This window comes from Eucalyptus grandis, chromosome 8 (assembly GCF_016545825.1).
Source record: "Eucalyptus grandis isolate ANBG69807.140 chromosome 8, ASM1654582v1, whole genome shotgun sequence".
In the NCBI taxonomy this organism is placed as follows: domain Eukaryota; kingdom Viridiplantae; phylum Streptophyta; class Magnoliopsida; order Myrtales; family Myrtaceae; genus Eucalyptus; species Eucalyptus grandis.
Genome location: NC_052619.1, coordinates 14518150 through 14590238, shown reverse-complemented (window position 1 = coordinate 14590238; position 72089 = coordinate 14518150). Strand labels below are relative to the sequence as shown.

At 38.7% G+C, this 72089-nt stretch overlaps 4 protein-coding genes and 1 pseudogene across 4 annotated transcripts; 1 reads left to right on the top strand and 4 right to left on the bottom strand.

Annotated features, from left to right (window-relative positions):
• The first annotated feature begins 21893 nt into the window (after positions 1-21893).
• On the top strand, positions 21894-28940 carry LOC104416414 (annotated as a pseudogene).
• Positions 28941-45265: 16325 nt separating this feature from the next.
• Positions 45266-45727, bottom strand: LOC104456723 (hypothetical protein). The gene has a single exon (XM_010071576.3). The coding sequence runs from the start codon at positions 45725-45727 to the stop codon at positions 45266-45268; it is 462 nt and encodes a 153-aa protein (XP_010069878.2).
• An 8879-nt stretch (positions 45728-54606) lies between these two features.
• Positions 54607-55673, bottom strand: LOC104456722. The gene is made up of 2 exons (XM_010071575.3): positions 55424-55673; positions 54607-55328 (listed from the first exon to the last, which is right to left on the bottom strand). The coding sequence occupies exon 2, from the start codon at positions 55326-55328 to the stop codon at positions 54900-54902; it is 429 nt and encodes a 142-aa protein (XP_010069877.1). The 5' UTR covers positions 55424-55673; the 3' UTR covers positions 54607-54899.
• A 1280-nt stretch (positions 55674-56953) lies between these two features.
• Positions 56954-58186, bottom strand: LOC104456721 (hypothetical protein). The gene is made up of 2 exons (XM_010071574.3): positions 57916-58186; positions 56954-57794 (listed from the first exon to the last, which is right to left on the bottom strand). Exons 1-2 carry the CDS (start codon positions 58096-58098, stop codon positions 57216-57218), a joined length of 762 nt encoding a protein of 253 aa, XP_010069876.1. The 5' UTR covers positions 58099-58186; the 3' UTR covers positions 56954-57215.
• A 2072-nt stretch (positions 58187-60258) lies between these two features.
• Positions 60259-61386, bottom strand: LOC104456720 (GATA transcription factor 16). The gene is made up of 2 exons (XM_010071573.3): positions 61009-61386; positions 60259-60899 (listed from the first exon to the last, which is right to left on the bottom strand). The coding sequence occupies exons 1-2, from the start codon at positions 61087-61089 to the stop codon at positions 60612-60614; spliced, it is 369 nt and encodes a 122-aa protein (XP_010069875.1). The 5' UTR covers positions 61090-61386; the 3' UTR covers positions 60259-60611.
• Positions 61387-72089: the final 10703 nt, after the last annotated feature.

Genomic DNA, 72089 nt, shown 5'->3' with positions numbered 1-72089 from the left:
TAGTTTGTGTTTATTAAAAAAAAAGCCAATTCATCCCCTTCTGGTTGTTTATTTTGACCTAACAATTACTTGATCAATCATTTCTCAACATTCGCTAACTATTCAATAGTATATAATGAATATTTGATGTGTGTAATTTGATTTTTTTTTTTTTTTTTTTGGTTATTGAGCCATTTTTAATTTTTATTTAATGGTGTTTCTTTTTCTTAGAAAATCTGAGCTGTTTTATTTATATATCCATCAAGCTTGAGCAAATTTTTCTTTTTAACGTTATTATTTATTTTTCTCCATGTTCTTTATTTTTCACTTTTTCACATATCAATGATAAAATAGAGATTTCCTTATAAAGATGAGATCAATTACTCTTTGAACCCTTAAAAGCAACGTGCATTCCATATCCTAATGAAAATTATAATTGAGGGCTAACGGCTTTAACTAAGTGAGATTTTCAAGGGATAAAGGCATGGTGAAGATACATGCGACACTCAAGAATCGCGGAAGAAAGGCATGGTTCCGCCTTTGACAAAACGCAATGCTGACATTTTTCAATTATCTCTCATTGCACTTTGGATTGTTGAAATTTTAGACGGAAGAGCATAAGGGATGTGATCAAGAGCGTATTATCCAATAAATTACTTCATGGTCAATGAATCTTCATGACTCTCCGAGTCTTTTATTTTCTGTACTCTTTCCTTTTCGCTACAAGGATTCTATGGATTGAGATCCTCTACCCTACCTTGTACAGTATTCCTCTTGGCGTCTAGAAAAATCTCGGCCATTGTAATGAAACTCATTTTCAGACATTAAAAAGAATACACGTAGGATCCTATTACTGGAGTTATCTATCATTCAGTAAAAAAGAAAATTATTTTAAATTCCTTTGTAATTATCTAAAAAAAAAATCCTAGGACCAGATTAAGATTGGGCTTATTAAAACGAGCCCAGTCTAAGCAAATTGGACTATCAAAACCCACCCAAACCTATGCTAAATCCACCATCTCCCTATGACCCGAGAATTCCCATCGCTGGCCCAAAATCGTACACTCGTACATGCAGAGAGTATAGCTATCTCCAGATTGGAGAAAATTCATTTTCAATATTAAAATCTTAAAAAGAAAACAACAAAAGGAGAATATGAAGACATCTGCATCTGGCAGGAACCTTGTGATGCTGACAAATTCATATTAATTCAGTCTAAGACAGCTAAAGCTGTCTCTTTGTCACCAGAAGTTTTGAATTGTAAGAAAGCTTACTCTAATCAGAAATTTTGCACCATTAGAAGCCCTTCCTTTCTAGGACCAAATCACATGGAAAATCAATGCCATATAACCATTACAGAACCTCAATCCAAACTTTCTTTCGCATGGTCCTCAAATAGCAAAGTTATCCTCAAGATCAGTATCCATGCTAACAATAAGGGAATTTTACTCTAAATTGAACTTCCATTTTTGCTAACTTCCATTTTTGCTCGTGTAAAAATGGTAAGTCAGCTATACATTTTGTTAAATTCATTCGTCTTCTTCGTTTCCATGTTCCAGAGCTCCGCCAGAATTCTCACCTCTATTCAGTTCTTTCCTTTGCCACCAAAACATCAACACTTTCCTTTGCCACCAAAACATCAGCAACAATAATGGCTTTATTCAATATCATAAAAGGTTTTTGGACTTATCAATTTAAACTTCGAGTGCCTAAAGGAACTTATTTGGATCACTTTTGCAAGAAAGCAAACCCTTCGGCTGGAGAGGCGTGGAAGGTTTGTGCAAGGTCCATGCAAGGCCTGTGCAATGGGCCACGGACGAAGGAGCTAATCTTCGAACTTAATACGAAATATCCTCAATTGATAACCATTACAGAACCTTAGTCTGAACTTTCTTTCACATGGTCCTCTAATAGCAAAAGTTATCCTCAAGATCAATATGCATGCTAACAATAGGGGAATTTTACTCTAAATTGAACTTCCATTTTTGCTCATGTAAAAATGGTAAGTCAGCTATACATTTTGTTAAATTCGTTCGTCTTCTTTGTCTTGTTAAATTCATTTGTCTTCTTCGTCTCCATGTTCCAGAGCTCCGCTAGAATTCTCACCTCTGTTCAGTTCTTTCCTTTGACACTTAAGTAAAGTGAGCCAGCAAAAACTTGTGGCACTAAAGTGAGCATTTTGCACAAGTTAAGACATTTTTTTAGTGTAGTTCTTCCATTTTTCCATTATTTAAAAAAAGAGATCTGAAAATGTTCCTAACTAAAGAGCATATACTTTGTGCTTTTGGTCCGAAACCGTTTAGTAATGAGTATAACATGCTCCTTCGAAACTAAGGAAGACTCACCAACTTTCAGGACTTCGACTCGTCGATCTCAACAATTATATAAACCCTAAAGACTTTCCTCGGTCAAACTCGACTCCCCCAATTCTACATTCGACACACCATTTCCCGATAAATCATTATTGTCATATGATATCTCGGAACTAAAGAAAATGAGCACGAGCATCTCTGATTTAACGTGTCTATGTGCATCGCTCCAATAACATAGGTTACAGAAAATTCTATTAAAAAAATCCACATTGTCCTATTCGCTTGAAGAATTCAACTAGATAGGTACGCCTTTGATCTATACTTATATCTCGACGGAGACTATGGTGACATATGCACATGCTTTCCTGTGATTACTTGGTCTTTCTCTTCTTCCTTCTATCTAAGGAATTAATTCCAGGAAAAGCACCTCCCCTTATGCTGTGCTATGCCTAAAAAAATCACTATTATAGAAAATTCCTGCTTTCTATAATAAAATGTAATTAATTGATCAGTGAAAGCTCTTTCTGCGGCTCTTTCTTGGACATATGTTAAGGTAATATGCATGTGAAATAGACCTGTTTAGCTCTTTTTTTCCCAAAATATAAATGAACCACTTTATTAATTTGATCACATTCCCATATTCATCACATCTCACTTACCACCTGAAAACGACGGTATAGAAGTGGGGAACCTACCGGGTCTCAATCTTCTTAAACATGAAATCAAGGTAAAAGCATCTTCAGAAAAAAAAAAAAAAAAAACAAAGAAGAAGAGAAGAAAAGAGTGGAGAAGGTGTTATATGATTATCACAAGGTAAAATCCAGTAGTTTGACTTTGGGGCTGAGTATCACTTGTTTTTGAATTGCCTATAACAGAATCAAAGTGAACTAAAATTTGTTGTGTTCAATTCACTTCAAAGAGTGTGGAAATTAAATGCACAAATTGAATTGAACCGAACCAAACCATTTTATGATAGGTTGGAATGGGTGGCTTGATAGAGATCGCAATCACTATTGAATTGTGGAGTTCCACTGAAATTTAGGAATTGCAATTAATGCCAAATTGGAGATTTAGAGTAATTGAGAAACTTGAGATAGAATTGGACATTACAAGCGTTGTTAATTTGATTGAATATTCTCTTGTTTCGACATACATTTACTTGCGATGTTTATCAATGATTAGAACCTCAGTCCGAACTTTATTTCGCATAGTTCTCTAATAGCAAAATTCTTTTATTTAATTTTAATAAGTGCGGATAAGTGCGGTAAAACTATTGGTGAAAAGAATGATCGGTGACTTTTTTTCAGAGAAAATTTGTTGTTACTGTTCCGACATCTATATGAAAGTACCAACTTTCTTTTGATTAGGCGATTTTCTTATTAACTTAGCAATTTTTACTACCATAACTTATCAACCCTTCAAATATACTGACTCTTATATGAAATAATTAGCATATATTAGAGTGATTTACCCACTTTCGTCAAGTTAAATTTATTAACTGATATTGGTCATCAACTATCATTTGAATTACTTAACCAACGTTTAATTGTTCTTTTGAAGCACCAACCTTTCCATTGATTTATCTATTTTTGTTTTCCTCAGTTTGATCAATTTTTCCTTAAACCAAATACAATAATAAAACCCTAAACTAATTATCTGTGACAAATTTATCTCAAACTAATAATTTGACTATCGAAAACTCTAAACTGATACATTTATGACAAATTTATTTTTCATTAAATTGGATTAATACTATGAAAAATTACAAACTAATGCACCTATCCCAAATTTATGCACCCGTTGATTGCAATGTGTTATCTAATTTAACAATTTGACGGCAAAATTTAATAAAAACTAATGGAGGGTAAATTTGATATAGGAGTATCATTTTGGGATTTTTTGTGGAATTAATCCTTAAAATGGCATCACATATGTATCACGCTTAAATTTGCTTCACAAATGTTACCAAAATACGAGAATAAAACCTAATAATAAACCTAATAGTCTGCACTAATCATCTCAAAACGTAATCTTCAACAACTTTACCGTGTGGATTTATAGATTGTTTTTCTCAAAAGCTGCTTATACAGACAAATACACGCTAGATATCCAAATCATTTCGCAATTAAATCTAGATTATAATCAAATTCCGTGATTACTACATATCCCGGTTAAAGCTGGATTATAATCTAATGCCAGCCATAATTACTGGATATCATCGCCCAATTAAAGATGGATTATAATCAAATGCCAGCCATAATTACTAGGTATCCTAATCATTTCCCAATTAAAGCTGGATTCTCTGAAAAGATTGCACTAATCAACCTTCCTCTTCAAGACCGACCCAAAAAAAAAAAAAAAAAAAAAAACCTTCCTCTTCAAGAATCTATCCTTATACACGGTCTAAGTAAATTCCGTTCGGCATATACTATAAAAGAATTTCCGTCAATATACATAGTCTTCACAAGAAAACTACCCGGAAATTTCCCATGTCCAGGATAAGAAGAATGGATCGTGCTTTTTCAATCTCTTCCCTCTACTTGATCCGTAAATGACATAGTTGAAGACTATTTGATCCCTTTGAATTCCATATTCGAAGTTGCGAATATCCTCAACATACCCAAGATCAGTATGCATGCTAAAAATAAGGGAATATTACTCTAAATGGAATGCTTCAATTTTTGCTCGTGTAAAAATGGTAAGACCTCTACGTTTTGTTCACTTCATTCGTCTTCTTCGTCTTGTTAATTTCACTCGTCTTCTTCGTCTATTTCAGAGCTCTTGTTCAATTCTTTCGTTTGCCATGATGGCCCTGAAGGTGCTCCTGATGATCCTCTTCTTCCCGGTATGGATGTCGGGAAGCCAACCGTTGGAATCTCCGGACATTACGCAGTTCGATCTTCTGGTGGCGAAGGACGGATCCGAAAACTTCACCACCATCAACGAAGCTGTGGCTGCTGCACCAATCAATAGCAAGGCCAGGTATTTTGGTTGAATTTTTGTCAACTTTTGCAAATAACGATCGTATCTCAGTTTGTTTAGATTCCAATAGCAATATTTTCGTTTTGGCAATAGTGTTCAATTTTTCATTAAATGTAACTTAACCATTTTATAATCTTTATGGATTCGATTCGATCTATATTGAGAGATATTTTCGTTTTGGAAGGTTCATGCAAGGTCCGTGCAAGGTTCGAGCAAGGTCCGTGCAAGGTTCGTGCAAGGTCCGTGCAATGGGCCACGGATGAAGGAGCTAATCTTCAAACTTAATACGAAATATCCTCAATTGATAATATCGACTTACAAATCACAGCAACCGGTCAATGAAATCTTAGCAAATCCGACTATTTAACACGTGCACAATCACCAAAATATTATCAATATAATATATTAACACTGAAACATGAACGAAATAATCTTTTAGTTAATTGTGTCTAGACGAATCACTCACATGTCGTGTGAATACTAACTCTTTAGTTCAAACGTAATATATTTGGTCAATTTCGCATTCGGCGAATTTGACGTGGGAATATAATGACAAGGATAGATCCAAAATTGATCCAAAGGCGAGTAAACCCCCACCCAAATAAAAATGATTTCATGCAGTTCAGTATGCACGCTAAAAATAGGGGAATATTACTCTAAATGAAATGCTTCAATTCTTCCTGTTAATAAATGAAGTTAAAACGAAAGTTTGAATGTAGATGTTAAACTGAACTTCCATTTTTGCTCGTGTAAAAATGGTAAGTCATCAGTACACTATGTAAATCATTTTTATTTGGGTGGTGGTTTAATCGCCTTTGGATCAATTTTGGATCTATCCTTGTCATTATATTCCCACATCAAATTCGCCGAATGTGAAATTGACCAAATATATTACGTTTGAACTAAAGAGTTAATATTCACATGACATGTGGTGATTCGTCTAGACACAATTAACTAAAAGATTATTTCGTTCATGTTTCAGTGTTAATATATTATATGAATAATATTTTGGTGATTATGAATGTGTTAAATAGTTGGATTTGCTAATATTTCATTGACCGGTTGCTATGATTTGTAAGTTGATATTATCAATTGAGGATATTTCATATTAAGTTCAAAGATTAGCTCCTTCATCCATGGCCCATTGCACGGACCTTACACGAACCTTGCACGGACCTTGCACGAACCTTGCACGGACCTTGCACGAACCTTCCAAAACGAAAATATCTCTCAATATAGATCGAATTGAATCCATAAAGATTATAAAATGGTTATGTCACATTTAATGAAAAATTGAACACTATTGCCAAAATGAAAATATTGCTATTGGAATCTAAACAAATCGAGATACGATCGTTGTTTGCAAAAGTTGACAAAAATTCAACCAAAATACATGGTCTTGCTATTGATCGGTGCAGCAGCCACAGCTTCGTTGATGGTGGTGAAGTTTCCGGATCTGTCCTTTGCCACCACAAGATTGAACCGTGTTGTGTATTCCGACAATTGGCTTCTCGACATCCATGCCAGGAAGAAGAGGATCATCAGGAGCTGCACCTTCAGGGTCATCATTGTTTTGGTGGCAAAGGAAAGAACTAAACAGAGGTGAGAATTTGGCAAAGCTCTCTAAGAGAATTCAACGAATCATCTCTTGGAATATGGAGACCAAGAAGACGAATGCATTTAACAAGACGAAGAAGACGAATGCATTGAGCTGACTTACCATTTTTACACAAGCAAAAATGGAAGTTCAGTTTAGAGTAAAATTCCCCTTTTTTTAGCATGCAAACTGATCTTGAGGATCACTTTTGCTATTAGAGGACTATGTGAAAGAAAGTTCGGACTGAGGGTAACACGTCGAAGCCTGTGCTCGTGCTTCATAGACCAATAAAGCTTTCCTAAAATAGTGAATAGAATGAGGAATGATGCAATTGCAAACTCACACGGCGTATTTCATTACCATCAATAATGATTTTCTTATATCAGGTAGTAAGAGCTATTGATGCCTTTAAAATCTTTGTTATGTTTTACAATAATTAAAATATGATTAGGTCTAATAAATTGCATTCGAATTATTTTGAATTATGATAAATATAGTATATTTCCAGTGTTTTTAGGAAAATCTCACTTAGTTTAAGCCGTTAGCCCTCAATTATAATTTTCATTAGCATATGGAATGCACATTACTTTTAAGGGTTCATAGAGTAATTGATCTTATCTTTATATGGCTGCCTTAATTTTTTTGCTTTATACTATGCATTAACTTGTGAAATGTATGCACTTGGAATTGATCAAATGTTCAAGTTTCGGTTTTAACTCGTAATTGCATGAGACAAGTTAATTTGGACTATAACTTTTAGAATTCTCTGCCCAATTTAAGTGAGAAATTCGTAGCCGGTGCTTAAATATTGGGAAGGCTAATTGTCTGACAAATCAATCTTAAATGTCTGTTATGCTAGCTGATTCAATTATCAATGATATTTAATTTACTCAAATCAGAAATTTTGCACCACTAGAAGCCCTTCCTTTCTAGGACCAAATCACATGGAAAGTTAATGCCATATAACCATTACAGAACCTCAATCCGAACTTTCTTTTTCACATATCAATGATAAAAAAGAGATTTCCTTATAAAGATAAGATCAATTACTCTATGAACCCTTAAAAGGAATGTGCATTCCATATGCTAATGAAAATTATAATTGAGGGCTAACGGCTTAAACTAAGTGAGATTTTCCTAAAAACACTGGAAATATACTATATTTATCATAATTCAAAATAATTCGAATGCAATTTATTAGACCTAATCATATTTTAATTATTGTAAAACATAAAAAAGATTTTAAAGGCATCAATAGCTCTTACTACCTGATATAAGAAGATCGTTATTGATGGTAATGAAATACGCCTTGTGAGTTTGCAATTGCATCATTCCTCATTCTATTCACTATTTTAGGAAAGCTTTATTGGTCTACGAAGCACGAGCACAGGCTTCGACGTGTTACCCTCAGTCCGAACTTTCTTTCACATAGTCCTCTAATAGCAAAAGTGATCCTCAAGATCAGTTTGCACGCTAAAAAAAGGGGAATTTTACTCTAAACTGAACTTCCATTTTTGCTTGCGTAAAAATGGTAAGTCAGCTCAATGCATTCGTCTTCTTCGTCTTGTTAAATGCATTCGTCTTCTTGGTCTCCATATTCCAAGAGACGATTCGTTGAATTCTCTTAGAGAGCTTTGCCAAATTCTCGCCTCTGTTTAGTTCTTTCCTTTGCCACCAAAACAATGATGACCCTGAAGGTGCAGCTCCTGATGATCCTCTTCTTCCCAGCATGGATGTCGGGAAGCCAATTGTCGGAATACACAACACGGTTCAATCTTGTGGTGGCAAAGGACAGATCCGGAAACTTCACCACCATCAACGAAGCTGTGGCTGCTGCACCGATCAATAGCAAGACCAGGTATTTTGGTTGAATTTTTGTCAACTTTTGCAAACAACGATCGTATCTCGATTTGTTTGGATTCCAATAGCAATATTTTCATTTTGGCAATAGTGTTCAATTTTTCATTAAATGTGACATAACCATTTTATTCGATCTATATTGAGAGATATTTTCGTTTTGGAAGGTTCGTGCAAGGTCCGTGCAAAGTACGTGCAAGGTCCGTGCATGGTTCGTGTAAGGTCCGTGCAATGGGCCATGGATGAAGGAGCTAATCTTTGAACTTAATACGAAATATCCTCAATTGATAATATCAACTTACAAATCACAGCAACTGGTCAATGAAATATTAGCAAATCCAACTATTTAACACGTTCATAATCACCAAAATATTATTAATGTAATATATTAACACTGAAACATGAACGAAATAATCTTTTAGTTAATTGTGTCTAGACGAATCACCACATGTCGTGTGAATACTAACTCTTTAGTTCAAATGTAATATATTTGGTCAATTTCGCATTCGGCGAATTTGACGTGGGAATATAATGACAAGGATAGATCCAAAATTGATCCAAAGGCGAGTAAACCCCCACCCAAATAAAAATGATTTCGTGCAGTTCAGTATGCATGCTAAAAATAGGGGAATATTACTCTAAATGGAATGCTTCAATTTCTTCCTATTTAATAAATGAAGTTAAAATGAAAGTTTGAATGTAGATGTTAAACTGAGCTTCCATTTTTGCTCGTGTAAAAATGGTAAGTATGGTAAGTCATCAGTACACTATGTAAAATTCATTCATCTCCTTTGTCTCCATACTCTAGAGCTCCGCCAGAATTATCTCCTGTATTCAGTTTTCGTTTGCCACCAGAACATCAACAGTGATGATGGCCCTGAAGGTGCAAATGATCCTCTTGTTCCCGGCATGGATCTCGAGAAGCTGATTGTTGGAATCTCCAGACACTACACAGTTCAATCTTGTGGTGACAAAGGATGGATCCAAAAATTTCACCACCGTCAACGAAGCTGTGGCTGCCGCACCAATCAACAGCAAGACCATGTATTTTGGTTGAAATGAGAAAAAGGGACCATAGATTAGTGGGAAAGAGAAGATGATGTGAAGTCGACGTGAAACAACCTTCCATAGTTAGATGAAAGCACAAAATATAGATTACACGACAAATGTTTAATTGGCTGTTTCCGTTTTCTCTTAAAGTAAGAAAACCACTTAGAATTGAATCATACCTTTTGATGCAGAGTTCACTCATAGGAAATCGGCCAAATTAAAACTTTTATCTTCAATATCATAAAAAGTTTTTGGACTTATCAATTTAAACTTCGAGTGACCAAAGGAACTTATTTGGATCACTTTCGCAAGAAAGCAAACCCTTTGGCCGGAGAGGCGTGGAAGGTTCGTGCAATGTCCGTGCAAGGTCCGTGCAAGGTCTGGTGAGGGCACATAAATTTATTTTTTTCAAAACTAAATGTACAAATTTATCTTAAACCTTTAAAATTTCAGCAAATTGATCTTTCCTGCAATTTAATTTCCAGCCATTTAGTTTCCTTTCAAGGTCAATAAACAACATTTTATAATCTTTATGGATTCAATTCTATCTTCACTTTTCTGGTGGAACGCATTCATAAAGTTTGGTAAGTATATTCCTCTCCATTCATGTAAATATCATTTGTCTTGGCATAAGGTTGAATAGAAACGATAATTTCTGGTCGTTAATTCTTTGTGAAGAAGGAAATGAGGCCTATTGATCTTTCCCAAGGAATGCACAGCCTAAGAAAACTCACTGATTAATGTACATAGGCATTTTCTCTAGAAATGCAACTCTTGGTGTATTTATTTCTTTCTCATTGCACGATTTTTATGTAATCCAAGCAATCTCTCTTTGTTCCTTAAAAAGGCAAATTAAAACGCAATTAACCAATAAAAAGAATAATCCATTTTATATAATAAACGGAGGACTATTTATGCCAAGAAAACAACCAAATCAAGAAATATGATATAGTAGTTCTCTCATTTAGTTTTTTCACTTTCCTTTCACTCGCAACTTTGAAAAAGAATTCCTATTAATCTCTTAGTTGTAATGTTAAATTTTAATTTATGTTCCAGATTATAAAAACCTAACCTTCCTTAAATACCGATTTTCTTGTTTTGTACATATTTGTCATCTACATAAAAGGGGGAGAGTATTTGGAGAATGTCTTGGTGGACGGTACAAAGACCAACCTCATGTTCGTAGGGGATGGGGTTGGGAAGACTTGGATCAAGGGCGATCGAAACAATGCGGATGGATGCAGTACTTACCAGTCAACCACTATCGGTAAGTCCTTATATATCAATTTATAATTAAATAGAAAATATTCATTTATTTTAGATCCAAAAACAAATTGATGTACATACCAATCGGTCACCATTTGTTCTTAGGCAAGCAGTTTTATGAATTTGCTCCTTATTTTACCAATCGGAGAGATGTGGAAGGTTCGTGCAAGGTCCGTGCAAGGTTCGTGCACGGTCCATGCAATGGGCCATGGATGAAGGAGCTAATCTTTGAACTTAATACGAAATATCCTCAATTGATAATATCAACTTACAAATCACAGCAACCGGTTCATGAAATATTAGCAAATCCGACTATTTAACACGTTCATAATCACCAAAATATTATTAATGTAATATCTCGACACTGAAACATGAACGGAATAATCTTATAATTAATTGCGTCTAGACGAATCAGTCACATGTTGTGTGAATACTAACTCTTTAGTTCAAACGTAATATATTTGGTCAATTTCGCATTCGGCGAATTTGACGTGAGAATATAATGACAAGGGTAGATCCAAAATTGATCCAAAGGCGAGTAAACCCCCACCCAAATAAAAATGATTTCGTGTAGTTCAATATGCATGCTAAAAATAGGGGAATATTACTCTAAATAGAATGCTTCAATTTCTTCCTATTTAATAAATGAAGTTAAAATGAAAGTTTGAATGTAGACGTTAAACTAAACTTCCATTTTTTTCTTGTGTAAAAATGTTAAGTCAGCTATACACTCTGTAAAATTCATTCATCTCCTTCATCTCTATATTCTAGAGCTTCGTCAGAATTCTCTCCTCTATTCAGTTTTCGTTTGCCACTAGAACATCAGCAGCGATAATGGCCCTAAAGGTGCAGATGATCCTCTTGTTCTCCGCATGGATTTCGGGAAGCCGATTGTTGGAATCTCCGGACACTACACAGTTCACTTTTTGGGTGGCGAAGGACAAATCCAGAAACTTCACCACCGTCAACGATGCTGTGGCTGCTGCACCGATCAACAAGACTGGGTATTTTGGTCGAATTTTTTTCAACTTATGCAAACAACGATTTGTATCTCGGTGTTTTTAGATTCCAATAGCAATATTTTCGTTTTGGGAGTAGTGTTCAATTTTTCATTAAATGTGACTTAACTATAAAAACTAAGGCCCTTTAGACATTAACAATGAAATATTTTGTGTATGGCTATTCTGCAAAATTGAAGATGTTATAAAAACGGCTCATGTAGTCAAGGGGTTAAGACTATGAAACGACTAAATCAAAGTAATGGGCGAGGGGGAAAAGAACTCATGCAGTTTTCGCACTACCACATAAGTGGGCTAGGGTGCACCACAATCGAGCATGAGGCCCACTAAGAAGGAAAGTGGGTTTATGGGCCGAAGGCATAGCCCCCAATCGTGGGCCTGAGGCTTAGTGGGGTGCACCTTCTTCATGGGTTGGTCCACCCACATGCAGCCTCACCATTTTGGTGAGCCCAGCCCACCTATTAGATGGAATCTGATCTGGAGTGGGCCCATAATACCTAGTGGGGCACAGATGTCCATATTGACCACTCTATTGTTGGGGCCATTAGATTGCGCTGGAGGAATCGTAGGATCTATTTGATATATCGTTGTTTTGTATTGACATTTCTATGATTAGTGATCTTATTGTAGACTTTGCATTCAACTTAAAGCCTCTGCACTCTTGCTTATCTTGAGCGCTATACATGCTTTGCTTCTTTTCTTTTTTGCTTCTTTTTAAAATCCATATGAACATTTTTTAGAGTAGATAAGCATTTGACGATAATGAGGGAACAAAAATATGAAGCAAGTTTGTCCGGCTTTAAAAGCAAGTTCATATTTGATGAATTTATAGGTCAGTAAGTGATGCATGCCTAAGTGGTAAAATTTTAGAAAATATTTTCCTTAACGAACGTCGGAAAATATTTTCTGAAACATTTTCAGGTTTTAGTTGAACACCAAAACATATTATCATTTTCTTGGAAAATAACTTATGGGAAAATATTCTCCGAAAATGGACCATTTTCCACGAAACAAACCCTAAATCATGAAAGCCAAACCCATTTGGACCCTTAATAATGTGGCTCTTGCGGTGAGAATTAAATATCCACATAAATAAAACTGATTAGTGGATTCAAAAATCAAAAACCGCTTGTATGTAATCATCGACAATGGGCTATAAATATCCACATAAATTTATTTTTTTCAAAACTGAATGTGCAAATTTATCTTAACCTTTAAAATTTCAGCAAATTGATCTTTCTTGCAATTTAATTTCCAGCCATTTATTTTCCTTCCAAGGTCAACAGACAACCATTTTATAATCTTTATGGATTCAATTCGATATGCTAATGAAAAATATATTTGAGGGCTAACGGCTTTAACTAAGTGAGATTTTCAAGGGATAATTTGTGATAGTTGAAAAAGTTTAGGAACAAACATGCACTACCCAAAATGCAGCGGAGTTAGGCATAATTTCTCCAAAACCTTTTGAAGTCTTTTGAACAAGCGGTCACTTGATAATAATATGAGCTAGACATCAAATTTTCATGTGACTTTGTCAATTACTGCTTGAGGTTGGAGGGAAATCCTTTATTTGGAGTCAACCAAAGGGAATGGGTTCTGGAAAGTAACCATGCGGCCCACCAACTTCAAGCCCAAAATTCAGTTAGGTCCAGCTCGAACGAAGCAAGAAAGCAATGGCCTGGGATTGGGCTTTGGCTTGGGGTCGAAGATTAGCTGCTTCGTCCGTGCCCAATCGGCACGCTCTATCAATGTAACCTCGTGTTCATAATGATCATGTGCCCTGAAGTTTTGATCCAAAAGTCTGTTGGAATGCACAACAGAATTCTGACACTTAGCCGCCTGGTCTCCAAATCTTTTTTAAAATTTAATTTAAATAAAATGTATTAAAAATAAGAATTAAACCAAAACAACATTGTTTTAGCCACGTGAAAGATTGAAAGTATAAAAAAGAAAGCCACGTCAACATTTTCCTTTAGCCAATTCAAATGAAGTTAACCAAAGGACTCGTTTGCACTAATTTTACAAGTTTTAAAATTAATTGCAATTTTTACAAATTTTAGAGCTCAATTGCACTTTTACTTTCGTGATATGTTTAGGACTTCCAGTACTATATATAACCGTTCATTAAACAACGTTTGCCTTGTCTAATTGCTATTTTTAAAATTTTATTTTAACACTCCATAATGTTTTTTCCTCATAATCTATATAGATAGAATGATTATCGACTAATATAAAAATAAAATATAGACTTTTAATATGAATATTAAATATCAAGGTGCAATGAATAAGCCTTAAATTATTCATCTTGTACGTATTTAAAATTAAAGGAAGTAATACAATCGTGTGAATTATTGCAATGCATATACGAACATACATGGATTCATATATATTGATAATTCCATAGCCTATCTGTTATAACATGGCCTCTTAATTAGGAAAAATGCAACTTTGAGACAACTTTTTTTTCCCTGACTTACCTTGAAGATGGCTTTAGGGATTCTCGATCAATTTTGGTTGTGAAGAAGAAAAAACTACATGTTTTTAAGCGCAAGAGGTCTTATGGTCTTTTAAGGCCAAAATTTCCCTCCATCAATCTATAACTGTAAATAGAAAGAATCATTTTTAATCATTTTAAATTGATTATATTCGTAGCCATCCTAAAGGTTTTTCATGTGAAAAACTCTTTTCTTACATTGAAAAGCAAAAAACTAATTATATAATTGTAACCAACGGCCTCTAAGACTTCAAGCCACTTTGATTTTTCCATTTCAAAATTGAAAGATTATTTTCGTGGTAATAAATATCAATAGAAGCTTATGTTCGTAGGTATTATAGCAACAAGACAAGATGAGATTGATTCTAATACTTTGTAATAAATCTTTCCAGCTAGAAAATTTCATGATTTGAGGATTGACCAGATATAAGCAATGAACTTCAATACTTACTAAATATGAGATGGGCCTGTGAATCAATCATACACTGTCGGCGGATAATGTAACGAATGCTTTGATCTATTCGTGCAAATACGCAAGAAAGCTTCGTGAAAATCTCCCATCTCAATCACAAGAAATATGAATCATGCATTCTCAATCTATTCCCTCATCCTGATCCTTTTCCTTACAATCTTCCATCGTGTTCAATCCACAAATGACATTGTTCAAGATTCCTGCAAGAAGCTTGTGCCTAGGGACCTATACTTCGACTTCGACTTTTGCGTGAAGTCTCATGGGTCAGACCCCGAGAGCCGCAAGGTAGATTTCGAGGGACTAGGGCTGAACGGGCTCAAGCTGTTACAAGCCAACTTGGCGGGCATGACTGAGTACATTAAGCAACTGCTGAAGCAAAAATTGGAACAAAGCCTGCTCAAAGCTCTCTCCCTTTGCTTGGATGCTTACTTGACAAGTGAGGGCGAAGACATGACCCCAGCAGACAAGGAGAGGCGTTACTTTGATGTGATTATTTGGGTGGGTGGAGTGACGGATAGCGAAGATATATGCGACACACAAGGATCGGAGAAGAAAGGCACGGTTCCACCTTTGACAAAGCGTAATGCTGACATTCTTCAACTGTCTATTATAGTGCTTGGTATTACGGCAATTTTGAGAGGGGGAGCATAGGGAATGTGATGAAGAGCATACTAGCCAATAAATTAAATGACTTTCATTGATTCTCCGAGTTTTTTCTTCATACCATGTTATGTTTCTTGCCAAGAGAATCCTATGCACTACATTTGATGCCTTTCTTCTTCTTCTTCTTCTTCTTTTCAATTCTATGCTATGTTTCTTGCTAACAAAATCCTATGTATTTGACATATCTCGTTCATCGGAGTAAAACTCATTTCCATGTATCAACTTTTGAAACTCATTGTGGCATTTCAAGGACTACGGAGAATTCACTTGCAGATCCCATGGCTTAAGTTGTCTCTTGCTTAGTACAATCAGAGATAATAGAAAGAAGTTAAATTCCCATGTCATTACAAAAGAAGAAATTAGATTCCCAGGTTTGTCGGTCATAACTGTCAATCTCTTTCTATCTTCCAACGAAGAGGTTGGTAGAGCTTGCAACCACGGTGCGTTTCTTACTTTTAATCGTGAGGATTCCATCAACGATCGACAGAGGGAAATATTCCATCGTGGGTCGAGGATATCCAGCATAGTTTAGAAGTGCCTCTAAGATTACTGTCGAGATGGCTCTTCCCAATATGAACATCGAGTATTCCAATTCGAGAGTCAACATGTCAGTCAAGAGGAAAAATCGAGAGCGTAGCTTGACGTGTGCGTAAGTGAAGTATAATAACTTCATGGATATTTATAAATGAATATAATAAAATAGATCGGAAGAGCGAGAAAAAATTAGGATCATAATTTCATTCATTCATGAGTGGAAGTTACTTCCTCCAACCAGTAATAAATGTTTCCAATTTGAAAATTTTCTGATTTGAGAATTGACATCATATAAATAGTGACCTTTTTTTTTTTTTTTTTTGGTCAGTTCTATTCTATTCCTACTCTACACTCACTCGCAGACTTGTGCCCTACCTCTTGCAGGGCGTGGGAGTCGCAACCCACGCTCGAAACTTACGCGTCCTACCCCCCATCCCCCTGAGAAGGTGGGGATTTGAACCCCTCACCTCCCCCTTCCATGTTGGAAGGGTGGCCACTGGGGCGAACCCCCAGTGGTTAAATATGAGATCGGCTCGGGAATCAATCATCATCGGCGGTGGATGGAAGAAAAACATGGTAATGACCAATCATCTAAACACGTGATCTTCAACAAGTCCACTGTGCAAATGTTTAGATTGCTTTTATCAAAAGTTGCTTTATATGATTGGGGATTATTTGGACATCTGCTAATTATGGTTGCGCATTTGATAGAAATCCACAAGAATGTGGCAATCACAAAAGAAAAAACAAAAAGTCTGGTGCCTTGCGCGATTGAAATCAAAATACAATGGTTAAGCAAGCACCCCCTAAATTAATCGGGTTCCGGTCAAAGTGTGGCAATTACGAAAGAAAAAACTAAAAGCTTAGTGCTTTGTGTGATTGAAATCAAAATACAATGGTTGAAGCAAGCACCCTGTAAATTTAGTGGATTTCTATGATCCCTCGAGGAAGTGATCCATTGTCTAAAAAATATCGCACCCTAATGCATATCATCATACTTCTTACAGGTGCCATACCATTACGAACATTTCAAGGGCTTTCGATCGAGATCTATTCCTCTAAAACGAAATGGTCACTAAGTCCCCAAGAATTGAGTCGGGGACTTGTAGAAATGCACGATTGAGTTGTGCTGAGTTTGGTCACAAAAGCATGCATACTTTCTCCATTAAAGAAGACCTCAGTGGTCCTAAAGAGCATATACGTCGTACTTTTGGCTGGAGACCGTTTAATGTCGAGCATATCACGATCCTTCTTCTAAGCTAAGGAAGACTTGACCAACTTCTAGGAGTTCGACCGTCGATCTCAACAACTATAAAAGCCCAATCCTTTTCTCGGTCAAACTCGACCCTCCCGATACTACATTTCGCACATCACTTCCCGAAACATTATTACTGTCATACAATGCCTCGAAATTATTTATAAAAAAAATGAGCAGGAGCATCTCTATTTTAACGTGTCTACGTGAACGACTCGAATGACATAGGTTGTAGAAGATTTTATGAAGGAAAAAAAAAATCCACATCATTGTATTTACTTGAAAAATTCAACTAGTAATAGGTAGGAACTTGATTTATATATATCCGGAACGATGGAGACTATAATGACATATGCACATGCTTTCTTGTGATTACCTGGTCTTTCGCTTCTTCCTTCGATCCTTAGGAATTAATTCCAGGAAATGCACCTTCCATTATGTTGTGGTATGCTTTGAAAATTACTATTATAGAAAATTCCTGATTTCTATAATAAATTGTTACAATCGAACAGTGAAAGCTCTTTCCCCGGTTCCTTCTAGGGCATGTATTAAGATAATATACACATGAAATAGACCTAATTAGAGTATAATAATAAAGTTTGAACCGCTTCCTTCTCCCCCCCAAAGTATACCATTTCGTCAATTTGATCTCATCGCCATATTCATGACGTCTCACTTAGCACCTGGAAACGATGGTATGGAAGTGGGGAACCTACCGGATCTTGATCAACTTGAACATGAAATCAAGATAGAAGAATCATTAGAGAAAGCAAAGAAGAAGAGAAGAAAAGATTAGACAAGGTGTTATGTGATGGCCAATAAGGTAAAATCAAGCAGTTCGACTTTGGGGCTCAGTACCACTCATTTTTTAATTGTCTGTTAAAGAATCAAAGTGAACTGAAATTTGTTGAGTTCAATTCACTTCAAAGGGTGCAGAAATCGGGTTCGCAAACCAAATTGAACCGAACCAAACCATATTATGATAGGGCGAGATAGGTGGCTTTATAAGAGATTGCAACAGCTACTGGGTCGTGGGGTTTGACCTGGATTTAGGGATGCATTTGATGTTAAAGCGGAGACGTGGAGAAATGGAGAAATTTGAGATATAATTGGATGTCATATGTATCGTTAATTTAATTGAACACTCTCTTCTCTTGAAACACATTTACATGCAACGCTTATCAACAATTGGAAGTCACTTTTGGAAACATTTCAGGTGACATAACTTATGTGCTCCTTCCTCGAGGGGAACTAGCAAGCTGACTGAGCTTACGCTTTGGAACAGCACGAATTGTCCTGCAATGAAGACATTGTCTTCTTCAAAGTTGTTGTTGTTTTACCATATGGACCTCTTGGGAGCTATTTTCGCTTGTCATGTTCTTGGTATATGAACTATTTAGGAGTTTATATTAGGTTCCAGAATGGGAGAACTGAAATTTACTTTCATTTCCTTTATTTTTTCCCTATTCAGTTTTCTGTGATGAGAAGATGGTAGATGAGTTTCTAAAGTGATTAGTTCGATCGAAGTTAAAGTGGGGAATTCAAAATACATTTCCCGAGTCTCAAGATTCGTTGTTCTAATCTTTTCTTGGCAATTTGTTATTAACTCCTGGCTGTTTTGAGCCGTCTCGCAAAATATCGATGTTCAATTTATTTTCATTATGTTTTGTGATTATTATGGGCCCGCTTTTGATATAGCAAAATTGAATATTCATGAAATTCTTAGTCGTAACTAAATTTCCATACACGAATCTAAATCATCCAATTAGATGATCATGTGTTCTTGCACGTCTAGTAGATGATCCCGAACGACAATTTGCTCAACATTATGTGAAGGCAAGGAAGGCAACTATGCAATTTTCGAACAAACTCCTGATCTGAAACGACAATTTACGTGTTATTAACACCTAAGAGATGCCTTTGTTTTAAATGCTCTTGCATCCACATGACGCATCATTCATTTAGTAGTCTCTTTCTCTTTTTCTTATCCTCTTCCTTTTTGGGGAGTCTAAAGAGAAATGGCGTGTATGCATGCGTACTTGGGAGTGGATTGTGTGTTTGCGGTGTGATGAAATTGGAGGGAGATTGCAAAATAATTTAATTGTTGAGAAAGGTGAAGAGCTTTGTGGGATGTGCATGGATTTAACTAGGAGATAGACTAGTCAAATAGATAGGTCAAGTTGATAATAAATTGTTACCCAAATTGACTCATTAACCTATTTATGATCCATTTATTTATAATGTAAATCTATCGACACATACTTGACCCAACCCGACCCCACCCGACTCATATTACTAAAACACTTCCATATTTAATCAAATCTAGAAAAGCTTATTTCTTATGATTTTTTAAAGGAATTATATTGTTAAAATACTTCCATTCGATTACAAATTTAATGGATAAATTTTACAATTTTTTTAAAATTGAGGCCCCTTTTATTTCATAAAAAAAATAGTATTTTTGAAAATGATAATTTTTTTATTTGGTTGAAACATGAAAATGAATTAGAAAATATTTTCAGTTTTGTAGGAAAATCTAATTTACTTTTTAGTGCTTTTTTATTTTTATTTTTTGGAAAAATAGAATTTTGAATTTTCTCTTTCTTTTTCATTCTTTTTCACTTGGTCACCAACCAGGGATTGTGGCTAACAATAGGCAAGTTGAAGTCTTATCGTAGGCCAGCAAGGCTCAAGCTTGCTCGATTGCAATGAGGTTGAGCTTGCCCTGACACTAAGGAGCTTGAGTCATGCCAAATTAGGGAGGCCCCAACCTCGCTAGTGCCGAGGTTGGTGAGCTTGGCCTCACCAAATCGGGTGAGCTCTTTAGCTCACCACTAAATTTGGCGAGCTTGAGTCTCGCAAGATCGGGGAGGCCTAACCTCATTGCATCGAGGTTAGCGATAGTCGGCCGCTGGACTTTATAGGTGAAAAAAAGTAAGAGAAAGAAAGAAAAAAAGATTAAAAAAAAAGATAAAAATCGGAAATTTAAAAAAAAAAAAAACTGCTAAAGAGAATGATTCCTCATTAATGGTTGACTCAACTAATAACCTTTATAAGTTAAATGTGTTCAAAGACAAACTCATTTACAAGCTATGTATCACTAAACTTACATACAACCCAAACCCATTACTAATGCATTTATTAAAATTTAACTAATCCATATATAACCCATTTCATTAAATATGAGCTCTAAATGGGTTTTCAACCCATTTGATGCCTCTATTTGGAAATTTCACCACCATCAACGAAGCTGTGGCTGCCGCACCGATCAACAACAAGATCAGGTATTTTGGTCGAAATGAGAAAAATGGACCATAGATTAGTGAAAAAGAGAAGATGATGTGAAGTCGACGTGAAAAAACCTTCCATATTTAGATGAAAGCACAAATTATAGATTACATGACAAATGTTTAATTGGCCGTTTCCGTTTCCTCTTAAAGTAAGAATACCACTTAAAATTGAATCATACCTTTTGATGCAGAGTTGACTCATAGGAAATCGGCCAAATTAAAACTTTTATCTTCAATATCATAAAAGATTTTTGGGCTTATCAATTTAAACTTCGAGTGACTAAAGGAACTTATTTGGATCACTTTCGCAAGAAAGCAACCGAAGAGGCATGGAAGGTTCATGCAAGGTCCGTGCAAGGTCTGTGCAATGGGCCACGGACGAAGGAACTAATATTCAAACTTAATACGAAATATCCTCAATTGATAATATCGACTTACAAATCACAGCAACCAGTCAATGAAATATTAGCGAATCCAACTATTTAACACGTTCATAATCACCAAAATATTATTAATATAAAATCCTAACACTGAAACATGAACAAAATAATCTTTTAGTTAATTGTGTCTAGACGAATCACTCACATGTAGTGTAAATACTAACTTTTTAGTTCAAACGTAATATATTTGGTTAATTATTAATATAATATCTTAACACTGAAACATGAACAAAATAATCTTTTAGTCAATCGTGTCTAGATGAATCATAATACTAACTCTTTAGTTCAAACGTAATATACTTGGTCAATTTCGCATTCGGCGAATTTGACGTGGGAATATAATGATAAGGATAGATCCAAAATTGATCCAAAGGCGATTAAACCCCCACCCAAATTAAAACGATTCCGTGCATTAGTTGAGTTCAGTATGCATGCTAAAAATAGGGGAATATTACTCTAAATGGAATGCTTCAATTTCTTCCTATTTAATAAATGAAGTTAAAACGAAAGTTTGAATGTAAATGTTAAACTGAACTTCCATTTTTGCTCATGTAAAAATGGTAAGTCAGTTATAAACTATGTTAAATTCATTCGTCTCCTTCGTCTCCTTATTCTAGAGCTCCGCTAGAATTCTCTCCTCTATTCAGTTTTCGTTTGCCACCAGAACATTAGTAGCGATGATGGCCCTGAAGGTGCAGATGATCCTCTTATTCTCAGCATGGATCTCGGGAAGCCGATTATTGGAATTTCCAGACACTACACAGTTCAATCTTGTGATGACGGAGGATAGATCCGAAAATTTCACCACCGTCAATGAAGCTGTGGTTGCCGCACCGATCAACGGCATGATCAGGTATTTGGGTCGAAATGAGAAAAAGGGACCATAGATTAGTGGGAAAGAGAAGATGATGTGAAGTCGACGTGAAGCGACCTTCCATATTTAGATGAAAGCACAAATTATAAATTACACGACAAATGTTTAATTGGTCGTTTTTGTTTCCTCTTAAAGTAAGAAAACCAGTTAAATTGAATCATACCTTTTGATGCAGAGTTGACTGATAGGGAATCGGCCAAATTAAAACTTTTATCTTCAATATCATAAAAGGGTTTTGGACTTATCAATTTAAACTTTGAGTGACTAAAGGAACTTATTTGGATCACTTTCGCAAGAAAGCAAACCCTTCGGCCGGAGTGGCATGGAAGTTTCATGCAAGGTCCATGCAAGGTTCGTGCAAGGTCTGTGCAATGGGCCACGGACGAAGGAGCTAATTTTCGAACTTAATACGAAATATCCTCAATTGATGATATCGACTTACAAATCACAACAACCGGTAAATGAAATATTAGCGAATCCAACTATTTAACGCGTTCATAATCACCAAAATATTATTAATATACAATCCTAACACTGAAACATGAACAAAATAATCTTTTAGTTAATTGTGTCTAGATGAATCACTCACATGTCGTGTGAATACTAACTTTTTAATACAAACATAATATATTTGGTTAATTATTAATATAATATCTTAACATTGAAACATGAACAAAATAATCTTTTAGTCAATTGTGTCTAGATGAATCATAATACTAACTCTTTAGTTCAAACGTAATATGTTTGGTCAATTTCACATTCAGCGAATTTGATGTGGGAATATAATGACAAGGATAGATCCAAAATTGATCCAAAGACAATTAAACCCCCCACCCAAATTAAAACGATTCCGTGCATTAGTTGAGTTCAGTATGCATGCTAAAAATTGGGGAATATTACTCTAAATGGAATGCTTCAATTTCTTCCTAATTAATAAATAAAGTTAAAATGAAAATTTGAATGTAGACGTTAAACTGAACTTCCATTTTTGCTCATGTAAAAATGGTAAGTCAGCTATACACTCTGTTAAATTCATTCGTCTCCTTCGTCTCCATATTCTAGAGCTCAGCTAGAATTCTCTCCTCTATTCAATTTTCGTTTGCCACCAGAACATCAGCAGCGATGATGGCCCTGAAGGTATAGAATATCCTCTTCTTCCCGGCATGGATCTCAGGAAGCCAATTGTTGGAATCTCCAGACACTACATAATTCAATCTTCTGATGACGAAGGATGGAACTGGAAATTTCACTATCGTCAACGAAGCTGTGGCTGCCGCACTTATCAACAAGAAGATCTGGTTTTTGGGTCGAAATGAGAAAAAAAAGGGACCATAATGGGAAAGAGAAGATGATGTGAAGTCGACGTGAAACAACCTTCCATATTTAGAAGAAAGCACAAATTATAGATTACACGACAAATGTTTAATTGGCCGTTTCCGTTTCCTCTTAAAGTAAGAAAACCACTTAAAATTGAATCATACCTTTTGATGTAGAGTTGACTCATAGGGAATCGGCCAAATTAAAAATTTTATCTTCAATATCATAAAAGGTTTTTGGACTTATCAATTTAAACTTCGAGTGACTAAAGGAACTTATTTGGATCACTTTCGCAAGAAAGCAAACCCTTCGGCCGGAGCGGCGTGGAAGGTTCGTGCAAGGTTCATGCAAGGTCTGTGCAATGGGCCACGGGCGAAGGAGCTAATCTTCGAACTTAATACGAAATATCCTCAATTGATAATATCGACTTACAAATCACAGCAACTGGTCAATGAAATATTAGTGAATCCAATTATTTAACACATTCATAATCACCAAAATATTATTAATATAAAATCCTAACCCTAAAACATGAACAAAATAATCTTTTAGTTAATTGTGTCTAGACGAATCACTCACATGTCGTGTGAATACTAACTTTTTAGTTCAAACGTAATATATTTGGTTAATTATTAATATAATATCTTAACATTGAAACATGAACAAAAGAATCTTTTAGTCAATCGTGTCTAGATGAATTATAATACTAACTCTTTAGTTCAAACGTAATATATTTGGTCAATTTCGCATTCGGCGAATTTGACATGGGAATATAATGACAAGGATAGATCCAAAATTGATCCAATGGCGATTAAACCCCCACCCAAATTAAAACGATTTCGTGCATTAGTTGAGTTCAAAATGCATGCTAAAAATAGGGGAATATTACTCTAAATGGAATGCTTCAATTTCTTCCTGTTTAATAAATGAAGTTAAAACCAAAGTTTGAATGTAGACGTTAAACTGAACTTCCATTTTTGCTCATGTAAAAATGGTAAGTCAGCTATACACTCTGTTAAATTCATTCGTCTCATTCGTCTCCAAATTCTAGAGCTTCGCTAGAATTCTCTCCTGTATTTAGTTTTCGTTTGCCACCAGAACATTAGCAGCGATGATGGCCCTAAAGGTGCAATGATACTTTTCTTCCCGGCATGGATCTCGGGAAGCCAATTGTTGGAATCTCCAAACGCTACACAGTTCTGGTGGTGATGAAGGATGGATCCGGAAATTTCACCACTGTCAACGAAGCTATGGCTACCGCACCAATCAACAGCATGATAAGGTATTTGGGTCGAAATGAGTAAAAGGGACCACAGATTAGTGGGAAAGAGAAGATGATGTGAAGTTGACTTGAAACAACCTTCCATATTTAGATGAAAGCACAAATTATAGATTACACGACAAATGTTTAATTGGTTGTTTCCGTTTCCTCTTAAAGTAAGAGCACCACTTAAAATTGAATCATACCTTTTGATGCAGAGTTGACTCATAGGGAATCAGCCAAATTAAAACTTTTATTTTCAATATCATAAAAGGTTTTTGGACTTATCAATTTAAACTTCGAAAAAGGAACTTATTTGGATCACTTTCGCAAGAAAGCAAACCCTTCGGCTGGAGAGGCATGGCAGGTTCGTGCAAGGTCTGTGCAAGGTTCGTGCAAGGCACATAAATTTATTTTTTTCAAAACTAAATGTGCAAATTTATCTTAACCTTTAAAATTTCAGCAAATTGATATTTCCTGCAATTTAATTTCCAGCCATTTATTTTCCTTCCAAGGTCAACAGACAATCATTTTATAATCTTTATGGATTCAATTCTATCTATATTAAGAGATATTTCACTTTTTCGGTGGAACGGAGTCATAAAGCTTGACAACTATTTTCCTCTCCATTCATGTAAATATCATTTGTCTTGGCATAAAGCTGAATAGAAACGATAATTTCTGGTCGTTAATTCTTTGTTGAAGAAGGAAGCGAGTCCTATTGATCTTCCCAAAGGAATGCATAGCCTAGAAAAACTCACTGATTAATGTACATAGGCATTTTCTCTAGAAATGCAACTCTTGGTGTATTTATTTCTTTCTCATTGCACGATTTTTATGTAATTCAAGCAATCTCTCTTTGTTTCTTAAAAAAGCAAATTAAAATGCAATCAACCAATAAAAAGAATAATCCATTTTATATAATAAACTGAGGACTATTAATGCCAAGAAAACAACCCAATCAAGAAATATGATATAGTAGTTCTCTCATTTAGATTTTTCACTTTCCTCTCACTCGCAACTTTGAAAAAGAATTCCTATTAATCTCTTAGCTGTTATGTTAAATTTTAATTTATGTTCCACATTATAAAAACCTAACCTTCCTTATATATTGATTTTCTTGTTTCGTACAGATTTGTCATCTACATAAAAGAGGGAGAGTGTTTAGGGAATGTCCCGGTGGACGATACAAAGACCAACCTCATGTTCATAGGGGATGGGGTTGGGAAGACCTGGATCAAGGGCGATTGGAACAATGCGGATGGATGGAGTACTTACCAGTCAACCACTGTTAGTAAGTTCTTATATATCAATTTCTAATTAAATAGAAAATATTCATTTATTTTAGATCAAAAACAAATTGATGTACATACCAATCGGTCACCGTTTGTTCTTAGGCAAGCAGTTTTATGAATTTGCTCCTTATTTTTATGGCTCGTGCACTCACTATATTTATTGTTTTTTTTGTCTTGTATTATTTGAAAAGTTATACCCACACTTACGTTCTTTTCATAGAGTAATAAGACCTTGGGGGGTTTTTACCTTATTAATGGACTTTTTTTTCGATTCTAAGGTGCTTTTTATACTTTGGTAAATGATTTGTATTTATGCGGATTTTCATGTTTTCCAAAATGGAAAGAAAAAAAACACTGTCAATTTGTTGATTATGCAATTCTTTACCTTATTACGTAACTTCTTATTGTCAAATAGCATCTATATATATATATATATATATATATCAACATGAGTGGATGATTCCATGAACTTAATAATAGCGGTCTCTAATTCGGAATAGAAATCTATTACAAACTTTTTAAGATACATTCACACCGAAAATTTATCATATCTCAACCATTTTCCTAGTTCAAAAGATTTTTGTCACAAATTATTTTTAGTTATAGCATATGATGGCTGCCTTAATTTTTTGCTTTGTGCCATGCATTTACTTGTGAAATGTATGCACTTGGAATTGATCAAATGTTCAAGTTTCACTTTTAACTTGTAATTGCATGAGACAAATTAATTTGGACTATAACTATTAGAACTCTCCGCCCATTTAAGTGAGAAATTTGTAGCCGGTGCTTAAATAATGGGAAGACTAATTATCTGACAAATCAATCTTAGATGTCTATAATGCTAGCTGATTCAATTATCAATGATATTTAATTTACTCAAATCAGAAATTTTGCACCACTAGAAGCCCTTCCTTTCTAGGACCAAATCACATGGAAAGTTAATGCCATATAACCAGTACAGAACCTCAGTCCGAACTTTCTTTCGCATAGTCCTCTAATAGCAAAATTCTATTGTTTCGTACTCAAAAATACGAATGCCTTTTCCTTTTATTTAATCTTAACAAGTGCAGATAAGTGTGGTGATGGGTTTTTTTTATGTGATGATGGGCTTATTTAGGCCCGTCCGCCCATGTTGGGCCAAAAACCCAGCCCATAAGTGAAGGGCCCATAGAAGAAGAGAGCCATTACTGTAGATAAAATAAAAAATGGGGATTTTTGAATAAATCGGAAAATCTGAGCAGTTGCTACGTAATCTGAAAATAAGAGAAAACATGTTCTCTCGGTTTTCTACGCTCTCTCAGTTTCTCCAGAAAAACATAGTACGCTCCTCTTCAAGAATAATATCAGAATTCCTCATCAAACTATGACAACGGTGTTTAATCTGTGAAAGACAAGGTATGTTCAACTTCGTAATGTACCTTATGATTGGTGTAACATGTGTTTTTTGGGCACGTTATCCGCATATGTTTCTAGTGTTTGATTGAGTATTGAATCGTTTTTGGGAATCTGTTTCCCTACATTGGTATCAGAGGCGTGGAAGGTTCGTTCAAGATCCGTGCAAGGTTCGTGCAAGGTCCGTGCAAGGTTCGTGCAAGACACATAAATTTATTTTTTTTCAAAACTAAATGTGTAAATTTATCTTAACCTTTAAAATTTCAGCAAATTGATCTTTCCTGCAATTTAATTCCCAGCCATTTATTTTCCTTCCAAGGTCAACAGACAATCATTTTATAATCTTTATGGATTCAATTCTAGAGATATTTCACTTTTCCGGTGGAACGCAGTCATAAAGCTTGACAACTATTTTTCTCTCCATTCATGTAAATATCATTTGTCCTGGCAGTTAATTCTTTGTTGAAGAAGGAAGTGAGGCCTATTGTGGACGTTACAAAGACCAACCTCATGTTCGTAGGGGATGGGGTTGGGAAGACCTGGATCAAGGGCGATCGGAACAATGCGGATGGATGGAGTACTTACCAGCCAGCTACCGTCGGTAAGTTCTTGAGCTACCTTAATTTTTTTCTTTGTACTATGCATTTACTTGTGAAAATGTATGCACTTGGAATTGATCAAATGTTCAAGTTTCGGTTTTAACTCGTACTTGCATGAGACAAATTAATTTGGACTATAACTTTTAGAACTCTCCGCCCATTTAAGTGAGAAATTTGTAGCCGGTGCTTAAATATTGGGAAGGCTAATTGTCTGACAAATCAAATCTTAAATGTCTGTTATGCTAGCTGATTCAATTATCAATGATATTTAATTTCATTTTCCTCTATTCGCAGCTGTTGATGGTAATAGATTTCTTGCTACATGGATCACAATTGAAAAATTTGCTGAGCCAAAGAAAGGACAGGCAGTGGCTTTGCGAAGCGGCTCAAGCCAATCTACCTTCTACCAGTGCAGCTTCCTAGGATATCAAGACAAACTATACGTGCATAGCTAAGTCTAGTTTTATCGCGATTGCGAAATCTATGAAACAGTTGACTTCGTGTTTGGAAATGCCTTGGTGGTTTTCTAGAATTGTAGCTTATACGCCCACATGCCAGAGGAGAAACAAGGAAATGTATTCACCGCTCAGGGTAGAGACAATTTAGGGGTGCTTACTGGGATGTCCTTCATCAGCTGCAAGTTCATAGCCGCACCGGACCTTATCCCTATGCAGCCCTTCTTTCAGACATTTCTTGGCCGTCCATGGAGGAACTTCTCCACAACGGTGATCATGGAGTCGTATATCGACGACCTGGTCGACCCAGTGGGGTGGTCGGAGTTCAATGGCCCAATTGGGTTGGACACACTCTTTTATGGGGAGTATCAGAACCGAGGCCTGGGTTCAAACACGAGTGGTTGAGTGAAATGGGTTGGGTACCATGTTATTAGCAACTCGACAGTGGCAAGTCAATTCACTGTGGAGTCCTTCATTCAAGGCAACCGGTGGCTCAATGACACTTGTTGCCCTTATTATCTAGGTTTGAATTAATGTGAATGCTAGGTAATATTCATCTTTGATGATATAGCACCTAGCCTTAGTTTATGTATTTATAATTGTGGCGTTGGACAAAGAATCTAGTATGAAAAGGAATAAACAGAGCACTATCTGAAGATTGTTGGTCTTTAGGATTATAGTAATTCAAAAATCAGTGAGTATTGTACGGATGTAATTGTAATTTGGCTTGGAGGAACTGTCATGTGTGTCATGCTCGTATGCCTTCGTCGGCAAAAGGAATTGCAGTATTGGTCATGAAATTAGTCAATAGTAAGACTAATAATCGCGAGCGTTCTATGAGTATTTTACGTATTTTACTTAAGAGGGTGAGATTCTGTGATTGCCGAGAGTACAGTATCAGAATTCCTCATCAAACTGTGACAACGGTGTTTAATCTGTGAAACACAAAGTATGTTCGACTTCGTAATGTATCTTATGATTGGTGTAACATGTGTTTTCTGGACACGTTTTCCTCATACATTTCTGGTGTTCAATTGAGTATTGGATCGTTTTTGGGAATCTGTTTCCCTACATTGGTATTAGAGCAATGGTGTTCATGTTTTCCGATTACTGTTCATGTTTATAAATTGTTTTTTGGTTGAAATTTCGTGAAACGCCATCGCTAGTCACTTGGGGACAGAAATCCCGACACCGCGTATTGTTCACCCCTCGTTTATGATTTTCAGTAAATCGGATCGCATTTTTGATATTGTAGGGTTGTAGCTCTCGTTGATATGAAAAAATCGACTAGTGGCTCATCGTCGAGGCCCAATGGACGCGCCACCACGTGCGACTAGAATGTCTAACGCCGTTAGCGCATGCGATGGTTCCCAGGCACGTGCAATGCACACGCAAGCAGGGCAAACCGTAGGCGCGTGCACACTTGCGGTAACCGCACGCACGTGCGTGGCACGCACACGGTAACCGCACGCACGTGCGTGGCACGCGCGTAGCAACCGCTAGCGCGTGAGCACACGTGCCAGATGACGTCATCGTGATGTCATCCGGCGGTTGCCCACGCACGCACAAGGCACGTGCCGGTGACGTCACCTATCCGGGTTGATCGGTTTGACTCAACCCGACCTGTATGACCCGACCTATGTCCCCTGACCCGTTGACCTAACCCATTGACCCATATGCGTTGACTTTGGCCGTTGACTGTTGACCAATGTTGACCTAGGTTGACCACCGTTGGCCAACCCAAAAAAAAAAAGAAAAAAAAAAGGGAAAATTATGTTGTTCCAATTTTGTTAGTTGTGGATTATAAGCAATCCATTTTTGTTCTACATTTGTTACATGAACCATGATGCATTTTGTACACATGCCTACATTTCCGAAACGAATGAAGAAATGCGAGACTTAAAGGGCTAAAAACATAATTAGCTAATTATCGATGGAATGACGGTGATATAGTATCACACGTGGTCAAGGTCAATCAGATGATACAATAAATCATCCAAAATGGTTATCCTATGCTTGATTTTGAGAATGTGACAACCTTAATGAACACTATTCCACCTGATTGGCAAGCAGTGTTAGATCGTCAATGGGAGGTCAATGTAGTCTCGAATTATAGGAGGCTTGCAATAGCTTTTGTAAGAGAGTATTATAGAATCGAGTTAACCAAAACTTCAACCCTTGGGTTGAGTATCGCATGGCACAGAATGAATGCGTCTTGGAGGTAACATGAGAGCTCTCTAAAGATTTTTTTGTAGTTAATCAATGTGCCTTCAAAATTCTCAGAGAATTTTACTAGGAGATTATAAGAGACTTTTCTAGTTTATGAGATAAATGATAATATTTTGGTTTAAATATTTATTTTTTCTTAGATTAGTTTGAGATGTTGTAGGTGTAAATATCTATTTCTATGTTAATATTTTTCCTCTTAATATATTACTTAGTATAATTGACATGTTTAATTATTGAAAGTTCAATGTTATCTATTGTTGTAAATTCGTATATTAATTTACAATTCTTTATGGGAAGTTTAAGAAAGTTTTAGTGACTTTACTGAACTTATTTTGTGCATGAATGATTATGTTAATGATAATTTTAAGTTAGGATTTTGAATGATGATTGAAAACATAGTAACCTTTTGATTCTGAAACCTTATTTGAAATTATTCATTAATATGATGAGTTTATGTAAAATTGATGCATAAATGATAGACATTAATAATACGTACATATGTGTCTGATATGTTCAGATCCAATGGTTTCAGCAACTAAAAGTATAATTGCTAAGTTGAACAAATAAAAGAAATTGAACGGCGAAAATTGTGAAATATTGAATATGAAAATTCAATATGTGCTCAAAAAGCAAGAAACACTAAAATCTCTTAACCATTTATGAAAGAACTTGAAGATGCCGTGCGCCACCTTGAGCTAGCGGAGGACCGCTTGAAGACATTTGAGCAGGAAACAAATATTTGTTGTGCTGGTCCTAGCTCAAAAGGGGCTTTAAGCTATAAGCGTAAGCGCATTAATTTGTTCAAAAGGTGGAAATGCAAGGGATCAAGTCATTCTAGCAAGAAACTCATAAGAGAAGAAAACGTTCTCGAGTGAAGAGAATTTCAAGGGTGAAATGTTATAACTGTGACCAGAAGAGTCACTATGATCGGGACTGTCGTGAACCAAAAAAAGTAGACACCCATTGTACTTTTAAGAACTTTGCTTATGTGTCAAGTTCAGTATTTTTAACTGAATCTAATCATTTGTGGACTGTAGATTCGAGAGCAACAAACCATATAGTGAAGGATAGAGAATCATTCGTGGAATTTCGACGAATACCGATTGGAACTAAGTGGATCTATGTATGAAATAACTCCAGATCCAAAGTTAAAGGGATTGACACCTGCCAATTGAACATGCGTGGTGGATGTGCTTTGTTCCTACATAATGTTTTAGTATTGTTAAAGGGATTGGCACCTGCCAATTGAACATGCGTGGTGGATGTACTTTGTTCCTTTATGCTTCGAAGATTCGTTGGAATTTAGTGTCTGTTTTAGTATTGGTAAAGCTTGGTTTTAGTTTGAACTTCCATAATAATTGTGTGGATTTGTATTTGAATACAAACTACTATACTTGTGGTTATTTTTCTATATGATTTTATTGTATTGAATGTTGACTGTGGTAATGTCAATGTTTGTTAGTCCCTATTCACATCTTTTAATTCATATGATAATGATGTGAATGTGTGGCATGCTAGACTTGGACATATTGGCTAACAACGTATGAATAGACTAGCTAAAGAGGGGACGCGCGGACCCCTAGAGTGCCTTAACTTTGGCCAAAGGGACACTTAAGTGCCATAACTTACGAAAGGTACACTTAAGTGTACCTTTCGTAGTTATGGCACTTAAGTGTCAAAATCGGAGTAAAATAGATCACTTGAGTGCCAATCCGACCAAAATATCGACGTGGCACTTTTCCAGCGAATGGAGCCCAAAACGATGCCGTTTTGCATGCTAACGTGGCTAAAACGGCGTTGTTTTGAGCGACGTGGCAAAAAAAAAATAAAATAATTAAATTAAATTTATTTAAAATATTTAAAAATAATAATTTTAAAATTAAATTTAGTTAAAATATTTTAAATTAATAATTTCAAAATTAAATTCAGTTGAAATATTAAAAAATTAATAATTTTAAAATTTTAAAAAAAAAAAAAGGAAAGGGGGAGGCGGCGGAGGGATTAGCCCTCGCCGCCGCCACCGCCGCCGGGAAGGGCGGCGACGGCGGCGGCTGAGGGCTAATCCCTCAACCGCCTCCCCCTCTTTCCCTTTTTTTTTTAATTTTTTTTAAAATTTTTTTAAAATTTTAAAATTTGTAATTATTAATTTTTTTAATATTTCAACTAAATTTAATTGTAAAATTATTATTATTAAATATTTTAACTAAATTTAATTTTAAAATTATTATTATTTAAATATTTTAACATTTTTTAAATATTTTAACTAAAATTATATTAAATTTTAATTTAATTAATTTTTAATTTTTTTACCACGTCAGCCCAAAACGACGCCGTTTTGGCCACGTCAGCATGCAAAACGACATCATTTTGGGCGCGCTTCGCCGGAAAAATGCCACGTTGGCGTTTTGGCCGGACTTTAGCCGGAGTGGTACTCAAGTGATCCGTTTTTTTTTCAAATGTGGCACTTAAGTGTACCTTCGTAAGTTATGGCACTTAAGTATCCCTTTGGCCAAAGTTATAGCACTTGAAGTGTTCTTTTTCCCCAAAGAGGGCTTGTTGGGCAACATTGAAAAAGTCGATTTACCCATATGTGAGATTTTCCTAGTAGGGAAAACGGTAAGGAAATCGGTAAGGAAATCATTTGAAAAATATAAAAGAGCTGAATTTCCTTTACATTTAATCCATTTCGACATATGTAGTCCAATGAATGTGAGAGGAATGCATAGTATTGTTTATTTCATCATATTTATAGATGATTATACTCGATTCGGATATGTCTATTTGATTTCTCATAAATCTGAAGCATTAAGTTGTTTCAAAAGATTTATGAACTTGGTAATCATTTAGACAATAAAATAAAAGTATTGAGATCCGATCGATGTCAAGAAAATTTATCTGATGAGTTCAAAAATTTATATGATGAAAAATAAATAGAGAGATAGTTGTCTATTCTATATATTCTTTAACAAAATGGTGTTGTGGAAAGAGGAAACAAAACCCTATTAAAAATGGTTAGGTCCATGATGGCGCATGCTAACTTACCTATCACATTTCAGAGTGATATTTTATTAACTACTGCCTATATACTTAACTGTGTGCCTTCCAAATAAGTTACTTCCACCTCATATGAGTTATAAACATGTAAAAAACTAAACTTAAGTTTTCTTAAACCGTGAGATTGTGCTGCCTATACTCATGAGCCCTCTCACAAATTTAGGAAATTAGATCCCAAAAGCAAGAAGAATATTTTCATAAGATACTCAGAACACTCGAAATGGTACGTGTTTATAGACGAGCAGGAAAGTGGGAGTATAATTGAATTCGAATCACAGGATGTCACATTCTTAGAGAATGAATTTCCTAAAAATGGTCAAATAGGTAAGGACTACTCCCTATTTGAAACTTTGGATTAAGATAATGAACTTAGTAAAGTTCGTCCAAGTAGGAGTAACATGAGTAGTGATGAATTTAATTCAACTCAATCTCAATTACAACCACCTGATTAGATGATATCGTCATGATCTAATCCGAGTGGAAGCATAATAGGGAATGATGTACAAAGTGTACAATCTCCCGTACGGCGAATAAGTCGCAAAAGTATTCTCCGTTGACGTTTTGACATTAAAGAGAAAACTTTTATTATTACTCCACAAGATGAAGATGAACCGAGGAATGTAAATAATGCTCTAAAATGCCCTAGTAAGGAAAAATGGATGCATGCAATGGAAGATGAAATGGAGTCAATGAAGTCAAACCATGTTAGAGAAATAGTTGATCTTCCAAAAGGACGCAAAGCTATTGGGAACAAGGGGGTTCTCAAAATAAAGCGTAAAACTGATGGCTCAATAAAAAGACATAAAACTCGTATTGTGGCGAAGGGATATAATCAATAGGAATGAATTGATTGTGAGGAAATATTTTTTCCTGTAGTGAGATTTACCTTGATTCGCATTATTCTGGTAGTAGTAGCTAGTATGGATCTTGAGTTATATCAAATGAATGTAAAGACTGTTGTTCTTAATAAAGAATTAAAGAAAGAAATATATACGGAACAACCTGTTGGTTTCATTATGAAATGCCATGAACAAAAGGCATGTTGACTTTTAAGATCGATATATAGCCTTAAGCAGTCATCGAGACAATGGTATATACGTTTTCATAATATCATAATGACATATGATTTTACAATGATTGATGAGGATCATTGTGTATATATCAAAAGATCCAAAGATCAATTTGTGATCATATCATTTGTGATCATATCATTATATGTTGATAATATACTAATTGCCAGAAGTAATATGGAGTTTATTAATATTGTCAAGAGTTGGTTATTTTCTAACTTTGATATGAAAGATATGGGTGATGCTGCATATATTATTAGAGTTAAGATTTCAAGCAATCATTCAAAGAGATCATTGTCTTTTTTGGAAGAGACATACATAAATAAGGTTCTTGAACGATTTCATATACAAGATTGTAAACTCATAGATACTATTATGCAAAAGGTGAAGGATTAAGCCATAAAATGTGTCCAAAAACTCCACAAGAGAAGGAACGGACGCAACATGTTCCTTATACTAGTGCTATTAGAAGCTTAATGTACGTTATAATATATACAAAACCTGACATATGTTTTGCAATTGGAATGGTGAGTAGATACCAATCAAATCTAGGTCAAGCACATTAGAAAGCCGTTAAAAGAATACTGAGGTATTTGATGGGAACTGCTGATTATACGCTGAGTTACCAAGGAAATGATCTGTGACTTGAAGGCTATTCAAATGCTGATTGGTGAGGAGATTTAAATGAAATAAAATCTACATTTGGATCTGTTTTCTTACTGAATAATGGCAACATATCATGGAGCAATAAGAAATAAATGTGTATAGCATTGTCCACGATGGAAGCTAAGTTTATGGCATTATCAACAGTAATATAAGAAGGTATTTGGCTTAAGAGATTTTTGGATTATTTAGGTATTATTGAGAATGCTGCAAACTCATTATTGGTTAACTATAATAGACAAGCAGTAATAACATACACCAAAGATCCAAGATATCATGGTAAGACCAAATATATAGATACCAAGTATAATTTTGTCAAAAATATGGTTGCACGAAAAGATGTAAACTTATAGTACATATCTACGCATAAAATGGTAACAGATTTTATGACGAAGCCAATACTTAGAGATGTGTTCTGTGACCATATGAAATCTCTAGGACTGTGTATAGACTGATATACTAAACATTGAAATTTCCCTTAAGTGTTCAAATTTAATGAATTTATGTTTTTCATCATTAATGCCTATGAGAGGATATAAAAGAAATGCACTCATGGGTATTTAAGTGATCAAGCTACTTCTAAGAGGTGTTGATGCTTGCACTCTACAATCCCATTTTGTTGGGGAGTGTAGATGCAAGAACTTTCATGGAGAATCCCATGAGAGGATAGGAAAAAAATGCCCTCATGGGTAAAAAATTCACGCCCATTATCTGTACGAATTCTCTGAACTAATTTACTGAACTGATTTTTAATCAATGAGAAGAATTTTGATAGACGGGAAAAGGTTTGACCTTTCGACTGCATAAAGAAAATCCATGTGGCACGAGTATAATCATCTATCAAAATAAGAAAGAAACGTGACCCATCACGATGAGGGGTATGATAGGAACCCCAAATATCCATATGTAATAAGGAAAAAGCACTAGTAGCTCGAGATGCACTAATTGGAAAAGATGCTCGAGACTATTTTGTTAATGGACAAATAGAACATTTGGGATGAGGAAAGCGAGCACTATGACCCAAACGTTGATGGCAAATGATAGTTTTATTACTATTGATAGCATTACAAAAAATGCTATTATTAAATGATGATAATTCAAAGTTATTAGGAATATTGATCCAAAAATATAGTCATTGTGCCATACTACCCAAGCCCATCGTTTTGGTAGTCAAATGGTCCTGAAGAAGCAATTTTGGGAGTTGAATATGGCACGACAAGAATTGTCCTCACATATCTTGGAAACATATATAAGGTTGAATTCAAAACTAGGAATGTAAAAGACATTTTTAAGCAAGCGGTAACCAAAAGATTCCCTTGCTTGAATTCCGACAAAGCTTGAGTCAATGTGAAGAACTTGGCGCGGTCGAGTTTGTCATACGTCTCTCGGATGTTGTCCCACATAACCTTTGAGTCTTCGGTTGGTGGAAGACCGGCAGCGATCTTGGCACTCAAACAATTGCCGATCTACGTGCACACAAGCTGGTTGCATCAGCGCCAGTGTCACTAGAGATGTCCGTCGGTCGGAAAGGCTATAGTTCCGTCAAGGAATCCATCTTTCTCCTTAGTCACTAAGGCTTGTCGGAAATCCTGAGCCCACGTTGTCACGCCCCGATCCTTGGGCACGCACACATCCTCCTACTTGGTCGATTTTATAATGCGATATCCTAGGACTAAGTATCGCTGACCCTTTCATTTATTAAGCACATGCGAAAGCAGTTATAAATCCCTAGACAATAAAACAAAGGGATAGAAAAGCAAGGTCACATTTTTCATATTGAAATTCACAACCGAACCTTTATACATGGCATGACTCAAAGTCTATTCACAAGACTATTCATAACATTCTAGTCACACTCTATATACACAACACAAGGTTCACAAAAGAGGATGGGGTCTCAATCCTCATCCGGATGGTACTCAGGATCATCCTGATCCTCTTCTGACTCTTCTTCACTAAGCTCACATCCTTCAAGCTCTTCATCTTTTACCAACTCATCGTCCACTTTTGGTTCTTTCTTCACAGGCTCATCTACAGGCCTGAAATGTTGTCCCACAATCAAGATAAAACTATGTCTCAGCAAGTTCTACCCCACTAAGACTTGATTAGGAAACCAATACGCTAACCGGGCTGCCTATACACGCATAGGTTAGAGGACTTACCCTGGCCTCAAATTCCACCTACATATTAGCACAATTCAATAGGCACCCTAGCAATCACATCACAGGTTGATATCTCGATCAATCGACCTAGTCAATTACATGTCAATCGGACTATTCAAAGTCACTTCCACTCAATCAGTCAATTAACGACAACAAATCAATCATTAATCAATCAACCTAGTCGATTACATGTCAGTCATACCATTTTCAGGTCAAATCACTTCTTAATATAAAACCTCCCATTTGCACTCTCAGTCACAGAGTTACAGTAATGCTCTCAGGCGTTGTTTTCACCAAGGTGACATATATACTGGACAACACTCGTGCATTCTTTAAGGCGCCGTTTTCACCAGTGATATTCTTAATCACTGAACCACGTATGTCCATAATGAGACATGCAGTAGACAGCAGTCGTACGTTCTTTAAGGTGTCGTTTTCACCAGTGATTTACTTATCACCGAACCACGTATGTCTACTGATGCAGGTAATAGATAGCACTCGTGCATTCTTTAAGGCGCCGTTTTCACCAGTGATTTCCTTATCACCGAACCACGTATGTTTATACCTCGTACCTAATCGATCTCAGTCAAGAGTATTCTTAGTTCAATCTCCCGATTTTTTTCCGCTTTACAACTCATCAAAGCATTATAAATGCTAAATAACCATACTCAGCTATCCATCGATCAATCATTCAATTTCACTCAATTTCAATCAATTTATGAATAATTCCTCAAATTGCACAATTAATTCAATTCAGCAGAACGTAGAGCTCAAATAAATAAACGGACTGCACCACGACAATCAGCACGAAATTTCGATTGTCAGCTATCCCAGCCTAATTTCTGAAATATAAATAATTAAATAATTAATTTCAAAAATTAATAAATAAATACTAAATATCCAATTTATGCCCGTAATGCCTAATTGAAGCTCGATATGGGTCAGGAAAAATCCCGAGATGCATTCAATAAATAGTATAGGCAATTCTCTAGCTAAGTACACTAACCACCTAATTAATATGCAATGCAATTAACTAATAATCACTAATCCATTCTAATCTAACCACCTAATTGCACTTAATTAAATCTAATCAATCCTTAAGCATCATTAGTCTACTAAGCAAGGATTAGTGAGATTACTCACTTGATTAAAAGCGGGGACCGGGACACCGCGATGACAACACGACGGCGGCCGAAATCGGACTTTCGACAACACCGGCGGGCTTGGACCGGGCCTTGAACTTGGCCTAACAAATCTCAGCCCAACTGAGATTTGTCCTTGATTTTGGGCTGGACCCAAGCTGGGTTGGGCCTATTGAAGACGGGCTGGCTTCTTGGGCTCGAGATGGGCTAGACTGCTCTTAAGGGCTTCAATTCAATTGAACATGGGCTGTTATTACTGAAGATGGGCCTCAAATGGATCAATCCTGTAGGCTCGTTGGGCTGCAGCTTCAGGCCGTGCGAGAAGCAACAAGAATTGCCGACTGAAGAGTTACTGGATTAGTCCGACTTACGACTGCTAGGCTGATCACCGCTTGCAAATCTCGCTGGCTTCAAACAGTGGCAGAAAACTGGGCTGGGCCAAAGTCACACACTGCTGGATTCACTGGCTAAGGAGACCGAAAACGCTGGCAGCGTGAGACGGCAGGAAAGGACACGAAGGAGTAAGTCGCTCTCCAGCAAATCCAGAGGACATCTATGCCTCACAATTTCCTGAGGAGGGACACGATGTTTCATCGCCCAATCTGCGTGACAATGCTGATACACCGTCTGATCGTGCAGAAGCAAGTACTCGGGCGATAATTCATCGACTTTCGCAGAATTCTTGATGTTCTTTTGGAGATGAAAGGTCAAATCTATGCTCTGGGATGCGAACTTCAGAATATGCAGAATGCAAGACAAGCTTCCTCAGTTTCTTTGAATGATCAACTCCAAGCCCTTGCTCTTCAAGTTCAGACAAATGCTAAGGGTGAAGAAGTAGCGCAACTGAAGGAGGACTTAAAAAGGCTGGAAGGCATTGTTCAGTCAATGGGAGATTTCCAGCTTGTCCGTGTTCCCAAGCCATCTTAATTTCATTCTCTTTTCATCTCTACCTTTTTAATGATGACAAAAATGGGGAGAGATGTGCAAATTTGACTGTTTTTTGACTGTTTGGATTTAAATTTTTTTGACTTGATGCTTGTGTTTGGCTGTTTGGATTTGGATTGGATTTGTTTTTTACTGTTTGAACATCTGTTTATCTTAAGTATTATTGATATCTCATGGCCTTGTTCATAAGACTAACCTACTTTCTGTGGATGCAGATTTTAGTGTTATTACTAAGCCATTTATCTTTATGAGATATCCATATTTGCTTGAGTAATGTTTTGCAGGTCAAATTTATCCAAATTTGTAGGAAAGTTTTGTCACCATCAAAAAGGGGGAGATTGTTGAAGAAAACTTCCTTGAGTGTTTTGAAGCTGACAAAACGTTTCCATCAGTCTAGTCTGAAGACTTGCAGACTCTTTCATCAAAGTCTGAAGACCTCCGGACTGCCAGACTCAAGACTCAAAGTCTATCATCATTGACGGTTTCTAGACTGTCGAAGAAGACTTATCCAGAACTGGATGTTTCGTCAAGAATTTGACTTTATCGACTGGAGTAGATCTTCTGGTTGGATATAGCATGTCAAAATCCTTTGTTCTGATCAAGATTGATTTGGGAATCGTGGATTCGTTGATTGGCGAAGTATACTTGGAAAGTTCTACTTATGGAAATCAAGATCCTGATTGTATGGGCGAGCATGATTGATGGGCTATCATCATGTTCCTTAAATAGCTCAAAGATCTTCCTAATTGATTCTGTCCAATGGGTAGATTAGAAGAATTCTTTTGGTAAGTGCCAACGGGTATGATGGCATAAAGGAGTATATAAGGAAAACGTTCCAATTGTTCAAGTGTATGCGCGATAGAAGAATTCCAAAGTCTAAAGCTCCTTGTTCTTAGTCAATTAAACTACTTAGCGAAATCTTGTACGCAAAAGAGAGTCTATATTATTGAGAGACCTTGAGGAAGTGTAGTAGAGTCTTTACACTGTGGATTCAAGGAAGAGCCTAACTGTAACAATTCTTTTGTTCATAGTGAAATACAGCCAATGGGCTGTCAGTACGGAAGAGTGGACGTAGGCTTGGATTAAGCCGAACCACTATAATCTCTGTGTTCATATTCTCTTCTCTACACTCTTTTACTTTGATCGTAATTCATTTTGAGAATTTCCTTTTCATAATCTATTGTTGATTTGCATTACACATATCTCACAAAATTGTTTCTGCACCTATTCACCCTCCTCTATGTGCTCATACTAGCTTTCACACTATACACGTAAGGCGTTTCAGCACTGCACAAGTATTAATTTATACATAGTCATTTAAAATCCTCTAACAACTTTTTCGAAAATCCAAAGTAACTGTCTTCGTTCTACAAGTGTAACCCCATCGCTTATATTTTATAGCACTAGATTGAAACCATTCAATCAACAGTATTGAAGTCTATCATTTTCAATACACTAATTCTACATAACACGAGAAAAACGGTTTTTGAAGGTAACAAAATTCTGTTATATAAATATTTAACAGGTGTCTCTAAATATCCGTTAATTGAACTCTATTTACCAAAAGGCTCTTGAAGACATCGGTTTTGTGGAACATGGATTGGACCAAAATTTGGTTATGCCAGACCCAAGTCTGATAACGTTTCTAGTCAGCAATCTTATCTCTTGTATCTAATTTAAGATATTGTTGATATTGTTCCCGTAATTTATCTGCTTACCTTAAGCATCCTCAATCATCCTTAATTTAGGGCTCTTGTAATATCTTTATATACAGTCTGTACAAGAGACATCACAAAACAATAAACAGAAACTACGATTCCTTCAGAGTCAAAGTCAAATAAATCGAGCTGCACGCGAAATTCTTTTAGTGATATTTAAGATACATACCGTATGGTCCATTTGTACATGAAACAATAGAAAACATATTGAGTTAGTCATACATAAACGAGACATCGAATCTTTTTATTCTCTGGCCAACTCGACTTGCTGTCCAAGTCATCCGGCGATCTGACAAATGTATGTTCATTGCGTTGACTGAAATTCTATCATATCAATTTTTGTCGAGATTTTCCACTTAAATCTTCCATGCGCCTGCCTAATTATGCTGCTTTCTTCCTTGCAACAATACCAACTACAACATTTACCCGCGCTTAGGGTGGTATTTTTCACTTTGATAAGTTATACATAGGTAACATGCAAGTTTTATGTTTAAAATATATCTATTCGTTTTTAAAAGTTCATATATACAAAGTAAAAAATATTAGAATTAAAAAAAAATTGATATTTATGTCAAAGCTATTTGTGAGTAAGTGTGAGGCATTCTCAGACTAGTTTACAAGCTGAAGATCACAGCTTCGATTCTTAGGTCTATCCCCGAGTTTTAGGAAAAAGTTTGATTCGTCTGCTAAGGATGGGTCTGGCTTAGGGGGGTTTGCTGTGATGGACTTGCACAACAGATAATTAATGCTCATAAACGCCTTAAACGAAACATTTCTTATGCCATCCAAATCTTTTAGGCGAACAAAAAATGTGAGCATATACAATCTTTCATCTCAATTTTAGACTCTTTGCAAATGGGTAGATTGGGTCCAGTTTGAGTTGAGTCGAAAATTATCCAACTTAAATTGACCTATTTTTGTGCAATACAGATTTCATACCCATATTAACTTATACCCAACCTAATTCCAATTACTTAAATACTTCTATTAATCTAATTTAGTAAAAATCATATACAAACTAAGGTAAGAGTACGGAGTGAGCGAGCACAAGATCAAATGATGGTGAAGAGAGTCATTAATATGAGTTGAGTTTAAATAAATTATAAACTCATTTAATACCTATATTATTTTGGACTTTACTTCCCTAAATTAATTTATGAACCATTTGTTGAACACAACTATTCCATATAACAACCCAACCTATCAAATATGAGTTAAGAAATAGGTTTGTGACCTATTTCGATAGATTTACCCTAGATGAACAGCATCTAGGAAATCTCACTCATCCAACTGAAAATTATTTTCTAGTCTTCACGTGCTCCAGCATTTTGGATGAAAATTACGATGAGACAATGCACGAAGGTAGATTTGTCTTCTCCTCCAAGAGCCATAGAACCCACCGAAAAGAATAGAAAAGAAAAATGGAGGAAGCATTAGAAATTGGAGAGATGACCAGGAGTTAGGAAACATGATGCATCACGTTCGGGTAGCTAGTGTTGGAATTTTGTTTGTTAAAACAAAATAAGTGCCTTTTACTTTGTCCCACATAGAAAAGGTGGGAGCAGGAGGATTAGTTTATTAATGAGAAATTTCCTTTTGTAGTTAAAGAAGTGATTAGGTGGGGCTAGACCCACCATACCCGCGTGCGGGTGCGCGGATAATTAAGCATTAATCCCTTGCTTTTTATTTATTTATTTTTATTTTATTTTATTTTATATTTCAGTTCAAAGGTTGCCTTTTAATTTGAGAATTTCGGAAATGAAATATAAATGAAAATTCGAAATTCTATTTAAAATAATAATTATTCCGAATTTTATTTGTGTCTTTTCAAGACAACCTTTGGAAAATTACTTATTCGGTTTTAATTTTTTCAAGGATTGCAATTGTTCGTTTTCGACTTCTTCCGAAGAGTCGCATTTGTTTATCCGAACAATTTTCTAAAGACGTGTTTGTTCGCAATTTTCACGAAGAGTTGCAAGACCGTTTCATATAAATACTTGTCATTTTCGGAAAGAAGTGTGTGGTCATTTTCGAGTCTCCTTTCTGAAAAACTGCAGCCAATTTTCGATTGTTTCTTAGAGAGACCCCGAGAAATACTAGAATTGCTATTTAGTATTCTCATCCGAGACTTTGTTGTATCCTGGAGGATTTTTGCCAGTGACCATTAGCAACGTTGTGGGGCAAATAAATCCTTAAAGAAAGTGATATCACGCCTCAAAGTCCGAGTTGTTTTTACTCGATCCGATTTCATTGTTCAACCCATTTCGAAGACATATTTTACCAACAGCTAGCAGGGTCCAGCTAGAAAAAGATTCTGCAAAGCTTCGAGATGTGCACATTGTCCGCCTTGGTTGTCGCAGCACGTTGCATTATCAATATAAATCTATTTTTAGGGTTCGGCCTGTCGTCACGGACGACGAAAGCGATCCATCGGAATTCCCATTTTCAATTATCTATCTCCTCCATCATGTTCATCTTTTAATCATAGATCTATAATTTACCATAGATCTCGTTTTCTACCCGCTTCAACAGTCGCGAGTTTTTACAACCGGCAAACGTGAAACTTGGCTTCTTCTCTAGAATTCGCCGCAATTTTTCTTACTCGTGATCCATGCGTTGGGACTTGATCATACATCAAAAGAGCCGCGCGTGGGGCTACTTTATCGAGGTTTTCTATCCCGAAAGCACTTGGTTTTCAATGCGAATCCTGAACCTTTAGGCCCTCTTGAGAAAACAAGACTTGGTTTATGAAAAAGATTATCGAGCTCTAAGTTTGGATCCGCAATCGATTCCGATTTGTCTGTATTGGCTTTCCACGCCCACCCGGTCCATATTCTTCCGCCGAGCACCTACTTTTAGTAATCGTTATGTCTTGCAGCATAATGACATCTAAAAGAGACGACGGGAAAAGGAAGAAACGACTTGTGGTGTGCTCAAAGCAAGCGGAGGGCAAACGAGTTTCGTCTTGCAAGAAGCCACCTAATCTAATATTTTCAATTAGGATAGGCTTGACCAACTTCGGCAAAGTTTAGGATTACAAGCTCTCTCACCTGCCCTTCCAACGTTGTGGCATCAATCACAACCACTTCGGTTTGCACACAAGGAAAATTTACCCCAGAAAATTACGGGCACTATAGTCTTTTCTCCATGAAACCCATTTACAATAATACGAACCGATGGCTATAGTGATATTCCGACATGAAACAACCCGACCCGACCCGCCGTCGCTCGCTGACCATCGGAAGTCTTTATATCAATAGATGCGGATGATCCGCCCCGTCCACATCCATTAGCTAAGAGTCCAACCGCACCATGACCAAATATCTGTCGTGGCATGATAGGGAGTAAAAACAAAGGAGAAGTGATCGCGACACTTGCTACCCGAAAACTGTGACTAGAAAGTTGCTCCACAGTTGACCATTATGATATATGAGATGATCATGACGTTTGTCACATCTCCCACCAACAAAATGAAAATGAAAATTTGTGATGAGCGGAGCAAGGGGGCCGATTCTATTCTCAAAATGAAAATTCTAACGACAACTCCAATTGCAATTCCTCGTCCCCCCGCCCCCTTCTAATGACAACTCCAATTGCAATTCCCCCCCCTCTCGCTTAAGATAATCGTAATTGTATGTGACGCTTTCTTTTTATTTTGGCAGACAATGGGAGTACAGGGGCAAATTTACAAGTGGGGATTAGAAAGAAAGAAAAAAGAAGAAAGGTCAGGCAAAACATAAGAGTCGGAACGCTTTCCTTATCCGGAAGCCCATCTCCGGCGACGATACGGCCGCTCCCTCGCCGGACCTACTCTATTTCTGGCTCCCCCCCCCATCGGCCGGCCAAAGAAATCCTCCGTTACATGATTTTTGCCCATCATTCCTCGCTGATCGCCGCCAGTTGGACCCGTTTCGGCGCGGCTGTGGTGACGGCCTTTGCCTGCGCCGCCATCAGGGCCTTGTACACCTCCAGGATCACCCGCTGGTCGTACTCCTTCGGCGGCTGCCGCCCGAACGCGCTCAGCCCGGCGTCGGTGACCGAGGAGCCGTACATGCCGCACACCCGCGAATCGGCGAAGCGCAGCATCATCTTCACGTAGCCGTCGCGGAGCCAGATCAAGAACTTCTTGGGCCAGAGCAGCAGCTTCTTGGGGGAGCTGAGGCGGCGGAGCTTCGGCGAGATCTTGATCCGCCAGGACCAGCGCCGCCTCCGCCGGGTCGAGCCCAGCTCCACCACCCGCATGCGGCGCCGGTTGCCCGACCCGTCTAGCCTCCGGTAGCTCCTCCTCTTCCAGTATCCCCTCAGGCTCTTGTACGCACTCACGGACGCACCTTCCATAGCTTCTCTTCGAGCCTTTTCTCTCTCTCTATCTCTCTCTCTCTCTACTCGTTTATGGTTCTGCAAAGATAAAAAGAGAGAGAGAGAGCGCTGAGTTCTAGATGAAGCTAAGTGAGTTTTGGTCAATTCGTAATAACTATTATATAAGATATATAGAGACACAGACATCAATGTGTGGAGGCATGAGCTTGCTGATGTGGATATGCATTGGTAGGAGTCATATATGTTGCGAGAATAAATAAATGTAGTAGCACAAGGCCGGCTACCTCACATGATTCGATGCATCCAAATAAATGGAATCTCAATAAAATTACTGATTCCTAATATACTGATTAGCTAAGGACGAAATCGCCTTGAATCCGCTTGGTCATATTTCTCTTTCACTAAAAATCAATCTTCAGACATGTGAATTACAGAAGTGGATATCATCCGTGCACTACAGATTTCATTAAAGTTTGTATGTACATGATATTCGCATCTATATAGCCTACCGATCACTGGACCAATCAGATGGGAGTTCCCTCTTATCAAGGATCGAAGAAGCATAGCTGGTGATAAATAATGGAGCTCCATGTTACTCGTGGGACAAGCTGCTAACATATAATGAATACCCCTTTTGTACTCTTCTATCTCGAAAGAAAAGTCGCCACCTGATTCGGATCAACGGATCACCTGGAATACTTCTTTTGGGGGAATCGAATCTACATGGGTCGGGTCGATTCGTCGCGGAAAAGGGGTTGGTAAAAAGTTACAACTCTCCCTTCTCATGATCCTCAGAGGGAGTGAGGGAAGGTGGTGGTGATCATTCGTTAATGGGTCATGCCAAGAAAGAAGGGTGAAACTCCATTTTCGAGTGGCATCCGCGTGTCACCGTCCATGGTGGGTTTGCGATGTGACTAGACGAAGAGCAAGATGGTCCTGGGGGTGGGGGACAGCCTCCCCCCCTTACGCTCCCCGCATTAAGTGCGGGGGATCGACTCATTGGCGATTGTAGTCGGCTGAACGGTACGGCATGTATAATCAATCGCGTTACAGAAATTGAGTGTAGAGATATTGGATTTCCCGCTTTCACGTTTGTGAGATTTAATGTGGGTCGTACTTTGTTGCGTTGATTAATGTAATCGGCCGTGGAAATAGCTTCCACGTTGCCTTCTCTGTCTGTCAAGGTACCTTCGGCTAAAAAGCTCGCGAATATCCATGGACTCGAGAGGATCCACCACTTTCTTTCTTGGACTCGGGTTTACTCATTTCAGGACCTTTATCGGTTCTTGATATGATTGTTTTCTGTGTTAATTTTTAGGGTAGTCTTTGACCAGGACTTCTAGGATCGTTGTCCGACTCGACCCGTCCATTGAGTAGAAGTAATTTATCTTTTTATCGATGTCATGACTGGGTTTGGTGGTAGTTGGTGAATAATCTTGGACATGGAGTATCTAGTGTGTCAGAAATTGAGGTAGAAGATGAATGCAAAGAACTGCAAGAAGGAGACGTGGGAAATTTTCTGTGTATTCTTTTCTGTGTCTATTGATGTACAAAGTCGATCTCTATATAATACAATTTGTCTAATAATAAAGAAAGAAAGATTATATTCCTTTAATCTATGTGTATCAGATCTAATCCTAAATTGACTAAAATAAATGATCTGCATCTCTTAAGATATACACCAGATCAGTATCATATCTTCCAACACTCCCCCTCAAGCTGGTGGCTTGTATATATCTAAGACACCAAGCTTGCCTAGAAGATATGAATGTTGTCTCTGGCATAAAGGCTTGGTAAATATATCAGCAGGCTGTTCAATGGTTCTGATTCCTCTTGCTTCGATTATCCCTTCTTGAATCTTCTCTCGAGTGAAGTGACAATCGACTTCTATGTGCTTTGTCCTTTCGTATAAAACAGGATTTGCAGCAAGCTTAAGTGCAGAATCATTGTCACAAAATAACAAAGTTGGTCCCTCGACCTTTACTCCTAGGTCTAGAAGCAAGCCCCGTAGCCAAACTACTTCACAAACAGCCTTCGCCATGGATCGATACTCGCCTTCGCCGATGACAAGGATACAGTAGATTGTTTCTTCGTCTTCCATGAGAGTAGGGATTCCCCAAGTTTGATGCAAAAACCAGTGATGGATCTTCGACTCATAGGACAAGTTGCATAATCCGCATCGCAATAAGCTGTCATTTTCATGTTGCAATTGCGGGAAAGGAGGATTCCTAGTCCCGGACATTTCTTCAAATATTTCACCACTTTCAAGGCAGCATTCATGTGAGACTGTTTTGGGCTATGCATGAATTGACCGAGTATCCGAACAGCATAACAAATGTCGGTCTCGTCATAGTGAGATAGATGAGTTTCCCAACTAGCCTCGATAGCTTGACGGGTCCTTGAGCAGTGGATCATTTTCGTGGACTGGAGTCCCGCATCATATTCTGCGGTGGTTAACTTGACATTTTGCTCGATGGGGATGACTGCGGCTTGCATCCCGATAATCCCGCTTCGATATAATCTCCGCACATATTTTCGCCGACTAAGAGAGATACCTTGCTCGACGGGCTATCTCAATTCCAAGAAAATATTTCGGTGACCCCAAATCTTTGATATGAAACTTGGAATTGAGATTTTCTTTAAGGTTCTTCACAAAGAAGCTCATCATTGCCCATGATAAGTATGTCATCAACGTATATCATTAAGTAGACGGATGACGTACCTTTTGTCCATGAGAAAAGTGCATAATCATGCTTGGATTGTTGGAAGCCCACAGCTGTGAGTGCACTTGTGAACTTGGCATACCACTGTCGCGAAGCCTGCTTGAGACCATAAAGGGATTTACGGAGACGACACACATTGGACTCCCCCTGTCTCCGTAAACCCGGTGGAAGATCCATATAAATTTCTTCATCTAAATCTCCATGAAGAAATGCATTATGAACATCCATTTGATGTAATGACCAATCACGAAATGCAGCAATGGATAAAAATGTACGAACTGTAACATCCTTTGCTACTGGAGAGAAAGTTTCGTGATAGTCAAAACCTGCTTTCTGAGTGAACCCTTTAGCCACTAATCGAGCCTTGTATCTTTCGATGGACCCGTCGGCTCTATGTTTGATCTTGTAGACCCACTTGCAACCAATTGGCTTGCGATTTGATGGTAATGAGACGATATCCCATGTATGATTTTCTAACAAGGCATGCAATTCTTTTCCATGGCTTCTTGCCAACGAGGGTCTTTGATGCCTCATTGTAATGAGATGGTTCTTGTTCCTCAGATACTCGACTAATGCAACACATATGATCGGTTGATAATCTTTGGAAAGATACATATGCGGAGATAGGATAATGTGTACCTGATAATTTGGAAGCCGTGCAAATATAATCCTTTGTCCATGTAGGTGGACGAGTATTGCGTCCTGATCGCCTGGGCATTTGAGGTTGTGGACTAGAAGATATCTCCTCATTGTGTGATACTTCTTCATTTTTGTCATGTCCTGGGGACGTCATATCAACTTCTTCTGTGTTTCCAATAGAGTTATCCATGGAATGTGCATCAGAATTTGGAGATGGTGTTGTAATGCCCGATGTATGTTTTGGACTTGTGAGAATATATGTTTGGCCAGGAGATGATTCTTCATCTGATACAAACCGAGTATGATCGGTGTCCCTGTCGGAATCTACAGATGGTTCTCATTTATCACGGAAGGGAAATATTTCCTCATGAAAGACGACGTCCCTGCTTATAAAAAATTCTCCAGTGGATGGCTCAAAGACTCTATATCCCTTTTGTAAGGTGGCATACCCCATAAAGATGCACTGGCGGGCTCTAGGACTCATCTTGTCTCGAGGTCCTACCGTTGTTACATAGCATAGACAACCAAAAACTCTTAAATGATGCGTTTCCGGTTTTTTTCTATAAAGCATCTCATATGGAGTTTTACCAGCAAGCACCCGACTCGGCATACGATTAATCAGATAAGCAGCTGTAATTATGCAGTCTCCCCAAAAATTTTCAGGAATCGAGGCTTGAAATTTCAGAGCACGTGATACCTCTAATAAATGCCGGTGCTTGCGCTCAACAACGCCATTTTGTTGTGGAGTGTAGATACATGAGCTTTCATGCAGAATTCCATTTGAGGAGAAAAAAATCTCACATTCATTGCTGAAGAATTCCCTTCCATTATCAGTGCGAATGCGCTGAATAGACTTCCCAAATTGATTCTTGGACAGGGAGAAGAAAGTTTTCAGATAATGAAAAACTTGGCCCTTGGACTGCATCAGAAATACCCATGTGGCTCTTGAAAAATCATCCACAATTGTCAGAAAAAATCGGGAACCATCACGATTTGGTGTGTGATAAGGTCCCCAAATATCAGCATGGATTAGAGAAAAAAGATCTTTTGCACGAGAGACACTATTTGGAAAGGGTGTACGAGTTTGCTTTGCCAATGGACAAATAGGACAATGAGAACAAGGAATAGAGGCGCTATGGCCCAATCTTTGATGACTAACAAGAATTTTATCATTGGTAGCAGAATTACACAATGACAAATTATTCAATTCAACACATGATAAATATGAACTGCAGGGAAATTTGATCCAAAAATATAGCCCTTGAGAGATACTACCCAAGCCCATCAGTCTGCCAGTCGAAAGGGCCTGAAATATACATTGATCAGAATCAAATAGGACTCGGCACGAATTTTCTTCACAAACTCGAGACACTGATATTAGATTGAAATTGAAATCAGGAACATATAATACGTTCTTGAGAGTTATGAGTGGGCTAAGATTTATGGTGCCAATCATCATCACAAGTGTGGAATTACCATTGGGAAGCTGTACTGAAGCTGGAATAGGCAATTTCTGGATTTTTGAGAAAATTTTTTTATCACGGGCAATATGATCACTGGCCCCAGAATCAATTATCCACTTATCATTGGAAATTGAATTCGCCAAACAATATGAAGTACCTGTGAAACTTCCAGTCTTGTCAGATGTGTCCAATTTTTTGAAAGCCTTCATAAGTTCTTGATATTGCTCTTGGTCAATTGGCTGATGTTGTCCTGTAACCTGAAAGACAGCTTGAAAAATCCTTCTTTCCTTTCTCTCCCGGGCTTGCCATGTAGTTTCCAGCAATTATCAATTGTGTGATGAGGGCGCTTGCAATAATCGCAGTATAATTTACCTTTGCCCTTGAAATTTCCCTTTAATGTTGCAACATATGGCGGTCCAATTGGACCTTTTAAATAGGGCAAGCTCGCTGCTTCTTGTGGACCGTCGGATGCGAAGAAAGAGCGCGGGCCGTCGGATCCTGTGGGGAGCGAGATCGCATGCGAGCCGTCCGATGCTGCTGAGAAGAATCCTCGGTGACCGTCGGATCTGATCAGTGGGTGCGAGCCACGTGAGCCGTCGGATCGCCTTGAAGAATCGTGGCCGTCCACTCCTCCTTTCCTTAGGGTTCGAGAATCTTCAAGAAACCCTAAGTTTTGCCCGATTCTCCCCCTTTTTGCTGCTCCTCTCTCCAAACCACTGCCATGTACTGCAAGTGCGATTCCTTCTTTGGGATTGTCGAGCACAGCAAGGCGCTAGCTTTCCTCCTGCGTTGCAAGTTGGTAGATCCGAGCGAGGGTTGGCGTTGGATCCATGGTGAGTATCTGCGTCCGGAAAGAGAGGTACGATTCATTTAGGGCAAGGAGAAATCTGGTGACTTTTTCTCGTTCCCGAATCGTTCGATATTGTTGAAGCGTCGACTCAGGTCCTTCTAATTTTTCTTCCACCGCGTCTAATTCATTCCATAACGCTGAGATCTTGTTGTAAATGGTGGCTACGCTCATGTTTCCCTGTTTCAATTCCGAAAGCTGTTGGGTTAGTGAAAAAACTCGAACCCGATCCAATTTCCCGTACATATTTCTTTTATATTTTCCCACATCTGTTTTGGGTCTTCCGTCGGCGGTAATCCGGCCGCGACTTCGGAAGTAACACAGTTTCCGATCCATGTCCGGACCAACTAGTTACACTTCCTCCATAGTCGTGCTCGCCGCTCGTCGGATGGGATTGGAATCGTTCCATCAATAAACCCATCTTTTCTTTGGTCACCAATGCACGCCGGAATTCACGGGACCAGCTTGAATAGTTGTCGGCCCCGGTGAGTTGCTGGGTGATGAGCCGTAGCTCTGGCCCGTCGGCCGTTGTGGTGTAAAGCGGATCACCGGGTTCCGGCTTGCCACTGTTGGCGAAGATCTGATATGGAAAGGGACTCGGTGCAGGAATCGGGTAGGGATTTGCGCCTTGACCCGAACCGCCCAAGCCAAAAACGTGACTCGCATTTTGAAATCCCGGGTAGGGATTCGTTCCCATACCCGGTCCAATTGAACCGCCCGTCTCGCTCCGAGCCGATGGCGGGATTTGCCCCATCACCGGTTGGTAGATCTCCGTCGGCTCGCACGCCGCTTTGGTAGCCGGCGATGATGCATTGGGAATTGACCCATGATACCATGGATACGGCATCCATTGGTAGGGATAGCCCGCGAAGGATTGTCCCCGTATTAGCCTAAGCCGATGCTTTTGCCATTGCACGTGCGGTTGCTGAATTTGTTGTTCGTGCGAGATGACAATAGATGAATCTTGATTTCCAATGGGTTGTATCGGTGCATTCGCGTGCATCGGTCGGCTGAAAACGAGGTAAGATCTTCCGGTTTTGTCATGTTGAAAAGAAAACCGATTCCTCTGCTAACTCCTTTCGCAGATGAGGTTCCTCACTTTAGGTAATCAACACCGTGATTCCTTCGGCAACACTTGTCTGGAATTTGGAGTGGCTTACGAGGTAATCGGAGCGGATGCGGAAAAAGGTTGCTCTGATACCATGTCAGAAATTGAGGTAGAAGATGAATGCAAAGAACTGTAAGAAGGAGACGTGGGAAATTTTCTGTGTATTCTTTTCTGTGTCTATTGATGTACAAAGTCGATCTCTATATAATACAATTTGTCTAATAATAAAGAAAGAAAGATTATATTCCTTTAATCTATGTGTATCAGATCTAATCCTAAATTGACTAAAATAAATGATCTGCATCTCTTAAGATATACACCAGATCAGTATCATATCTTCCAACATAGTGGTGAGTGGGTACATACTTAAAAGGTTCAAATCACAAGATTTCTACCATCTAACATGAGATTTGCTTGGCTCAGCATAACACTAATTGAAAAACGAAATAGGTTGAACCCGGTTTAAGCTCACTTTTATGGTCCTCAATTGCCTTCAAAAATACACACATTTACTTCTCTTGCAAAAGGACATTTCGAATTCTCAAGAGAGATGTCTAGCGTGTATTGCTCCTGCCTAATACATGGACCAAACAAGTCATCCTAATTAGAGATGCGTTTCGAGATTTGCTTCCTATCGGGAGGTCCACCTGCTACAACGAATCGAATTTATTTTTCCACCAAACGTATATTTCTAATAAAAGCAAAACTAACATTCAGGTTTCATCTTCGAAACCAGATTCAAATAATGAAAGTGCTCAAACCAGAGATTACCTCTTTCCATCAAGGATTGAGACTAGGGACACCCTTGTAATCGGGGAACTAGTTAAACCCCCATAATCTAAGCTAATTAAGGCTAAGCAAAGAGCGCGAGATCTTGATTTAGGCAGGGCATTAGACACGAATGATTGTAGAAGCCGATGTGACGGAGTTGCGATGCCCTAAATTACCTAACTGAAGTATAAGCCTAACCTGCCTAAATTTAACGACATTTTGGCGATTGCTTGAATGTGATTCAGATTTCACTGCGACACCAAACAAGAATCCAGGAGAGGGAACATGGAAAATTAAAAAAAAAAAAAAACAAAACAAAACAAAAACCCCCAAAGATGACAAATCGGTGGAACTTACCGGGTCGAAGGGAAACCACCGGAAAGAGAGAGCCGAGCGGCGAACGATGACGAACGATGATGCATCACCGCGAAGAGACCGTTCTCATGCGCTCCATCCAGATAAGAGAAGAGAGGGATGCCCAGGTAATGGCGCCGACGGGCGGGCCTGCCAAAGCGGTGAAATCGCAGCCATATAGGCATGGTTGTCTGATTTCCACACAAAAATGCAACATATTAAGGGGGAAAAAATAGATTGGCCCAGAAAGAGTACGAATTTCTGGACCATCCGTCCAAGGGTTCACGTCAGATTAGGCCGACTAAATTTGGAATTTTTCTCTGGTTGCCTCTTATCTTTCGGATGTTGACTGAATTATGTTTTCAATTGCTGGAAAAATAGCAAATTTTCAACTCATTTTTGCTTTCCAGATTGATAATTGTATAGCGGCAAAATAATGTCGATTCATTCGACTCTCATTGCCCTTAAAGGGGATAGGTACTGAAAACAGTGCTTGTATTTGACAAAAGTTGACATGGACCTAGACTGTAATTTGATGTTAATTAACTCAATAATTATAAGATTTTTAGGTATTATCTCGGACACAAGATACTTTTGCTAATTATTGGAATTGCTTTGTTGAACCTATGATTATTTTTGCAAATGATACCTCGAGAAGTCCCGTGCCGTCTCTTCCCTTTCTTAAATATCTAGATAAACCTAATTTTGCTTCTTCTTCTTCTTCTTCTTCTTCTTCTTCTTTTTTGCATAAAAATTTTCCTCCAATCAACTATACAGGCAGCTTCACCAGGGAAATAAATAAAGTATGCTAAAATCAAATTATGTCACAAATGACTATCTTGCAAATAATTTTCAGAAACCTAAAAAAACGACCGACATTCTATCCAATTTGCAGCTAATTGATATTTTCGGAAGAGAGGATGGTGCCTATATAAAATGAGTTACTTTTAATTTGAAAGTTTGGGAATCGAAACATTTCTTACAAAAACACGTGACAAAATGATCATTTATATCTAATTCAATAAAGTAAAAAGTTGCAAAACGAGAATTCAAAGGGGGAGAACCATATTAGTCTAAGCGCACCAACCAGGCTTAGGAAAACCAAAAATTACTTTTCCAAGTCCTCCCAAATGAAAGAGAAACAGGGGCTTGAAACTACAAAAATTAACCAGAAGATTAACCAGAAAAACATAGCAACTCGAAAAACAGCAGCTACATCACGAGAGCTCGTGATTGACAGAAAAGAAAGCAGAACAGGAGTCACTGACTTCTCTTCTCCGACGAATTACTTCCTACCCTTCTTCGCTGGCTTTGAAGAGCTCGCTCTCTTCAAGCTCTTCCTCTTCACTGCCGCCGCCGTCACCGTCGCCGTCGCCTTCTTGGTCCTCTTCTTGTTCCCGTTCTTGAACCCCTCGGGCGTCTTCACCTCGCTCAACCGCTTCATCTTCCCGCCGTCACGACCACCGACCTCTGGCGCCGTCGCCTTCCTCTTCCTCGTCGCCTTCTTCAGAGCTTCCGGCGTCTCCACCTGGCTCAGCCTCCTCGTCTTCCTCCTGGCCCTCTGCTCCTCCGGGGCCTCTCTTTCCAGGAGCCCTGGATCCTCCGTCGGTGACGCCACCTTGTGGGAGCTCTTCACCTTCACGAGCCGCTCCGAATCTGCGGGCGGGCTCGAACCTGCCTGGTCCTCCGAGATGAGGGTTGCGTTGCTCATCATCTGCCAAAACAAGAAAACATGAAAAAAAATCACGACGAATTTCCACAATCCTCTTGAAGAAGGGAAGGGTCGATGCGGAAAGCAGAGAAGAGAACCTCCAGTAGGGAGGATGCACGGTCGAAGATGGTTCGGTGCTTTTCGCCAATTTCCTTCCTTTCTTGCCTCAGAGAGAGAGAGAGAGAGAGAGAAGCAGAAACAAGAGACAGTGACAGTGCGCGCAAGGGGGTCGTCTTTTCAATTTTGAAAGACGCGGCGGGATCGAGAAGTAGCCGTTTGTGGGCTCGTAAGCATGAGTGGGCCACGATTACTATACAGTAAGTGGCCGCCGATTCAAACTGCAGAATGTGAGCTGCAGTCCTCAAATTATTAGGTCATATCAGCGAAAACCAAAAGGCGATCATGTCCTTTTTCATATGATAAGGTGCAAGGAAAATGGTCGTTGGTAGGTCTGACAAACGTTCTGACACAGCAGGTTTCCGTTCATACATTCACCGATCGGAGACTCGATCGGAAGAAAACTAGGAATGAAAGAAAATGTAGCTTCCTTTGACCTCTTCTTATGTCATGAAAATCAGTTCCATCCAGTTTCCTCACCACCAAGCTATATAATTATGACCCAGCTTCATTGCCTCAGGGCGGAGCTACTCAGATCGAAACATCAGAGACTGGCGAATTTTTCGGTCCACGCCGTTTTTACTTTCTCCTTGTTATTGCATTCCGCGTAAACCGGTGGCTCCGGGAGCATCTAATGACCAGCAGAGCGATTTAGGTCATCCCCATCTAACGAGACCGTGCTAAACGGGCCCCCAAGAAGCGAAAGACGACGACTTGGGCTCTCCAGATAACTTGAATCGACGACAGTCATTGTGTAGAGACTGGTCTTGGTGACAGGAGCCCGGCAGTGGATATCTTCGGCCCGAGAGACGCGGCGAATTTCGTCGGTCCTGTCCCGCGGGTACTATTCCCAAAAGCTCGGAGCGATGTGGCGTCGTTTCACTGGTGGATCTGTGTTGCACGTCCGTCCCACGACAACAGAAGACAAAAACTCTCTCTCCTCCCCGCGCTCTTCCCCCCTTGGCTCTCACCGGAGGCGACCAACCTGCAGAAGCCCGGCCACCTCCGTCACGTGCCGGACGACGCTAGGGCAGCCCACTTTTGCCGCAGACGTCGCTTATCGTGGCATCACGGTAGCTGGAGCTGACGGCTCTCTTGAGTTCCCTCCTTTTGGATCCTTGGGAAAGCCCAGTTGGTAAAGCTTCGCTGTTCCAATTGGGCCTTTGCGATTACGGATTGTCTCTCTGATCACTCACACTCCATCCATCAACGCGTAGGACAAGATGACAAGCCAAAATCTGAAGCTCCCCTCAAACTCGTGGTCGACCGAGGTTTGACTGCGGCAAGCGTGGACGGGGCGGAGGTAGACGCTGATCTGGCAGATTCAAGGTTGTCGGTAGGCCACGGAATGGTGGGCGAGGGACAGCGAACGAGACCACTGCACGACAGGGCATGGCAGAGGAGCGAACGGAGGACAGGGAAAAATCGACAGAGCGAGGAGACCGGGAACGTGATATTAACAATTTTCGCTGAAAATTGTTAACTTTTGAACAAATTACAAGCATTCTCTACACCAAATTATGCGTCTCAGATGTACATGAACGGGCACGTCTGTGGAAATTGCGGGTTGTGAAGATCCAGCACGTCTACAAGCAGACAAAATTAAGAACGAGTACAAAGTAAAACTCTCTTGAAATGTGCCCATTCGCATTTTGCCACGAGCAAATCTGCGGTTAAGGCAGGGTTATTGGGAAGGAGAAGCCCTCGAGCAGATTATTAAATATACATACACTTCGTTTACAAGTCGAAGCTCACGAGGAAAATTCGTAGCTCTCATACTTCACCACGAAGAGCCCTGAGCACCCTGGACTGCGGAGCATCGGGGTCCCCCCTCATCGCCGACTCCTTCCAGATCCTCGCCGCCCGCATCAGCGCCTCCTCGGCCGTGTCCAGCTGCTCCGGTCTCCACCCCACCACGTCCGGCGCTCCCCCGTAGCTCGCCGAGTCCGCCGTCCCGTCCGTTGCCCTCGTGATCGGCTTCCTCGTGTCGGCAAACTTTATCTCCGACAGTGGCGAAGCCTTGTGGTGCGCGAAATACTCCCTGTCGTCCTCATCCGCTTCTCCTCTGTTCCCCCGCGATCGGTTCTGTTCATCGCCTTCCGGCCACGGCGAGCCATCCAGCCCCGCGCAGCTCACGTTTTCAAGCGGCGTGGCGGGCGCTTTGTTCCGTTTCTGCTGGTAATTGGGTTCGACGGGGTTGTTCACAGGGGTACTCTGGAGCCTCGGCGAGGTGGAGTGGGGCGGCCTGGGCGGCGCGAACGGCTCGGAGTCGCCCCTGGCTTTGGGGTGCTCCGGTTCCACGTCTCGCTTCATTGCTGGTTTAGGGTCAGGCTCATACACTTTCCTAGTTTCCTGCCAATTACACAACCCTCATTTTAGCTATTCACTAGAATCGCGCAACGTACACCGTATGCGAAACAAGTCCAAACAGACATTATTACTAAACGAAACCCAGTTAAGATGATTCGCATACCTCCGGCTCTCCGGAGAAAACGGCGGGCTTCACTTCAGATTCTCTCTCTTTCGCGTGGACGTCGGGATCGGCCGTGCGACCGGCCGACACCGACGCAAGCCCTCGCCTCGCGGCTTCACGGCGACGGTATCCGGTCGCGGCTCTGTAAGAGCTCCCGGCGATGGCCACTAACCTCGATCGCATCTGGTCTCGTGCGCTCTTGATCTCGCGCGCTTTGCTCCACTGGGTCGCTCGATCGCGTTCTCAGCTGGGATGATGATGACAAGATGGCGCGGGGAACGGTCTTTATTTGCAGAGGCCAGGAGCTGACGAGGACTTTCTAGAGAAGGCGTCAGGGACGACGCGTGGCGGGCATGCTGACGTGGCCTCGCGTCTTTGGGTGCACGTGTCGGTTGTTTATTTGATGTTCGGAATACTTCTGCGTGGTGGGGTTGCGAGACTCGCCCAGAAACATGCCGAAGCTTTCGTCCTTCCGTGGATTAGGACCAACGCTACGTTGTCGTATTTGGGGTCCGGCGTTCCCGTGGAATTTGTAACTTAGGATTGAAACAAGAATTCCTATGGACATCGCACGATCGCTGGACAGTAAGAGTTTCCTCTTTTTTTTTCTTTTTTTTTTCTTCCCACCTTCCGGTCTTTGAAATATCTTCGACGATGATGTGATCGAATCTTTCGACTTGAACATTTTTCTATTATGAAGGCACGTATCGAGCTACAAATATCTAAGTATTCGCTTACTGAACGACAAGAACTTACAATGTTACTCTTTATCGAGAGAATCATATCCACCACTAGTCCGATACTACTTCTTATGATAATTCAAAAACGGAATGACCGTGAATAGCTTATCGCCTCTACTTGTCAAGGAGAATATTGAACTTGAAAATGCGATTTTCAGTGTCCTGTTTCTCCACCTCCCTCTCAAGCCAAAGTAATTAAAATAAACCCACTTGATAACAGTAGTCGGAGTAGATGCAGTTGATTAGAATATTAAGGGGATTTCTCACTCAAGGATTGCATCACTTATTCGAATTTCATAAATTTTATATAAATTGCTCTAGATCAAGGTCACATAATAGTCTTAATTGAGATAACCAAATCCACAGCTATCATACATCACTTCTTATAAACTTTAATAATGGAATCATCTACTAAATTTGACATGAAAACAATGAAAATAAAATCCACCTGATAACAACAACCATACTTGGAACAGCTGATTGGACTATGGGAGGAATTCTGACTGAAGAACTGTACAACACAAAGGCGTCGTATTTAGCGAAATATTCTCGTGGTCCATGCTTGGATTGAAGACTGGACAAGCTGAACTCATTTGGGTGACATCACTCAAATAAAACCAAAAAAAATTGATCCTATATGACGTTTTAGAGACACCTTTTCTATTAGAATAAACCCCCTAAATCCAGATGAAAAGAAAATTATAGAATATTTTTTACTCAGAGTAGTCTGAGGTTGTGTTTGGTTCAGCATTTAACTCCTGGGACAATCCCAACTAAGACGGACTAATGGCGAGCAAGATTAAAAAAAACAAGTGGCTCTGCGTGTAAGACCTTGCGCGAGAGTCTTCCTCAATAAGAATAAAGAAAGCTTTCGGGCGTGCACTTTGGCAAAAAGGATGTTAAGCTAATTGCTTGCCATGACTGAGTGAGGGAATCTATGAGAAAAGATTCTCGAACCTGAGTCACGACTAAATAAAGTCGCAACTTCATCCGACGCCACTTTGATATATAGCCGGTTGTACCCCTTCTTTTTGCTTCCCTCGTTTCTTTAACTCGCTAGAACTGTCTTTTTACCTCTTAACCCAAAAGTAAGCTGGTAAATGAAGTACCCCATCCTATCAGTTTGTGACATAAACCTAACTTCGACCCATAAAGCAATGAATCGATTTCAGTTTAAGAAAAGATAAAAAAAGGGAAACCTTCGAGCCAATTATTCCTTTAATCGGTTCAACACAGTTCCTAAATTTAATAAGAAAAGCTAGATACCCCTCTCTTTAATCGCATGGTTTGGTCCCACCCCTTAGCGTTCCCGGGGCACTCGACGAATCATTGAGTAGAAAAAAATTCTTGGATCGTTCTGGACTTTCAACGACTTGCACATTATAAAATGGCGGTTGTCTCGAATATTCTTCAATATCGATATCCCTATCTCTACAATTCACCGAATGGCCGCTCTTCATGATTATCCCGTCGAACCTTGCGCATCAAGTCGAAGACCGAGGCCACCCTCCTTAATGATTGGACTAGGAATCGTTTCGAGTCGCCTTCTTCAACCCAGAATGGGCAGGCAAGTTTCCTTTATCTAAGAAAATGATCCTGCCTATAGGCGAGAAATAATATATAAAATAAGAACCGCAGCAAACAGAGTATCTAATCATCGATCCAGTCCGCTCCAATCCACATGAAAATGGGTGAGAAATGCATTATTCACACTCGTAAAGCACCCAATTGAACCAATTCTGGACAAATTCAAAGAGATTCTTCAGGCTTTAGTGCACGACTCGGTGTGGAAACCTAGGGAAAAGGAAAAGAAAAGGGGGGGGCGAAAACTCAAACAGTGTCCGGGTGTTACACTGGTGATTTCTTTTTCATCCACCAGAGAGCAGGCTTCATCCAGAGGTTGAAGATGATGGCGATGCCTCATAAGGCCAAAAAGATCGTGCCCTCGATGAGTTTTCAACCGAAGACATCGCAGGAGAGAGCCATCAAGAGTATGGCCGCCTCTTCTTCCTCTCGCAACCTCCACCTCATCTCGCCGGTCATTGCTCTGTTTTTCTCGGACTCTGTTTTCGCGGCGGGATTTACCAACCCCTGCTTCACCATGTCCGCCAGCCCTCCCTCGATTCTGTCGTTGTTGGTGGCGGCGGCGGCGGCGGCGGGTGTGTTCTTGAAGCCCTTCTTGTCCGCGCCCAGCAATCCCCTGCTCCTTTTCCTGTACTTGATCCCACACGCGTTGCACAGGGACTGCCAAGAAAACAGACACCAACCGAATCAGGAATCGAACAGTGAAGAACTACAGTAAGAGAGGAATCGGGTGTCGAATTCGATAGAGAGATCAAGTTTTGATCGGTACCCGAGGACCGGCAGGGCCGCCTCGCCACATCGGGGTTCGCGTGGTGCGACACTCCACGCAGTGCCTGTCCACAACTTTCATCTTCTTCCTTCCCCCGAAAAGACAAGAACAGAAGATCGCTTCGATGTAGGATGAGATTGATCAAGAATCGCCCGTTGCCCTCTTCGGATCACCCGCGGACGCTTCTTGTCCAGCTTGATCTGGGGGACCGAAACCGATCGGCGGGTGCTTGGATCGTTGCGTGCTGGACTGGAGGACTTCGGTTGGGAGAACCGGAGTCGATAAGAACGCGGAGAGAATTCGGGAGGCGGAGCAGGGGAGGGAGGGAGCGAAGCAGAGAAGCTCTGGGGTTGCTAAGATTTTTAAGGAGTTTATAAGGCTCGGGGATTAGCCTCTGTTTCCCTTTTTCTCTCTTCTTATTTTTAAATCTTTTTTTTCTTTTTGGGGACAAATGAGAATTCATAATTTATAAATTATAAGAAATGCTCTTGAAAAAATAATTGTGTTTATAAATAAATAAAAAAGTTAAAAGCCAGGAGGGAAGTGATAATGTGCCAAATTTGTATCACATATTTCCCCATTTGAAAACAGTATGAAAAGACAGCGACCCTCTCCGGCTTCTGTGGGCGACTCTCTCAGTTTTTATTTTTGTCCCCCTCTATCTTTCGTTTTTCCTTGCCTTACCTCTTTTCTTTTTTTTTTATTTGTTTGCCTTCTATTTAAAAAAAAAAAAGAAAGTTATGTGGATATCATATCATCTCATTCAATGATTAAGAACCTCTATTATTACTTTTTTTTTTGGTCGGAAATTAAGAAAGAACCTCTATGAGAAGGCCCCTTCCGATTGCATGAGTCAAAATATTTCCAAACCTATTGATATTGATGTCTAGATTAAAAGTCATTTTGAATTTTTTTACTTATTAGAAACTTGATTTTTTTTATTTTAATTGATTTTTTTATATGGGACGACCCAAAATATAGATTTTGCCTTCCCCATACACAATTTTTAGGCCTTTATTTATTTCATGGCCAGCGAAGTAACATAAACAAACATTATCTAGTTACATTTCTCTAATTATGCTTTTTTTTGGACCAACTCTAATTATGCTTAAGAGTTTATTTTTATCATCAATTCACCGAAACATGTCGATTTGCTAAATTTTGCCTAATATATAATCTCCTTATTGATTAAGGGTTTTTACATAATATACACATAAAACAAAGCAAGTCTTCTATTTTTATAAGCTGTGGTCAATGTCATAATATTCTTTTCTAAATTGGTTTCAGAATTAGCTTCATTTTCATATTGGCGAACACGCAAGTTTACAAATCCATTTCATTAACAAAATAAATTTTTTTCAATAGTTATATTTTTTTCAATAGGCAATGAATATTGTAAGATTATCCATGAACAGTTTCGTCCATCAATGCTAAAATAATGGGCGAGGTTGCGTGACAGAATTTTGTGCAGAAAAGGAGAATAAATTGCCCCCCTTCCCCAACATTAATCAAGAAAAAGCGAAAGGCTATCATCATCCTGAGACACGAAAGCTGTCTTTTGCTTTGAGCAGGTTGACGTGGAGATGAGATGTCCTTTCTTTCTTCGTTTTATCGACAAGATTAAGCAGATTGCAAAAAGCGGCCGTGAACAGTGCAGGTTCTAATGAGTTTCTGAGAATTCCAGATTAACCTCCATCGTTGAAGGAAAAAAAGCAAAGTACAAAAAAGGAAAAAATATTTCCCTCTTCCTTAAAAGTTCAAATTATTTTTTTCCTCAAAATGATTTACGAAATAACGTTACATGTGTCTAAGTTTTCAGAAGTGTGTTTAGCAACAAATAAAAGTTGAAGTTCGGTATCAAATTCAAGCGTACCCTTCTTCTTTTTTTGATAAATAAAGAATTCCTTTTTTGATTTTGCCCACTCATTTTTGCTGGTAAATATACCAGTTTCAAAACATTGCTTTGCTCCCTATTTCCATCGATACTCCAAATTCATCTTCATCATGAACTAGTTTTTTCTATTATTATCGTAAATCCAAAATTCTTTTAATTTTTTTAATCATAAACTAGGTAGGTTCGGACTGCAGAAGAAAAATACCATAAACGTGGTAATAGTAAGATTAGATCCCACAAGTCAGATGACTTGTGCAGATTTGGAGGGGACACGTGGCATTAGCCTCTCCACCACAACCAGTAAGTGATCCGGTGTCGCCGTCAAAGGTCCTAGAATGTGCTAGACTTTGAATTTTTTAATGGTTCTTTTTTCCTTTTTCTAATTGAGGGATATTTCTATATTTATTATTTTCAATTGCCGCTAATAATAAGCCAAATGATAAGTATCGATAGAAATATTCAAAAAGGGTGAAAAGGGTGGGGACAAGAAGACGCCAAGCCAGACAAAACCCGGCCCATACATTCTGGACCAAACGCAAGAAATTGCCCCTTCTTTTCCCCATCACAAGCCAGACAAAAAGTAGCTCCCGATTAATAAATAATTTAAAAAAAAAAGCCCTGGCCAGAAAAAAGAAAATTATTTAATTAAGATGAGAAGAACCCAAGAACACGATGTGGTGTTTTTGTCAGGCACTTTTTTGATTATCATTAAGTTAATCATTGCGAGAAAAGCTGCTAAATGAAAAAGAAAATTCAACCGCTTTTAACTTGACAGCGCGAGGGGAATATGGTTTTTGCGCCCCACTAAGAAGTTCCCAGTCACCTAACCCATAAATCAGTTTCTAAAGGATTTGTTTCATTTTGTTTTTTTGAGTTCTTCCAATTTGCCTTTTTTGGGGCTCTCCATGCTCTAATCTTAACTAATTTGAGATGTTGGTAAGAGAAGTGAATGAATTTTTTTTTTTAAAAGAAAAGTCGTGTTTTTAGTTGGTAATTTTATGCTGAGTAAATGTCGGTAACTAACTTAAATAAAAGTTGGCGATACAAAACTTCTGAGTAATTTAATAATATGAAAGTTAGTAATCATAAAATTAAGGTTGATAATTTCTTAAAAGAGTTGGTAAAGTGGAGGGTAAGCAAGATAAATAAAAAATGGTAGCTCATTCAAAAAGTTGAAAAAATTTATTAGAAAAATAAATTATCGTAAACAACTCAAGAGTTTTTAGTACTTATTATCTCTTTTTAAAATCTATCCGTAAGGAATTTTTTTTTTTAATGAGACAATAAAATCATCCCATACATGACATATTTTTAAGGTGTGGTTGTTTGAGAAGAAGCAATTTTCATGAGTTGATGTTATGGATTTTTATGTGTTTGGTTTGTTAAAATGATCAGTTAATGGAAAACTATTTACAGTTGAAGAAATTATGTATGATTAAAGTAAGGAAAATGAATTTCCTAACCTAAAAAAAGGACAATATTTTCCTAGAAAATAATTTATTGTAAAGCAACTTTCACTATCATGAAATTTTTCTTAAAACAAACACACCCTTAGTCCTATTCAAAAGTGAGCATAGGGTGCGTATATTCAAATAAAAACACCCCCTGCTCAAAGAGATTCATGAAACCCTACATTTTTGGGAATGAATAAAAATAGGTAGTCCAAGATATTCCACCATAATACTTTTTTTCTTTTTTCTTTTTTTTGTCTGAAACGATGATGCTTTTCATTCAAGGAGGACGAAAGTTACAACCCATAGAAAGGGCGTCAATACATAGTAAAGTCATTAACTCTGGAGGAGGAGATATAGACCAAGAAGGTGAAAGTGAAATACGGGCTTGGGCCTTAGCGGCCCAATCAGCTGCAGCATTGGCTTCTCTTCGGCAATGTTGAATACGCAGGTGGGGGAAAGAGAAATGCAATGCTAAAATGTCTGCAACAAGCGTGTGGATCTCCCATGGTGACGAACGGCGATCGTTGAAGATCTCCAAAAAAGTCAGACAGTCAGACTCAATGATGAGGTGAGCTTCTTCCTTTCCCTGTTCTAGCAAATAAGTGAGAGTGGAAATAAGGGCTTGGATCTCACATTGCAGGGGAGAAGACGCACGAACTGTGCAGGAGAATCCGTCGATCAAAACACCGGTGTGATCCTTGAGGACACACGCGATTGCACCCATGTCAGTAGCCGAGGGAAAAGCCCCATCGATATTGGCCTCGAAGCTGCCTCGATTCGGTGGAGTCCAAACTCGATTAGGGTTGAGCAGAGCATTTCCTGCTCTGGTTGATTGTTGCATCGAGCTGCTGTACAGCTTTGCTTCAGCAAGCGCCACATCTACCAGCTGGTCAGGAGTGGTTCGTTGATGCCGAAAAGTGAAATGGTTCCGCGCCTTCCATAGCTGCCAGAGGATGGAGGCAATGATCTCCTTGGAAGGTAAGCCCGACTGATTTTCAAAAACATCCTCAAGCTGCGCATCTATTCGATTTCTCCTGTAAGCTGAATGATCAATTTGTACTCTAGAGTGAGACCAGATCTTCTTAGTCCATGGGCAAAATAAAAGAATATGTTCAATAGTTTCAGGTGTATGCATAGAACAGAACTGACATACTGGATCCTGTATGATGTGTCTTCGGAAGAGGTTAGATTTTGTAGGGATAGCATTATGACATAATGACCATATAAAAACTTGAATCCTAGGGGGAGTCTTTAGATTCCAAATATGTTGCCATAGACGGGCTGATGGTTGATAAGAGGATGAGGTTAGATTGCTGTTTTTGGGGTGGCTTGATTGTCTGAGGATGTGGTAGGCAGATTTAACTGAATATTGACCTATTTGTGTGCCTGTCCAGATGAGATGGTCTGATGTAGGAGCATGACTTAATGGGATATTGATAATCTCCTCAACTATGTGCTGGTCAAAATTGTGTCGTAGAAGAGGGATATTCCAAATATGCTCATTTGGGACTATAAAACCAGCAACAAGGTTTGATTCTTCTCTAGGCGCTGGTCCACCGATGATTCCACTGGTGAGCCATTTATCCTCTCGGATTTTGATTTGCTGTTCACCAATAGACCACTATAGCTTAGAAAGGATAGCATCTCGACCTAAGAGTAAGCTTTTCCATCCCCAAGATGAATTAGTCCTATTCCTTGCTTGCCAAAAGCTGCTAGAATGGTAATATAGGCCTTTGAAAAGTCTACCCCATAATGAGGATGGGTTTTGGAAAAGTCTCCAAGCTTGCTTCCCTAAGAGGGCTCTATTGAAGGTTAGTAAATCTCAAAAGCCGAGGCTTCCTTCTAGCTTCCTTTCTTTGAGTAGATCCCATGCCCTCCAATGTATACTAGATGTAGTGCTGCTGGTCTGCCACCAGAATTTAGCGATTTTCCGCTCAATAAAGTTACATATGGAAACAAGAAGTTTGAATATGGACATTGCGTATTGTGGGAGTGCTTGCACTACCATTTTTAACAAAATTTCTTTTCCCCCTTTAGAAATAAAGTGCTCTTTCCAACCTTCAAGTTTGGCATTGACACGACCCAAAATCCAAGCGAACATATCTTTCTTGGACACACCCCAATCGGATGGAATACCCAAATACTTGCCTATCTTATATATAACAGGAACTCTTAACTCTGCTGCAAGGTTTTGTTGCAAAATAAAGGGACAGCCCCTACTACAGAATAGACCAGATTTGTTTCTGTTTATAGACTGGCCCGTGGCAACACAGTACTGTTGTAAAATATTTGCTAGATTTTGGCTTTCTAGGGTGCTTCCATTCAAGAAAAATATGGCATCATCCGCAAAAAATAAATAGGAAATGGTAGGGCAGTACCTATTCAGTTTAATTCCTTTGAGAGTACCAGAGTGGACAGCTTGGTGCATGAGAGTAGATAACAGGTTGGCTAAGAGGATGAACAAATATGGAGATAGTGGATCCCCCTTGTCTAAGACCCCTTGTAGGATGGAAGTATTCCAATGATTCTCCATTAAATTTAACGTTGAATGTTGCTGTGGTGACACATTGCATCACCCACCTAACCCATTGATCATGGAACCCTAGTCGTTTAAGATAGTCCTCTAAAAAATCCCACTCAACCCGATCATAAGCCTTCTGCATGTCTAATTTTAACACCGCCTGCAAATGTTTCTTTCGTTTTCTGATTTTTAAATGATGTAGAACCTCTTGCACAACCAAAATATTGTCTTGGATCTGTCTACCTGTGACATAAGCACTCTGTTCTGTTGAAATTAATCCTGGGAGCCATTGCTTTAAACGGTTTGCCAACACCTTTGAAATGATTTTGTATATGAAGTTGCATAGACTAATGGGTTGATACTGTTCTAACCTTTCAGGGTGCGGAACCTTCGGGATGAGAGTAATGAGAGTTCTATTGAAAGTAGAGGGCATCACTCCTGAATTGAAAAAAAATTGTTGATTGATGTATATATGTCCTCTTGAATGATATCCCAGTGGTTATGATAGAATAACCCATTGAAACCATCCGGTCCTGGGGCTTTGTTGGCTCCGAGCTGGAAAGCAGCTTGTTTAACTTCCTCCCTAGAAACAACTGCTATTAAGCTTGTGTTCATTTCTGCTGTAATGACCTGGGGGCATTGCATAAGAACAGGCACATAATTTCGATAGCCAGTCAAGCGATAAAGATTTTGGAAATATGTTTGCGTTTTGTTCTTGAGCTGAGTAGAATCTCGGATCCAGCCAAGGTGCTCGTCTTTTAACATGCTGATACGATTCCGTTGTCTACGTTGAATTGTCGTCGCATGAAAGAACTTTGTATTCTTGTCTCCCCCCCTTAGCCATTGGATTCTCGGACGCATTGCCCAATATGTTTCCTCTCGCTGCCATATGTTGTGAATTTCTTCTTGTAGACTGGATACAAGTGCCTTATCATAGGTATGACCTGGTTGATTAAGATGATTACGAATCTATTGTTGTAACAGGTAGACTTGTTGCTGATCTTTACTAAAAAGGGATTTACTCCACTTGGCGAGAGCAAATGAAGTACATTGAAGCTTGCTGGTCAAGGATTGAGCCCGCGTTGATGATGAAGCCCACGCATTGCTAATAATCAATCGACAGGCTTTCTCTTGAAGCCAGAAAGCCTCAAAGATGAAAGTTTTCTTTCGTTTTAAAGAGTTCGGTTCGGTGAGTAAGAGAAGAGGACTATGATCTGAGGCTAAAGCAGGATAAGCAAAGACTTCCGCCCCCGGGTAAGATAATCTCCATTCAACTGTGCACAGGGCCCTGTCGAGCCTTTCTTTAATAGCTTCATCACCATCTCTTTTGTTCACCCATGTATAAAAGCAACCCTTGCTTTCAATATCCATAAACATGCAATCATTCACAAATTCTCGAAAGGAATGTAATCTATACAGCTCCATTATCTTTTTGCCCTCCTTTTCCCAATGATATAGTATGTCATTAAAATCGCCTATACACACCCATGGAAACATATTTGAAGACCTGATTTGTCTGATATCTGCCCATACTTGTTGTCGTTGATGGTATATCGAAGGTGCATGAAGACATGTGAGTCTCATGGTTTTTGCACTTTGATTCTCTGTACAAATTGTGTCTATAAAGTGGCTAGTAGAATGCTTCATAGTTAAAGTCACCTCCTGGTCATCCCAAAAAATTACCAAACCTCCAGCCAAACCCATAGGATTCACCACAAAATAACTTGAAAACTTCATCTTTCTCTTCAAATTATGGATCATCGTTTCTTGATTTTTCGTTTCCATAAAAAAAAAAAAACAATGTTAGGCCTTTCACTGGCCACAAGGGCCCTTAATGCTTGAATTGTCAGGGGGTTGCCCAGCCCCTGACAATTCCAACTGATGATCCTCATTTATCATGTGGTGGCTTTTTTGGGCAAGCTACCACGGCCCATTTTCCAACCCCTTTAGTGGAAAAGATAGGGGTATCCATGAGGTTTGAGTCGTCTAGAACTTCGTTTGCATTAGAACACATCCCATAAGGATTATATCTTTTTTTTTTTTTTTTTTCAGTGGACTAGACTTTGAGGTCGACCTTGGAGTTTTGATCTTTTTACTGATCGAGGAATCCTCTGCTGCACTGTTTAGTAAAGTTAACTGGTTAATCACAGGGGATTTCTGTTTTGGGTCAGCAGGAGGAGAAGAAAGCTGCTGCATACTTGTGGCATTGCACTGAGGGGATTGTTCTGCTCTAGTCTCCACAGTTGCTAGTTGCTGAATATGAATCTGAGGTGCTTCAAGGAGTAAGGGAGGTGCCTGTGGTTGAGTTTCTGGTATGATTTCTTCAACATCTTCTTGATCCAGGTGTTGCTTATAAAATACAAACCATAATGGGCTATGTTGATTGACCTCTGCCCTCAACCACTTACCATAAGACAAGTTATCATTTCCATCTATTTTTGCTACATCATAAGGGATGTCGTTGCAGTACATGGCATAATGGCCTAGGATTTCGCATGAATAACAATAATGTGATAGGTGTTCATACCAAAAGTCGATCCATATGTGTTTCCCATCCAATCTGATAAGTTTACCAGATTTCAGAGGTTCTTGTAAATTAAGTTCAACTTTTGCCCTCACTGATCTAACTGAAGAACTGTCTTTGCTATCAATTCTCACCTCCTGCACTGGGCCAAGTTGTCTAACAGCTTTAATGATCATATTTTCAGTACATCGTTCGAGAGGAAGTCCGTAAATTTGCACCCAGAACGCACAAGTTGTAAAGTCGTAGTAGTGCAAAGGAGTGTTGGGTAGCCAAGGTTTCAGAATAATCAGGTGATGTCCGAACAACCAATGGCCGTTATCTAAGATTCGCTGTCTTTCCCCTTCTGAATTGAATTTGAAGACATAGAGCCCTTCTTCACATTGTGAGATTTCTACGTGATCATTGCGGCATACTCTTTTTAAGGTATTCTGAAAAGCTGGAAAGTTGATAGTAGAATTGGACAGAATTTTACCTATTAATGTGAGTTTACATTCTTGTAGCTTCTCTGACAGTACTTCATCTTCCCAGATTTCCACTTCCTGTTCAAGCCAGAGTCGTCCAAGTCGTTGGCAGAGGGCAGCAACCCAGGCATCTTCTTGTTGATGAGATTGTTCCATGAAAACTATCGATGGGAGATGAATTGGTGCAACATGCAAACACCGATGGAGATGGCATCAAGAAAAGTGCAAACTATGGGATTGCCCGAATACACATGGAAAGAAAAGTGGAAGTGCGATGATGGTAAAAGTTAAACTTGAGGGGAATTCTCTCTGGATGATGAGATGAGAAGTAAAAGTATCCTTGCATGCAAGGATTACGAACAGAAAGAGGGAGGCAGAGCTTGCAAGGATGGAATGGAAGATATTACTAGAGAAATCCCATATTGAATTTGCTGTAATTGCATGGATAATGTGATGAAAGGAAGAAGATGGAGGAAAAGCCACCGATTCAAGACAGGACATAGATCATCTAACTGGAATTGGAACCGAGAGATTTGCGATGGGTGTGAATGCAGTTTGACGATAAGGAAATTGCCATTAAGAAGGCAAAAGGTAGATAATCAGTCGAATTAGGGTTCAAAGAAGACTTAACAGACTACCATGGCGGTAGAGAAAGACTCGACAAAACGAGAGCCACCATAATACTTTGTAAAGTGCATAGTCAATTAGTTTCTTTTTGTTGATTGATCTATGTCTTCTGATTGAATATTTTTGTAAATATGGTTTTAATAATTGATTAATTTATTTGAGTTCACTGATTTTTCATGTCGTAAAATTGGTTAGTTCCTTGTACTCGGAGTATTTGATTTTGAGTGATCGACCATGCTTGCCTTCTTTCCACGTTAGATCGAGAATAGAATGCTCATCAGAATGGAAATTAAAAATAGAACATTTATGAGATAAATTCCGGGCTAGCAAATCATGTCAAAGAATTAGGGGCATAATTCCAAAGGAAAATACAAACTTTGGGTCATATCAGGATCCAATCGTGACTTACACATTGTAGTGTCTTATAAAAATGCACAAACTTTATGTAGGTACCCAAACACGACCTTTGTCAATTAAATAAATTACACATTAGTCAACTCTCTCTCCCCCCGATAGCACAAGGGAAAGATCAGGACTTTCAGGGTATTTTTGCTTGAACAAAGAGATTGTGATTGTAGCATTTTGCTTGTTGATTGAGGTTGCAATTCTTATGCTTGTTGACCATCATCCACTAGGATTTCGAAATTTGAAGCATGTCCTTTCTCCCCAAATCCTAATTTTGCAGATCACCGGGAACTTTTGCCGCAAAATGAGACGACGACGTTTCCTTTAGAGCATTGGATGATTTTTTTTCCCGCTCGAAACGGCATCGTTTATGGGCCGTCATAACATTTCAGCATGCGCCATGAGTCATACGGTACACGATGGCTAACACGTCGGCGATTTAATTGTCAGGATGGACGGAAATAGGATCGAAGCCGCTGTTTGATATCGACATGAATTTTGTGTATCGCTACGAGACGCTTAGAAGTTCGGGTAACAATTAAATCCCACTCTAAAGTTCGGTGCTGTTAATGGAAATCGGGTCAAGAAATTGAATAGAAAGATTATGTGCAAGGTTCCTGAAAGCAAGCTGGTAATTATATTACTTTAGAAGATTTTTCTGCCGACCCCAAACCCGGGTTCGGGGATGAAATTAACAAATATTATCCTATTAGATTCAAGTATAAAAATGAAATATTACTTGCAAAAGGTCTCGTCAACTCCCGCTGCCTATTTGTAAGATATTGAGAGTGTGTCCTGATGATCTAAGGAGTATATTTTTCTTTTTGCTAAAGCATACCTTCCATTTTCCATTCTGTCAAAGCAGTCCAAATATTATAAGGAGGAATTCGACTCTAAGCTCTGTTCGTTTCGCAAAAATTATTGTGTTTTTGAAAAATATTTTCCAAAAAGTAATTTTTTAGAAAAATGTAATTATTTTCTGGTGTTCAGCTTAAACTTAAAAAAAAAAAAAAACAAACAATATTTTTCATTGTTTGGTAAGAAATATGCACTCTTTTTCAATATTTTTTAAATTATTTTTAAATTAAATTTTAAATTATTTTTTTTTTCTTTTCTTTCATTTTTGTCTTCTTCTTCTTCGGCCAATTGCCAACCATAGCAATGGTTAAAGGCAAGCTTGAGCTTGCCGCTCGCT

Coding starts and splice junctions, on each gene's coding strand:
- LOC104456722 (XM_010071575.3), bottom strand. CDS start 55,328: ATGATGAGCAACGCAACCCTCATCTCGGAGGACCAGGCAGGTTCGAGC.
- LOC104456723 (XM_010071576.3), bottom strand. CDS start 45,727: ATGGAAGGTGCGTCCGTGAGTGCGTACAAGAGCCTGAGGGGATACTGG.
- LOC104456721 (XM_010071574.3), bottom strand. CDS start 58,098: ATGCGATCGAGGTTAGTGGCCATCGCCGGGAGCTCTTACAGAGCCGCG. Junction 57,795..57,915: donor TTTTCTCCGGAGAGCCGGAG/GTATGCGAATCA, acceptor TGTAATTGGCAG/GAAACTAGGAAAGTGTATGA.
- LOC104456720 (XM_010071573.3), bottom strand. CDS start 61,089: ATGAAAGTTGTGGACAGGCACTGCGTGGAGTGTCGCACCACGCGAACC. Junction 60,900..61,008: donor GCGGCCCTGCCGGTCCTCGG/GTACCGATCAAA, acceptor TTTTCTTGGCAG/TCCCTGTGCAACGCGTGTGG.